A 72,089-nucleotide genomic window follows, 5' to 3' on the forward strand; every position below is an offset into this window, starting at 1 on the left:
GCCGAAATGATATGGAGGATAGATGCAATGTCCTTCCCTTGGACAGACCTGTCTCACGCCTACACTTACCCTCCCCCTGCCCTTCTCCTTAAAGTCCTACAGAAAATCAGGGAAGACTGAATACCCCAAATCGTGATAGTGTACCCAGTATGGCCATCCAGAATATGGTTTCCCCTGATCAGTCAACTACGTATAGGACCTAAGATTCTTCTGGGACTACCCAAAGTATGCTTCCAAGGAATTCCAGACATACTGGAAACACTTCCCCAGTGCATGTGGATGGATAACATTACTAGGCTGCTTACAGATCCGGCCTTAGCATCTCCCAAAAAAGCACTAATTTATGCTTCCTTAAGACCCCAAACAAGGACTAGATACTGCGTAATAATTAAATAATTGACCTCTGGCAGTCCAACGGGACTCCATCTCACCAAGCTTCACTACTTCACTTAGCTTTGTATTTCTTAGCTTCTAAATATAAATCAGACCTAGTATCTGCTACCATAAAGTCATACAGTTCTGCTTTAGCCATCATGATACCAAAAACCTAACATATAACAAACTATACATACATTTGTTGAGAGATATTTACTAGGGATGAGCGGGTTCAGTTCCCTGAGAACCGAACCCACCCGAACTTCGGGGATCCAGGGCGATCCAAGCCCAAGCTCGGATCTCCCTGTCTGCCCCGGAACCCTCTCTCGAAGCAAAACCTTGAGATCTGCTGTCGGATCTCGAGGTTTTGCCTCGAGCGGCCATTTAATAAAAATGCCTTTGTCTTTAATGGGGAAAGTGCTGATTGGCTGACAGAACCGTCTGTCACGGCTCTCAGCCAATCAGCATTATGGAGCTCATTTGCATGTAGCACGGACTCATGAGATCCGTGCTACATGCATCTGTGTGATTGACAGTGACACAGAGCACAGATGGGTCAGTGAGACCCGTCTGTGCTGCTGTGTATTTCAATTACACAGATGCACGCACGGACCAGGAGATCCGTGCTACTTGCATCTGTGTCATTGACACAGAGCACTGACGGGTCCGTGAGACCCGTCTGTGCTGCTCTGGTAAAAAAAAAAAAAAAACCTGTTTAAAAAAAGAAAAAAATGGCGTGCACCCCCCCAAAAAAGAGCAAACAGCCCCGGGCATTAGTGACCCAGTGCTGGGTGTGCTTAAATACAGGGGACAAACGACATAGGGGTCCCCTGTACTTAAGCACAACCAGCACCGGGCTAGTCAGAACCAGCGCTGGTTGCCAAAATACGGGGGACAAATGACATAGGGGTCCCCCGTATTCTGCACAACCAGCTCTGGGCTCTGATCCGGTCCTGGTTCTGGAAATACAGGGGAAAAAAATTAGTAGGGTTCCCCTGTATGTTCCAGAACCAGCACTGGACTTTTTCTAGCGGGGGCCTGATGCCACAGCCAGGGGAGCCCTTTCACCGGGCCCCCCAGCCGCAGCATCAGCCCTGACCACTAGTCAGCCCAGGCCGGGGATCCCTGGAGAGCTGGGGACCCCCCCAATAAAGGGGTCACCCTCTCCAGGGCACCCCAGGCCCAGGATGATAGCCTGGGGCTATCCCCGCCACCCCTGGTGGCGGTGGGTGGCGGGTTGATAGTGTGGTGTGGTGTAAATAAAGAATATCAAACATTGTCTTTACAAGCAGAACTGCAAGTCCCAGCAAGCCTGCCCCGCATGCTGGTACTTGGAGAACCACAAGGACCAGCATGCAGGGCATTAAGGGCCCACTAGTACCTGTAGTTCACCTGTAAAAAATTGTTTAAAAAAAACACAGGACACACACACCGTGACAGTATAAGTTTATTAAACATACATACACACACACATGTACACATACTCACCTATGTAACCCTGTAGCATCGGTCCACTTGTCCGGTAAAGTATCCATAGGGGACCTGTGAAAATAGAACATACTCACCATCTCCTATGCGAAGTTCTGTCCTCTTCGTTCCAAAGTAGGCATCCCCGGCCTTGGCAAAAAAAAAAAAGAAAACCCGATCCACGAACTTAGTACCGTTCTATAGAACGGTACTTCCCGAATAAGAGCTTAGCGGCGGGGTATCACCATGGAAACCCCGCTGCTAAGCGTTCATTGGCTGAGAGAGGTCATCTCCCGACTCTCAGCCAATGAACGGCTCCCTCCATTGTAGTCAATGGTGGAAACCGCAGGGTAAACTTTAATAACCTTGCGGCTCCCACCATTGACTACAATGGAGGGAGCCGTTCATTGGCTGAGAGACGGGAGATGACCTCACTCAGCCAATGAACGCTTAGCAGCGGGGTTTCCAATGTGATACCCCGCCGCTAAGCTCTCATTCGGGAAGTACCGTTCTATAGAACGGTACTAAGTTCGTGAATCGGGTTTTCGTTTTTTTTTTTTGCCAAGGCCGGGGATGCCTACTTTGGAACGAAGAGGACAGATCCTCGCATAGGAGGAGATGGTATGTTTTTTTCACAGGTCCCCTACGGATACTTTACCGGACAAGTGGACCGATGCTACAGGGTTACATAGGTGAGTATGTGTACATGTGTGTGTGTATGTATGTTTAATAAACTTATACTGTCACGGTGTGTGTCCTGTGTTTTTTTTAAATATTTTTTTACAGGTGAACTACAGGTACTAGTGGGCCCTTAATGCCCTGCATGCTGGTACTTGTGGTTCTCCAAGTACCAGCATGCGGGGCAGGCTTGCTGGGACTTGCAGTTCTACTTCTAAAGACAATGTTTGATATTATTTATTTACACCACATCACACTATCAACCCGCCACCAGGGGTGGCGGGGATAGCCCCGGACTATCAGCATGGACCTGGGGTGTCCTGGAGAGGGTGACCCCTTTATTGGGAGGGGTCCCCAGCTCTCCAGGGATCCCCGGCCTGGGCTGACTAGCGGTCAGGGCTGATGTTGCAGCTGGGGGGCCCGGTGAAAGGGCTCCCCTGGCTGTGGCATCAGCCCCCCGCTAGAAAAAGTCCAGTGCTGGTTCTGGAACATACAGGGGAACCCTACTCATTTTTTCCCCTGTATTTCCAGAACCAGGACCGGATCAGAGCCCAGAGCTGGTTGTGCAGAATACGGGGGACCCCTACGTCGTTTGTCCCCCGTATTTTGGCAACCAGCGCTGGTTCTGACTAGCCCGGTGCTGGTTGTGCTTAAGTACAGGGGACCCCTATGTCGTTTGTCCCCTGTATTTAAGCACACCCAGCACTGGGTCACTAATGCCCGGGGCTGGTTGCTCTTTTTTTTTGGGGGGGGGGGGCACACCAATTTTTTCTTTTTTTAGACAGGTTTTTTTTTTTTTTTACCACAGCAGCACAGACGGGTCTCACGGACCTGTTGTTGCTCTGTGCCAATCACACAGATGCATGTAGCATGGATCTCCCGGGTCCGTGCTACATGCAAATGGGCACCATAATGCTGATTGGCTTCCTGTCTGCCACTGCAGTGCCACTCCTAGATGGGCCACGTGTTTATGCCGCCCACTTGTGTCGCTTAGCATAGTCATCCAGCTACCTCGGTGCAACCTTTTGGCCTAAAAACAATATTGTGAGGTGTGAGGTGTTCAGAATAGAGTGGAAATGAGTGGAAATTAATGTTATTGGGGTTATTAATAGCGTAGGAACAAAAAAAGGCCAATTTTATGTGATTTTAGCGGTTTTTTTTATTTTTTAAGAAAAAATCCAGATCCAAAACACAAAACCCAGAACCCAAAACACGGAAGGGTGGTTTTGGCAAAACCAATCCAGATCCAAAACACGAAGAAAGATCCAGATCCAAAACCAAAACACAAAACACGAAAAGTGGCTGGTGCACACCTGTAATATTTACCTCTCAAGACCCATCCCAGTATTCTCACACCTGGGACATTGAACTCTTCCTCTCTCTCCTAGCCTCTTAGGAAACAGACAAAAATATCAGTCTCCTATCCTGCAATTTGGCATTCTTGCTAGCTCTAGCCATAGCAGCTAGAGGGGCTGAGCTGACCCTCATACACATCTTGGACCTCTGGTGAGCACAGACTCCTACCTGGTACCACATCATCCTCAAAGGTCATACTAAAACTTCCTCATTTAATAGCCTGATAGTGGATTTTGATGTTATACACAATTCTTCAGCGACTAATCTGAATATAGGTATGTATTAATCGTTTTACCTGACATGCCAATGAGAGACAATATTACCCAGCTCTTCCTCACTTCACCCAGGAAGATCCTCTACTATTAGAGGATGAATTGTGGCATCCATAAAAGAAGCTGAGGTAGGTACCAACCACTTTAAAAGCCATTCCCTAAGGGGAGCAGCAGCGACAAGAGCTGCAGATAAAGGCATACTGTACCTTTGCAGTTGATCATGCTAACAGCAAGATGGTCCTCTGCTCGTACCTTCGCAAAGCACTATTGGAGACCAACCAGTCTACAAAAGATTGAGTTTCTCAGAGCAACCACCAGGTATGTGGTAGTCTGCCCACCTACTGTTGCTGTGTGGCAAGTCTCCTGAATAACAAAACACTAGTTTGCAGAACTTGCAAACTGGATTTGTTTTAGGGAACAGGATTGCCAGCTAGGAAAAGCTCCCACCCTACTCACCCCTCTTCCGTCTCTTTTGCTAGGTCTGTTTTTTCCTCTGGAGATCTTCTACTCGGGTACTAATAACCTTTTCCTCCTATCATCTCTCAAGGCACAGCAAGGGACCCAAAGAAGCCTCAGGCAGCCACCAATAAGGAACAGAAGTCACCTACTACCCAGCACTAGATTCCCTGCCTAAAGTTTGAAGTAGAGGTTATCTTTCTAGTTCCTCTCTTACCAGTTCTGATCTCAACATATATACTCTTCTTTCCTTCTGAAAAATAGTTCAGTTACAGTTCAATAAATCGCTCTTTGTTGCAAAGCATTCATTTTACTCCTCCTTTACTATCTACTATCTACTGTCAGACTCACCAGGTATAAAGATTACCTTCCCTTCCACTATTCTGTATGATTTCAACAGCGAGCTCCTGAAAAATCTGAACCAGCGGCTCAGGCGCACACCCATGTGATCGCGGACGTGCACGTGACCCACAGGCGTGCACCTGCCCTCACACCACTCTCTAAAGGCAGAGGGAGTGAAAATACCTTCACTCTCCTCTGTCTCAGCGTTTTCGGGATGCTTACTCCCTAACCCACCTGCTGTTGCGAGGAGGCAATCATGTTCCCTATCCCTAGAGCAAATCCAGTTTGCAGTTCATAGATTCCTGCAAACTAAAGTTTTCTATCAATTTGAAAACAACCAATCTAATCTTGATTCCAAACAGAAATTTTGTTTTTTTCATTGTGTCAATCTTCATCTTTGCTTTTGATGTCAGATAACTATTTTCTCTGTAATACTTTAACAATTCAAAGCCTGCTTGATACATACATCCCCAGATAGGGTGTTCGTTTTCTGAAGGTATTTTCTTTCTGATGACTACACTTAACAATGATCTGTCCCCAGAGAAATGCTTTTGAGAATTCCCAGAGTAGCATGGGCACATCCCAATGTTCTTTCTTGTCAAGTTGTCATGTAGACAATTTAAAAAACTTATTTCCACATACTGTTTAAATCTATTGAACTGACACAGATAAGATGGGAAACAGCACGCAAATTGAGTGCAAGATTCCCAGGCGGATTATAACGAGAGGAGGACACATGACCTGAGAATATAAATGGATGTATCTCTGTCATTCGTATGGAAAGAGATTCAAAACCATCATTAATCAGTTTATTCTGGAAAAGCTGTTTGTCCACCAAAGTGAGATCTACAACAGACTCAAACAGGAGAAAAAAAATGGAATGTAACTGCCGCTCACATTTCTCAGATTCCAATAGGTGTTGCTAAAACAGATTATGCAAAAGAAAATGTGAAAATAAAAAGCTGTTAGTACACAGAAAAAAAAGATATACATATCAGATTCCTAGACTGACATGAACATACTGTATAGAGAGAATAAAACAAATACAAATGCCATGCAAATGAAGACACAGATTGTATGAGATGTCTAAATGCACCAAGCCAGCTCGTTTGAAAATGAAGAAAGGGGGGAAAGGGACTGTGCAAAAGGGAGGGATAGAGTGAGTATGAGAGGAGGAGGAGGAAGCAGAAGAGAGAGAGAGAGAGCCTGATAGAGAGAGAGGGAGATGAAACAAGTACAGCAGCTTAGACAGGAGGTAAGGAGAAAATATCCTTTATATATGCATTGTAGACATGAAACACCACCTGGACACCCCACACCTTTATGTACAAAAATACTTCCATACATACTGTTTTATATATATACTGTGTCTGCAGTCAAGTGCTTAACCAGAAATCTAATTAACTAGGGAGAAATCTAAGGACACACATCTGTGCATCAAGCTGAGACTCTAACACTGTATTGATAGTCACATATACTATTGACATTTTCAGTAGACATTTAACTGAGTGTGAGAAATAAAAGAGCAAACTCTGATATGGATAGATAGATAGATAGTTTGTAAAGAATCCTGTTTACATTCAGGAATTTATATTTTGCAGAGTTTTAATGGTGATGATTATGTAGGTTGCTTATTTGCCACAAAAGAAAACCTTGTGCAATTGAATAGAGATGTAAAGGTATGTGCAGTACAGTTGTGTTAGATCTACTGTGTGTTTACTCTACATTGATTGGGGTCTTTTGTATTGGAAATTTAGAAAATGTGGTATTTGGTATGACACAAATGGTAAATTGTACACATGTGTAGGAATAATTACTTGTGTTATACTGAAGACATAGAGGGATTTCATGTGGCTGAATATGTTCATGTACAACGTATACTGTAGGTATATCTTATTATAAATGACAGATTTTTGCAGAAATGGGTGTTTAGATGTGTGTTATAATAACTATTTATATGTTTGTACATGCATAGTAACTAGGAATTATCAACTGCAGTACTTTACTGCAGTAATAAATATTTAACTTGTTTTGGTGAATGTTTGTGTACAAAATGTTTGTGTTTAATTACATCTATATTTGTTTTCATACAAATGAATGGTTGACTAATTTTCTATTTGTCTTGTTTTTTTGTTTACATGACTGAAACACATTTTCCTAATTTGTGATAAAAGTTTAAGTATTATCTTAGAATCAGTTTCTTCATATCAGATTTTGCTATGTGCCTGGTCTCCTGTATAATTAGTTCTTTTGTTCATGAATTTAATACAAGACAAGGTGTGTGTCAATCCACCAACAAGGGCCACCTACCCTGCTAGAGACTTGAATTGATGTCTGTGGTGTGGGAACGGGAAAGCAGCAGCAGGCCTTGGCCTGCCATCCTCGGGTAAGATGTGAGCCAATCAGATAGCACTCACATCCAGTCCAAGGAGGATCTATTCGGCCATGTATGTCATACTGCTCTCCAGTTCCCTGCATTGTAATAAGTGTTGGTAAATGTACATTAAACAGATCTTGGCCTTACTGATCTTTGTGTATCACAGAACGACCTGAAGACATTGCAGGTAGAAGCGACTTTAAATGTACTTTGTAAAGATAAGGAAATATTTTTGTTAAAAAAAAAATCAAAAGTTGCCATTCTAATATTCTGTTCCATGTTCTTCTATTCTCCGCAGGGCTGGTGAATGTGGCAGAGCAATGTCTCAGGCATGGAATGGCTCAATCTCATCAGAACTGCCACCAGGGGGAATCATAGTGCCTGTGGTCTTCTCCCTTATATTTGCTCTGGGCACAGTGGGCAATGGTCTAGTCTTGGTTGTGCTTCTCAGGAATGGGCAAACCAAATACAACACTACCAATCTATTTATTCTAAACCTGGGGGTGGCTGATCTGTGCTTCATACTACTATGTGTACCCTTCCAAGCAACCATATACACCCTGGATGGTTGGCTATTTGGAGCTTTCCTCTGCAAAGCTGTTCACTTCTCCATCTACCTGTCCATGTATGCCAGCAGTTTCACTCTGGCTGCAGTCTCAGTTGACAGGTAAATCGATAAATTACATTTAGCTTTTCGCCAGTTGTCCATATATTCTCACAGCCAACATGTCCCTGTAACTGGATCATTCTGTAAGTCTCATTTGGACTGTCTCTACCTTGTCAGCATTTGTTTAATACTCTGTTTCCAGCATCTGTCTAACTGCAGTATGGTTTCAGCATCTGTCTGTATCCTCATTATTTCCATATTTCTTCCATATTTTATCAACTGCAGTGCAGATACCTCTCCAGCCTTGTGCATGTCAGGAGCACCTTGTTGGCTATGTATGTCTGTTACAGATGGTTCAATAAATCTGTTGAGCATCCCTGTCCTCCAGGACACATACATGTAGAGCGCACTTACCCCCTCCCCTCCTGCTCCACCAAACATTATTTTGCTACAGCTTGTCTTTACGTCTTTGCCCTTAAAGAGTTCATTCTCTTCTCTCTGTTCTTTATTCTCCTGTGCTTGTTGCCAGAGGTGATGTACTACCATGAATACATTAAGCAATCACGTACTATTGTGCTTATTTCAGATCCAGCAGAAAACCTTTTTGGAATAGATTCTGTCCTAAGCTCTTTCCCCCAATCTCTACCCACAGATTACTAAATCACTCCTCTCTCCCTGCTGTCTGCCTGTCATTGTCTATCTGTATTAATACCTACAATATATATCAATGCCCTTGATGTGAGACTGTCATACTTAATGTCTGTAGATGTGAAGAATAGTAGCACACCTGAAAAACATGAAATATTACATTTATCAAGTACCAAAATATACAAGCAAATGACATACAATTACATAAAGGAGGAAGGATGGTCCTGTCCAAATGAGCTTACAATCTAAAATGAATTACCAGTATATCAATTTCTCTGATTGTCTAACTGACACTCCTGCTATATTCTAAAACCTGTTGCTTTCAGATTGAGTACAGGTAACAGTGTGTTTATTTCTCCCTTCTAAACTTCTAAATATTCATATAATTTCCTTACTGGGCAGTAGCAGCTTTTACCAAATCATTTTTTCTTATTTAATTAATTTTTGTAAATGAATCTGTTCACTTGCCAGAACAGTCCCAGCGCTGTTATTCTCATCACACTGGAAAGTAAATCTCCAATAGGTAGACTTTTTATATTCATGTTGTATTTAGAATTCCAATCACCCATGACAGAATTACTCATTTATCACATATTTTCTTGAAATAAATTGTGGTAATAGTAAACATCATTTACAGTTACGGTCCTGTAAATGCCAGTTAATCTCTATCCATGCTGTTGTTGGAACCTATCCATCTTATGTGTACAAATGCGTCAACTGCACATGTATGAAATTCTATTTAGCTAGTCAATTCTCTAACTGTCACTAGAGAATATATAAGATGATCATTTATTCATAATCTAATAGAGCACCTCAGTCATCCACTGTGTGACATGACTGAGGATTATGTCACACAGTCACCTGGTGATGAATGTTAATCACACAGTGATTATCCAGGGAGTGATTAAAAAGTGGCAGGTGCCAATGCGACAATGCAGGTTGGTCATTGGTGTCATCCTAATTTTACACATCCAATGATAACACTACTTTGTGACAGTGGTATGTGAGCATGGAGAGCTGAGTGGCAAATCGCAACCAATGTGGTGACAGAATGTTGATGATCACTCTGGGGCAATAAGTGCCTATAGAATTGCTTTAAGAAACTATTGGGTGGTTTATTGGGTTATAGTAGGCATTATAGGGCTTTATAAATACATTATTCAGTTTTATAACTGAGTATACCTATGTACTGTATATTCTGGTTATTGGGCATATTTCCATATTTACTAGAGATGTGCGGGTCCGGATTTCTGAAATCCGAACATAACCGAATTTAGGGGTTCCGAGTAGAACTGGGTCACAGTTTGGATTCACTTTTGTGTCCCAGTTCGGGTCTGTTGCTGGTTTGGAACTCAGATTTAAAAACCGAGCTCAGGTTTTAGATTCAGACATTTTATCTATTTTTAGTGATTTTTAATGATTTTCAATCAATTTTTATTAATTTTTATCTGAATCCAAAACCAAAACACTTGAGGGTGGTTTTGCAAAACCAAAACACAAAGATGAATCTGGATCCAAAATCAAAACACATCCCTAATATTTACATATTTGCAGTACATTGTATTTTAGTACACTTAGCACTTTTTATGCATACAGAACATACTAAACATGGTAAAGCACATTACTGCATCTGGGCAATACTCTGTAAATGTATAAAACAAGTATGACAATCTTACAGTTCCTGTCAGACTAGAAGAATAGAGGCTCTCCCAGCAATACGGAGCAGTGATTGTACAACAATAACATAACATACGAGGATGTGATATGTTCTCAATAGTAGGGTGTTCAGCTTGATAAAAGAGATACATTCAAAAACATCCTAATATTTCATTTCTCTTTAGAATAAAATAAATATACAATTGTATGCTGAGGTTACCAAGAATTACCCATGAGGTAAGATTTGGTTGGTCATTCTAGCCCGATCTCCTAAACAATAAAAATCTTACTGCACCAAACAATTTAGGATTGAATTTGATCTTTTGGGTTTGAAAATCAGATTGACCCTTGACTTCTACAGCCACATGTGTTATCCACCAACCCATAAATGTCACAGCAGCAATGTTCATGGAACTGCAATCATATTGGATCATTGCAGTCCAATCAGACTCATGTAATGTCACTATGCATACACAGACCTGCCAACATAACCCGTTCCATTAGGTACAAAATGCTCTGCTCCTGGACTTCCCACCTAAATTATGATTGCAGCCACCTGTGTTGAAACGCCTGCATCATCAATTATCTAGTTCAACACATGTGACTGAAATCATACATTAGGTGGGAAGTCCAGGAGCAGAGCATTTTGTACCTGATGGGAGGGGTCATGTTGGAGGGTAGGCATACATATGGCTACACTCAGTGGCGTAACTAGAGAGTGGTGGGCCCAGGCACAAGAATATGCTTTGGGGCCCCCTATGCAGTGCCCCCAGTATTGGTCCCCCTATGCAGTGCCCCTTATACAGTGCCCCAGAAGTGGTCCCCCTATGCAGTTCCCCCAGTAGTAGTCCCCCCTGTATGTATTGCCCCCAGTAGTAGTCCCCCCTATATGCATTGCCCCCAGTAGTAGTCCCCCTTATGCAGTGCCCCCAGTAGTAATCCCCCTATGCATTGCCTCCAGTAGGAGTCCCCCCTATACAGTGCCCCCAGTAGCAGCCACTTCCCCCATAGAGTGCCCCCTCTATACTGTGCCAGTGGCAGTTCCCGTGCCCCCTTACACACATACACACAAAAAAAAACACAACTTACCTGAATCCCTGCTCCTCCTGGCCCGCTCTTCTGCACTATGGGAGAGACATCATGACGAGGGAGTTGAAAGGCGGAGCTCATGAGTGAGCTCCAGCTGGTTCCCTCTGTGGACGCAGCAGCCAATGAGAGTCTGTGTGTTTGTTACTGTGTAGTACTGGCTGCTCTCACTGCGGTCTGCACTACACTTGTGAAGCCTGAGGGAAACTAGCGGTGGGTGCAGCGGCGGCTGTGGACCCCTGCACCACAGTGGGCCCCGGTGCAAGCCACCGACTGCACCACTGATAGTTCCGCCATTGGCTACACTGCTCATATACCCGTATATAATCAGATTGTAACACTTGATGCCAGCATAAATGTATCCACATTAATGAAGAGACATATTGGCAAAATGCTTGCTACAATTATTTATATGACTCTAAAAATACTGTAAACTAACACCGTTTTGATCACTGTCTATTAATGAAAAACAGTGTAATCTGCATAAGCACCTGGAAGACATTCACTGTTTTCAGTAAATAACCTCAAATCCCTTAATTAGTTTGATATTTGCATACACATATTTACATCAATTGTACATTTGTTTTAAGAAAATTTTTATAACCGCAATTTTTATTTTCTAAAAAGTAATAAATATAACTATTTAATAGGTGGAAAGTAATTAGGGCAGCACGGATGGTTAGCATTACTGGTTCACAGCACTAAGGTCATGGGTTTCATTCCCACCACAGCCCTAACTGTGTGGAGTTTGTATCTTCTCTCAAACTCCGAAAATATACTGGTAGGTTAATTGGCTCCCAATAAATATCAAATGTAGTGTGTATGTGTGTGTGCATGTACATTTGTAGGGAACATAGATTGTAAGCTCTATTGGAGCCAGGGTCGGCAACAGATATCATGGGGTCCGGTACACTGATGTCTCTGGGGACCCCCCCATGAAACCCCCCTACCCCGACACCACCGCCCGACCTTAAAATCCTGAACCCCCACACCGCAAGGTGTATTTATTAGATAGACTCACATAAATTGCAGGTTGATGGATATTGCTCTGCTTTGTTTACTGCTCCAGTGTCGGACTGGGGCATGAAGTGCCCACCAGGGGAATGCAGTAGTAGGAGCCCATACTTAGGGGCCCTTTTAAAAAAAAAATACTGCTATTGCATGCATGATAACTTACCAGATTAATAGCAGCAATGCATTGTAGAAAATACACCATAGATCTATGCAGTGTAATGTACTGTAATATAAGTATAATGTATAATTCAAGTGAACAGTCTGAATCCTGATCCCTAGAGGCGGTGGTGGGTCCTCAGGCAGTGGGGCCCACTGGGGGTTTCTTCAGTACCCCTGTGGGCCAGTCCAAACCTGTACTGCTCTACCCTATTGCTTTGATTTGAAACCTCTTCACAAAGACATAAGATTGGGCCAAAACCTCCACTTTAGTTTATGTGAGTATATCAAATAAATACACCTTGGACTTTGGTGAGTGCCCACAATGCTGGGATTTATGTATATGCATATATAGGGCTGGGGATGGGATGCCGGCACTCGGGATCCTGGCTGTCAGAATCCTGATGCCGACATCCCGAAAGGTCTAGCATACTGACACTTCTTGTGTAACCCTAGTGCCTAACCCTAAACCTAACCTCCTGATACTTACCTTCCGGGTGCTGGCGGTTGGTCTTCTGGAGCAAAGATCCCAACTGCTGTGTATATATATATATATATATATATATATATATACAAACATATTTAATTAGAACAGGAATTAAATAAAAATAAAGTCAAAATCCACTTATTACAAAACTATTTTGACAGTACTACAGCTGCCTCTGGACTGGGAAGGGATGTCAGAGCAGAGAGTGGTTCTGCTAGTGCAGCAGCTGTCAGCTTGCCTCCTCCTGCTCTTCCTAGGAGGCCGCTGCGGCAAGGAGGGAAGGGCCAGCGCAGGCGCAATGTCATACGTAATGACGCGGCATCTGCTTCATTTATTACTAAGGTGCATGCACACTGAGCAGCCACAGTGGAGTGCTGCACACGCCAGCCAGGGAAGGGCCGGGTCACCAGGGAGATTACCCTGATGGCTTCATCTTTACTTTTTCTATCTAATTGTGCCACGCCGGACGGACAGCGCAGTCTATATGTGCTGCCGTGGCTACTCGGGGTCCCCTGAACCTCGGGGCCTGGGGCGGGGGCACCCTTTGTAACCCCTTGTCGCCGGGCCTGATTGGAGCAGGGACTGAGGTAAATGGAGATATAAAGTGCTGCAGAATACGTATGCGCTATAAACATAACTTGTAATACAGTAATAAACAAATATTTTGTGAACATCAATATTCTAACCTTGTCATCCACTCTACTATGCAGTGAAGTGATTACTAGCATGGTACCTATGGGATGTAAACTTGAACATTCCTTTGGGATTGGTAGGGGTAGGAGTGCAATATATCTAGAACTGGAAGCTTTAATATCTACAAATGCTTACAGGTTTTTTGCTGTGCTGTTGCATATTTGGTTTTGCAGTGTTAATAAATTGATTAAAACCTCTAGGACTGGATGCCTCAGGAGATTGAAAGTACAGTACATCTAGATCTGTCTCATGGAATTGGTACTTTTGAGAATGATTACTATAGGGGATTGAAATAGACGGTGTGCAGTTCCTTTGGTATTAGGTATTACATTGTGCAGCTGATATTACAGTGTTCAGCCATGGTTCATACTGTATGTACGATATTGTCATATGATGTCATTGAACATGCATGGTTTATATTGTATTAAGTTATTGCTGCGTATTCGTGATGTGAGACTGTGCACATCACCAAACATTATAGTGTATGTACATAATACTAATAATAATAATGTACATAGTACATGTGCACCTCTATGAAGTGCGAGGATAAATCTGCAATGTTGGGGGCAATGAGGTGCAGAGAAATGGTCGGAAAGTTGTCACATCGCCACTAATGGAATACCCTAGGTTTTTAGTTTTCTTTTCGTACTTTTTCTTTATTTTGCCTGTGGCTCTGCTAATGTAATATAACTACTGGCACAAAGCTTCATGGCAGGTCATCCTGTATACCATCTATGTCTCTGATTCATACTTACTACCTACTTTTAAATGGTGTCAGCCAGGATGACTGGGGTGAAGAGGTGCGGGAGTGTGATACAACTAATTGCATCATAGGGCAGCATGGATGGTGAAATGGTTAGCATTACTCCCTCACAGCACTGAGGATGTGGGTTCAATTCTCAACACAACCCTACAGTAACTGTGTGGAATTTGTATATTCTATCCATGCTTGCGTTGGTTTCCTCCGGTACTCTGGTTTCCTCCAACACTCCAAAACTTTATACTGGTAGGTCAATTGGCTCCCATCAAAACAAGAATTAATCCTAGTGTGTGCGTATACAGAACCGGTATGAATTACCGCCGGACCTAAACCCGGCAGATGAAATACAGACGCCGGAAGGCCGGAACATGAAGATCCAGACTGAGGTACGACCCCTAACTCTCCCCTCTCCCCCCTTAACCCTCCTTTATGGGTGCCTAACCCTAACCTCCCCCCCTAGTGCCTAACCCTAACCTCCCCCAGGGGTTCCTAAACCCAACCCCCCCTCCCCACAACCTAAATCTAACCCTCCCAGGGGGGTGACTAAACCTAACCTCCCCCCAGTGATCCCTGACGCTAACCCTCCATTCCCCTAGCCTAACCCTAACCATCCCCCCCCCCTGCTTATTAGCTTACCTACGTTCAGTTTGCCGGGTGTCCATATTTCGGCGTGGGGCTAATGATAGATGTCGGTATTTAGACGCCTATCATTAGTCCCATGCCAGGATTTCACTGTTGGGAATCCAGTGGTCTGAATTTCGACCACCAGCTTCCTGACTACATCCCTGTGTGTACATGTGGTAGGGATTATAGATTGTACGCTCCACTGGGACAGGGACTAATGTCAATGGACAAATATTCTATGGAAAGATCTGCAGAATATGTGTACGCTAACAGGGCCGCAGAGAGGGAAGTGTAGGCGGGTACTAATTGCCCGGGCTTGTTGGAAGGGCCGCCTCCCCCTCCCTCTTACCTGTCAGCAGCAGTCTCTCTACCCAGCTCAGCACACGGTGCTGGGCTGCAGTGCGTCCAGGGAAGCTGTTGCCACTGAGCAGCAGCAGCAATCTCCTCTGCCTGTGCAGGGGGGAGCGATCACACTGCATACTCTCCCCCCAAAAAAGATTTGCCCCTGGCTGAGGGTTTCATGGCGCCCACCTGTTCAGCGTGCAGCGCTGCAGTTTTTTGTATTTTTTGTATGACACCGCTATATATATTTTCCTTGGTGAACGGCTGGGTTTCACTTACCTTCATCTATACACAAGTGTAGTGACTGAAAAATCTTATTATCAGTATTACACCACTACAGTATATATATATATATTTTTTCTTTTACATGTACTTATATATTCTACGGAAAACATCACCTTAGAAGACTGAAAATGAAAATTAATAATACCATATTTATGTAAGGACTTTATTTTGGGTAATCCTTAGCGCAGATGTGATGATCTACTTTCTTTTTGTATGTTTACTCATGAGTGGATGACTCTTTTTAGTTGATAATTTGCTCTGGAATATATGCGCCACAACATTGTTTGTTTGTTTTTATAACAACAGATAATAAGGCACTTCAAGGCACTGTCAGATTAATAAATGTAATCAAAAAAAGCACATATTAAAATACATAAAAATATAATGAAAATAAAAAACAATATAATGAATAAAGTGCAATAAATGAAATACAGTACTGAACCACTTCCCTGCTCCCGATGCGGGAAATACATAGTGAATTTGTGAAAGTGAATAGAGAAAACCTCTCTGTACTCCGCTGTAAAACTGTGTTTTCCTCAGGAGACAGTCTACTGAGGAAGCTGCCGACAGTTTTACAGGCGGAGAAGCTCGCAGAGACGTCTACTCTATTTTAAAGTCTTTTGGAACACTTTAGGGGGTAAATTTACCGGAATCAGTATGATTTACTGCCAGCCGCATGGCCGGCGGTTCAAATCCCGTCAGCGGGAACCCTAACCCTCCCCCCCAAGTGCCTAACCCTAACCCCCCTCTAAGGGTCTAAACCTAACCCTCCCTTCCCCGCAGCCTAACCCTAAGTCTCCTGGGGTGGTGCCTAACCAAAACCTCCCCATGGGGGTGCCTAACGCTAGCCCCCCCTTCCCCTAGCCTAATCCTAACCTCCCGGGGGGGCCTAACCCTAAGTCCCCCCGGGAGCCCCTAACCTAACCCCCCACCCCCTCAGCTGTCCACGCCCGGCTTACCTTCGATCGGTAAGCCGGGTGTCGGGCTTCCGGCGTAGGTCTAATGACAAGTGTCGGGATATCGACGCTTGTCATTTGTACCTTGCCGGGATTAGACATTCGGGAAGCCGATGGTCTGGATTTTGTCCGTCGGCTTCCCGACTGCTTCCCAAAATTACCAATGGTCGATTTTCAGTAGATTTTAAGCTCCCATCAACCCGAAGGTCGGGTTGATCCTATGATTAAGCAATAGCTAAACATACTTTAGTCTACACCGCACACACAGGATAGCGTGTCCGGGGATTTTAACTTATTACGGTCCACTCAATGGCCTCTGCGTATAATTACTAATAGTATGATATGGATGCTCATGTTACTGAATAACATATATGGGAGGTTCCCATTGAGAATCAGCACACTGTGTAAATGAGTCTATGTATCCATCATCATTACAACAATGTTTCCAATAGGAGCCCAGTGAAAAACAACATGCAGGATTTATGCATGTTTGTACATAATGATGGTTCTAAATTATAATTAGCATGATAATAATGAACAAAATATAAGGTTAACTATATTTTGTGGATGACAAATAATTGCACGCAAACCCTCATCTGGATATAGTATAACATATATAACATATACCCTATTACTTTGTCATACATTCCAGGGTGATCCAGATTGAAGGGGTGAATGAGCCACATCATGATAACAGAAATCCATATGTCATATTTGAGTGGTAATAGTGATAAGACACATTTAGGAATATATGGATGAGATATATCTTGACAAATGAGAAACATGTATGCGTAGCTTGGGGCGCATTGAGAGTAGGATACATTAAGAAGGCACCGATGAGAGGCACTATGGAAAATTAATAAATATCCTATATGAGACGGAGAGTGCTTCTTGAGATAGAATACATTGATGGACATATGTACAAGACACACCATGAGAAATGGAATGGATATGTCATACATAGGGGCAGATGTGAGGCAGCTGATCTATGAATTGTAAATCATAATTGGTGGAGTCTTGTAGTAGCATTCTGCAAACAGTTCCATTACAATTGGGAAAGGATTTAAGGAGTATTTATGAGAATATGCCAATAGACTGATTGTCTGTAATTAATGCAGTAGTGGCACCTTAGGGAAAATTAAGTTACACACAAAGATACAGGTGCCATAATTCTAAATGAATACAAGACAATAAATCATCACCCCGGAGAAATAGGAGTGGTGATACCATCAGGGCCATAGCTAGGGTAGTGCGGCAGGTGCCATCGCACAGGGCACCACAGGTCAGGGGGTGCTGTTTGGGCCTGTAAAATTTCTGTTTATTATCATTCTTGCTTGTAGCTTCCTCTTATTTCATCCCCAGCATCTCCTGGCCTCTCCTATCTCTTCCCTGGCCCTTCCCCATAAAGCCATGGCCCTTTTTTGGGTGCATTATGTTCCTTTGAAAAATGAGGGGGGCGTCAATGCTCTTTCTGGCACAGGGCACCAAAAAGTCAAGTTACGGCTCTGGATACCATTATTATATTATTAAAACATCAGCATCTTATCATAAATAACACTATACTGGAAGGCTGTATCTAATATTAAATATCAACAAATAGGAATACAGAATTGAGAGTGGATGCAATATTTTAATTATTTGTTAGTCGTGTTTCACATTTATATCACTCAAATAAATTTTTGGCACTTTATATTTTGCTGGCCTTAGGATTTAAAAGGATGAATTAAAGGTTATTTTTTTTTATTAATTTTATTTTTTTACATAATTTATTGGGTCACCGTAATACAGAGTCTTTAATTAGATGATTCCACATACCAACAGTCTGTGAGGGCCCTTTGTTGGACACCTTTCTTCTTTTTTTTTCTGTACTGATTTGTTCTTGGGTGCACCTCCCTATTTGATACTTTATTGCATTAGGATAACTAATTCATTATGGAAGGATTGATTAAACATTACAAGTGTCTGTGCTGACGATCTTTGGCTTCTTTGATTTTAATCTATTGGAAAATTATCTAAATCTATTTAAACAATGTTGAGTTTCTGGGGCTCAGTACCAGATTAAAGTCCACATGGGCCTGGATCTGAAATCTATGAAGGGCCTTTTGTGTGCTGCTGCAGGAGGTGTAACCAGCACAGCGGGGGGGTTACTACTGATGAGGGGGTGTTATCTGCACAGGAGGTGTTGTCTGTGCTATTGGGTGTGGCTACAACATGGAGGGCATAGTTACCTGTCTACCTTCGACCATGGAGACCCACGGAATTTCGATGGTCGTTCCAGGGTGGTGACTAGGGAAGTGCCTTAAAAGAGCAGGTGTGTCACTGTCAGGGACTGCATCAAAACATGCAGTTCCAATGACACCGGCAACCATGGACCGACAGACATTCCGCGCCAGCAGGTTCAGTGTGAGATGATTCGCACCACAGCCGGTAACCATCTCAATAGGACGCCCATCGGCTGCGGCATTAGCATAAAGACACAGTAGCTGATACTCTAAAAGCGCTGGGGAGGGGGGACGCTGTGAGCAAAGCCAGTGGGGGCGCGATCAGTGTGATCGCTCCCCCACCCACAAGCATAGGAAACTACCGTGGCTGCTGAGCAGTCTCCCAGTGCAGCCCAGCACACAGCTGTGAGATAAGAAAGGGGGAGTGGGTGGCGCCGAACCCCCCTAGCAAGCCCGGGCCACTGTATTTAGTACCCTGCCCCCCTCTACCCCCCTGTGTATGTGACAGATTATGTGTTTATAAAATCTTTTACATTCCACAACTGTGCGCATCTGTTTTTTCCTATATATATATATATATATATATATATATATAAAGAAAAATAGGTGGGTATGGCGCCAAAATATAATATCTTTATAAGTGACGTATCTTATGATACTACATACAATTGTGTCAACCCAACCCAGTGTTAATAGGCGTCAGCTCAAAGTCTAATAAATAATACTGGTAAAAGTATTAGAAAATTTATAGGGAGTGAATCAGCCTTGCCTCTTGAACCAATGAATGAGCAAAATACTTTCCACTTTACTCAGATAAGCTATTAACTTATTTATTCTCTTAAAAAGACAAGTTTCTTTTTTTAATGTGAATATTATATGCTGAGTTTTTTAGACCTTTTCCTCTGATTTTATCCACCGGTCTTAAAAGGGTCTATTGTGTTTATATGTATACGTTTTTATCTATTTCTATGTATTTTGTGTACTTATTAAATTGTTGTATTATTTATTTATAAGCACTGGCACTTTAATTTTTATCATATTGTGAGCTTTATTTAATTTTATTACCGATTAATGCACCTTGGTAAACCAGTCGCTCAGTGGTCATTTTATTTTTATATATATATATATATATATATATATATATATGGACTGCATAACGATGGGTTTCGTTCTGATCGAAATGAAATAGTACACACATGTGACCAATATGAGTGAGTACAAATGAACATACTTTATTTACAAGTAACAAACAAACAATAAACAAACAACATACAAAGTATACTGTATACTTAACTTTTGTCTATGAATTCAGATGACACCGGCAATTCATCATCAGCAACATAAGATGTACTTCATCTTCTTCTCTCTGGGGAGCCCATCGTTTCTTCAACGCCCAGATAAACAATATACATTGGCAGCACTCTACTGCAGTCTCAAGTCTACCATGAGCTAATGGGTCCTTTGTGTACCTCTGGTTTATATACCCTAGTATGGGGTGTTGGCTTTCCGGATATTAAGCCCATATTAATTACATACAGTGCTAGGTATCAAGCACTCATTGGTCCAGCATAGCATTGACCAAACTTATCTCTCTTGCACATGCTCCGTAAGCACTAAGATATACTACCAGACAAAGAAATACATTAATGACGTATCCTAATGTCTGGAGATGAACTCTATTTCAAGGCTCCTTTGTATAGAGTCTGGACATCACTGTTAATTACCCATAATGCTTAGCATCTCTACATAGCTTATGATGGTCATTCCAATGGAATCTGGTTCACTACTGATAAGAACATAGAAGCTATGAATGGCTTATTATACTTATAGTTGCAATAGAAATGACAGGTAGAGCTAGGCCTCAATATTTATGTTTTCTTTGACCCCAAAAGGTCATTTGACCATTCTATGGAAAAACAGCAACTGTAATAAGATAATCTCATTTCAAACCTCAAGAGGCCTAGCAAGGGGTATATGTGTTTGTAATTTATATGCCTATGTAGAAATTAACTATTTAATCCACTGATTACATTCCACCCTAATTTCTACATCAAATATAAGGAACATGATCCCCATTGCATAATCTAAACCTCCATTGTACTTTCACTACTTGTCCTTACACACAATATAATAACATAATATAACAAGGTTAGTATCATGATTACATATAACAATATAATATAATATCACACTAAGCAACATTTCCATTCAGGACTTGACCACTTTGGCTGTATTGCAGAATCCTAGCGATAAGCATCACTGAACTCTTGTTTCATTTCTAACTCTCTACATATATATATTCCTTTATATCATGTGAATATTCTAATAACACAGTGAATAATACATGTGATTATATCAAATATATCAGTTACTTATAAGATAATATATATCAGTAAAGTAAAGCAAAGTTCAGTTCAGTTCAATAGAATCTTGAAAAAGTCTTGAGAATATTGGTGAGTGTGTGGATCCAACCAATATGATGCACAAGTTCAGTCTTGCAGAATACACATAGATGTATGTAATGGTTGTGCTGTTAGATCTTATATCTCAGTTGTCCTCCTGGACTCTCTCTCCTGTATAAGAAATCACTCTCTCAGACCATCGTCGATCATCAACCTGTTGGCTTAAACAAAGAAACAGTGTGAAATAAACCATAACAACAACACAAAATAGCATTTACTTATCCTGCTGCAATTATCTATTACAACTGTCTCTATATCTCTTCCTACTAAACATTTCTTAATAACCTTATCATAAGTGTTTGTGTCTGTGCATGAGATATCTTACTTAAAAGGTTCAACTTTTTACCACCCTCCGGTTATCAGAATATATATATGTACTGCTCTAAAAACCCAACATTGTATATACATATATATATATATATATATGAACATTCCTGTTTCCTAAACAACACATCCATTCATTCAATCATACTGATGTCAGTTTTGTGAATGGTATGAAGCATAGAAAACCCAATATACTCCATGTTGTTTCTGTAAAATGGGTGTCTTTGTCTGCTTGAATCTTCTCAGACATCCCATAATATCAACAAATCAGTCTGTCACATCTTCAGGAAAGTCTCTTATCTTGTATCACTCTGCTTGAGACAACTTCACTCCTGAATAACAGTGTTCTGTAGCTGTTCAGTACAACACTCGTCCTCCATCTTCTTGGTGGCAAACGATGAATTCAAATTGCCAGACTTGTACAGTAATTTCACAGTATATGAGGCCTTTATCAGTAGCCAGCAAGGTAGGCCACAGTTCCATCTGTTGGCAAATGTAACAGGTTTTTGCAATGTCTCTGACCATGTTTTGGATATAAGGAATCCCTTTGATTTGAGCTTGCTCGGATGCAGCGTCAGCTCCGTCATGGCTTAACAGTTCTAGCACCATCAGTGCTGTCTTTGCGGTGAATTGCACACCATGTTCTGTGCTCAGTTCACTTGTGCACACACCATTGAAGCTGTAGGTGTGTGTATCAGCATGTCCCACATCGATCTTCAAGCTTTGGACAGCAGCAGTCCATGTAGACTTTGTATCAAATGTCCATTTCTCAGTGTGAAGACTTACAGGGCATCCAGTCTTGTCAGTGACTTGGAAAACAGTCATAGATCCAACAAGTTCGCTAGCCCCTTCTTCTGTCTTTCGGCTGTCAGCTTGTAAAGAAAGCTGCTTTGGTTCAGCACAAATCCACAACAGTCCTGTGTGGGTGCAGATAGCACCATAGTCCATGAACCAATAATGCTCTCTGTCTTGGAAATCTTCCCACCACCGTGGAGCTGTGATCATACAGAAATCCAGTATGGCCAGTTCAAACATTGGTTTAAATTTCACTCGGCCAGCAAGTAGTGCTTTAAACTCCTTAATTAGCATGAGCGTTTCTGCCGTTGTCGTTAGCAACTGTGTATCTTTCAGCTGCTTCAAAACCTTTGGCTGGTAATGCTTTGTAAGGAAATACACTGGGATGCGAATTTCATTACCAAACACAAAATCTGCAACTTTGTCGCTACACAAACCCACTGTCAGTGTGTCTGTACTGCATGTATGCCCCTTGTGGCTAGTCAGTGTGTACCCACCAACCCCTCCTTCACAATGAGCAAGTAAACCATGAACATCATTTGCAATGGATGTTTCATCAGAAAACACATCTTGTTCACTTTTTGCAATTTTAAACTCAACAATGACACGTTGATCATGCCATGTAAATTTAATGTTGTCACAGGGGAAGTCTTCAGTCTCAGGGGCATGGACATTTACTGAAATCCCTTCTATCTTCCACCCCTTGCATTTTGTCTCATTGGGAAAGGTAAAAGGCATCATCACCACCCCTTCACTTAGCGACACCCCTCTGAATGGCATGCAAACACATCTTTTTTTTTCTATCAGTTCACATTGCATAGCAAACGGGACACTCCTGGACAAGTCAGACATACCATCATTCACCTTAAGAGTATCACTAACCAATGGCATGTTATCAGAAACCTCATTTGCATTCAATTTTGAATCTGATTTCTGGACATATTCTTTGCATTCATGGATTTCAACATTTTGTTTACATTTTATGAAATTAGACATTTTTATCACACTGCTCTGATCAAACAAATTTACTGTAGTGTGAATACATTGTTTAATTTCTATTTCAAGTTCTTTCTGCGTAGCTTCACACACTTCTCTTTGTATTTCAAGCTCAGAAATTTCTACACTTTCTGTGTGTAATAAATCAGCACTTATATCTGCGCTAGCTGACATCTCATCTTTTGTTTGTGAGGATTCCCTCCTCCCCCCTATGGAATTTCTTAAAGGCAGACTAGCAGAATCCTCAGAAACACAAAATGGCATTTCATCTGATTCAAAATTGGTAGCTTTCAAAAAGCTCAAATCACTACAACTTTGTAAAGGCGTCCCAAAACAAGTTGGATTAAACTGAGATTTTTTAACACATTTCTGAAATTTCACCAACTTTTTCTGTACTCTATCTTTTACAATTTTCACATGTTTCAACAATTTGTAAAACATTTTTCTCAATTTTCTATTTTTTAAAAGAAAAAGACAAAACAACATACAATGTGATTTAAGCTAAATCACAATCTTTTCTAATAAGAATGAGACAGAGAAAACATACACAATGCAATATACAGGTCAGCAGAGAAAAAGCAAAACATCATTTTGCACTTTTTTTTTTTACAGAATCAGTCAATTGGTCACAAACTAATTAACTCTTTCGATCCCACTTCTCGACACCAAGTGCATAACAGTGGGTTTCGTTCTGATCGAAATGAAATAGTACACACATGTGACCAATATGAGTGAGTACAAATGAACACACTTTATTTACAAGTAACAAACAAACAATAAACAAACAACATACAAAGTATACTGTATACTTAACTTTTGTCTATGTATTCAGATGACACCGGTAATTCATCATCAGCAACATAAGATGTACTTCATCTTCTTCTCTCTGGGGAGCCCATCGTTTCTTCAACGCCCAGATAATCAATATACATTGGCAGCACTCTACTGCAGTCTCAAGTCTACCATGAGCTAATGGGTCCTTTGTGTACCTCTGGTTTATATACCCTAGTATGGGGTGTTGGCTTTCCGGATATTAAGCCCATATTAATTACATACAGTGCTAGGTATCAAGCACTCATTGGTCCAGCATAGCATTGACCAAACTTATCTCTCTTGCACATGCTCCGTAAGCACTAAGATATACTACCAGACAAAGAAATACATTAATGACGTATCCTAATGTCTGGATGAACTCTATTTCAAGGTTCCTTTGTATAGAGTCTGGACATCACTGTTAATTACCCATAATGCTTAGCATCTCTACATAGCTTATGATGGTCATTCCAATGGAATGTGGTTCACTACTGTTAAGAACATAGAAGCTATGAAGGGCTTATTATACTTATAGTTGCAATAGAAATGACAGGTAGAGCTAGGCCTCAATATTTATGTCTTCTTTGACCTCAAAGGGTCATTTGACCATTCTATGGAAAAACAGCAACTGTAATAAGACAATCTCATTTCAAACCTCAAGAGGTCTAGCAAGGGGTATATGTGTTTGTAACTTATATGCCTATGTAGAAATTAACTATTTAATCCACTGATTACATAGACACACACACTACATATATTCACACATATACATACATTCAATTATATATATATATACATAGTACATACACGCATATTTATTTATTAAAATCTTTTCAGTGCCTGCATAGTGCATACACACATGTGATCAGCCAGCAACACTGTGCTGATCAACAGCAGCCAGCAGTAGTGAGCCTGCGTGACACCTCTCTCTTGCGGATCAGACACTCACCTGGCCTTCATGGAGCTCAGGATCTTCAGCACATACTGACTCAGGCTGCCTGCTTCTTCTCAGTGCGGATCGGTAAATGGGCGGTGACTATACGTTGTGTCATTACACGGCATGGAGGAGGCACAGGCAGACACTCACTGTGCATAAGTGGTGCAGGGAGGGCTAGAGAATCCTTCCACTGCGCCTCCGTAGTGCCAGTGTAAAAAAAACAAAAACAGATGCGGCCTTAAAGGAGGAGGGTGGTCTCAGCCCGTGGTCGAGGGGGGTGGGGCTTTGGGGGGCCACTGTCAGGCTGCTGAAGTAGGAAAAATATTTTTTCCTGTCTACAGCAGCACAGCACATGCTGATGAAGGGCCTATTTTGATGGGTGGCCTGGAGCTGAAGCTCCACCCGCCCCATTGTTAATCCGGCCCTGCTGTGGCTAATTCCCACATTTTCTTACAGACTTTTTTTATTAGGTTTTTTAAGTGTTAGTAAATGTGTGATTTAGCCCCAGAAATATAACATCGATTTACTGTAGATCAATTTAGATTGATTTGAAATAAATTAAAATCAACCTTTAGTAAATTTACCCCTTTGTAATCCAAATTAATAACAGCCCCTCCATATAAAGCAGTTCCAGTGGCAAAGTAATGTAGATCACGTCTCTGCAGTCTTGCAGGTTATTAGGAACCCGTGTCAGGTCACTTGGTCAGGTGGGCAAACACTCCACCGATGTCAATAGGTTGTCAGAATAATCCAAGAACAAATGATCCTTGAAGGAATCCAAATGAAAAGAGTGCAATTTTAGTTGTAGTACAGTAGCTGCTGTGACTTTTGTAAGACCAGGAGGAGGAGATATGTACAGTATATCTCTGTGTGTATATGTCTGATGATATTAATATGTGAGTGCATGTCATGGCATTAGTATACTGTGCGCGTGTGTGTTACTAGTAATATGATCAGTATACTATCAGTATATGCGTGTGTGTGTATGATAGTAATATTACTATGTATGTGTGATAGTATTAATATAATTTGTTTGTGGAGTGTGATGTTAATGTAATGTGTTTGTGCTATTAGTGTGATATAGGGGCCTATTCATCAACACTAAAATAACGTTTTTAAGGACATTTTCCTTAATTAACGTTATTTTAGTATTCATGAACACACTTAGCACAGGAGATATCACTGATATCTCCTTGCTAAGTCCCCCTGCGTTAATTTCCACACTCCCCATACATTAGTATGGGGATATGGAAAAGATGGTATTCATCAAATTCCGAAAATTATGTATTTTTGGTATTTGATTGTGTTACTATCCGCCACTGTGAGGTGGCGTACAGTAGGTAACACTTACCTGCTTCCAGCTGGACAGGTCCCCCGGTGTCTCCCTCCGGCACTCTGGTTTCTCCTCTGGCTCCGTCTGCTATGCTGACATTGTGTTCTCCCAGCAGAACACAATAAAGTTTAGAAAAAAAAAAGTTTTGTTTTTTTTCTAAACAGTACTGTGCTCTGCTGGAAGAACGTGACAGCATAGCAGACGGAGCCGGAGGCTGCTGCATGGGCAGGTAAGTGCTGAACAAGGGAGGGGAGTGGGGAGGAGGGGGGGCAGGTGAGCGGAGGGGGGGACACAAACTTACCGTAGGTGCAGGCAGTGCTACGAATGCGCTGGTTTTGCAGATGTAAGCGCATGCGCAGCACTGTTTCCAGCTGCGGTAAGTTAGAGCAGGCAGGGATAACTATTTATTTCCTGAAAAGCTGTCATCGCAAAAATGACAGCTTTTTCGGAATAGATAGTTATGGGGAAGAGGAATGATGAATTCCTCCGGTAACTAGGTAGAACTCCATGCGAGTTCTAAACCTAATTACCTCCTGAGAAACTTTAGGTATGATGAATAAGCCCCATAGTGAGGGCTAATAAGGCTAAATAGTGGGAATATTAATGTAATGTTTAGTGATAATGACAGGACTAGTTAGGGGAAGAATGGCAATTATTAAATTGATTTACTACCAAAATAATATTGGGGCTATTGGGAGGATGAAGGTCTAAAGTGCCCTTTTCATGAGAAAGATTCCACCTCCTCATTTAGGGCTGCCTTCAGAGATTTCCCAGGCTGGTTTTTCATCCCAATCTGCCACTGGAGAAATAAGAGCAGAGTGTAATATGATTAGTCAGACCCTTAGGAATCAATGAGAGGTTCCCGAATCCAACACAAGACAAGTGCTTCATACTAGATTCTTGAATACAGTTTCTAAATCTCTTGCAGACCTTAAGAAATTATAATTTCATACAGTACAGTATGTCTCAGGCAAATCCAATAAGATTTGAACTTCTCTGAATCCAGGATTTTCCACATAAAGGAATTCCCAAGTAATGGATGGAAAAATCTGTATGAGGGAAATAGTCCAGTCAGGCTTTTCCAGTTTTACATCAAATTGTTTCTACAATTATTTCATTCAGAAGGTGAAGGTATCATTATCATATATTAGCCTTATACTGCACAATGCTTCTAATTTTATCAAAAACTTATAGGAGGTTTCAGTGCATTAAGTTTAAAAACACTGCACCTTTTTATCTGATGGATACAGCTGTATTTGTGATAGAGATCCACTAAATGCTGTGCAACCTTAATGCTGGGTACACACTTGAGCAACCCAGTAGCCAATTTGGTAAGCTATCCAATCCTTACTAATCGGCAGCTTGACATTTAAATTTAATATAAATCAAGTATACAGTAGAGAACTAAAGTGCGCAAGTTAGTACAGCGAGTGTCTAAGGAGGTAATTCCCTTCCTTCCACCAGAAAGCACCACAATTTAAAACAAAAGACACAGCACTCCTAGCGCTAAAAGATTAAAAAATAAAACTTACTACCACAGGCTTACATTAGTCATTCTTATTTGGTGTTCACCATAAGCAAAGTTATGAAGCGTTTATCACTTATATGCAGTTCCTCCTTATTGACATATCATCACATGTCCATGAAAAATTAGAGGGAGAAAAACCAACATAGTGTAATCCAGTTTCATACAATAAAAAAACTAATTCTAAAAGCTAAAAGCCTGTGGTTATAAGTTTTATTTTTATCTTTTTAGCTCTGGGAGTGCTTTGTCTCTTCCTTTAAATAGTTAGGCATTTAAATTTGCCTACTCAGTTGTGATGTCAGTGTCAGTGGTTCCTGCAGCAAGTGTAGGGGTAGACGGTGGGTCGCCCATACACACAGCCAGATGTACCGATATATCTGGATGATATATTGGCATCAGCTATGCAGCAGACCCGAACTGATATGTATAGTTCGGTTTTCCAGGAAACTGAACACACCCAAACGTAGGGGTTCCGTACAAACCAAATTGTATTGTCCTGAGGCCAGTGATTTGCTGCATGGATCAGTTTGCAATTGCATTAAATGAAAAGTAAACACATTTGGATGCTTGTGTTTTAATAGTTTGTTCCACAGATCAAACAATCAATCAGTCAATACTTTACCTGCCTTCCACTACATACTCCACCTCCATTTTCATGTACTGCACTCAGGCCTCTGATCTAGTTCTTGATTAATGAAAAATATTCTTTCTATGTGGTTATATATTTTATTAAACTGCCATTATTGTGAGCTGTCATGTGGTCAAAATTGATGGAAATGGCTGGAAATTAGAGTTATTGAGATTAAAAATACTGTAGGACCAGAAATAGGCCCAAATTACACAATTTTAGCTGTTACTGAAACTCAGAGGAGCTGTGTCATGAAGAGGAAAATGCACAGTCAGAAAACCCAGGAGGTCTGTGGGCTTGAACCAGGGCTCTCTGGAGTGACAAAAGGCTGGCTGGAGAGACAGAAGGGGGTTGACTAGGTAGACACTCGAGGCTGGAGAGACAGACAGGGGCTAGTTAAAGTGGCATTGTAGGGACTGGAAAGACAGAAATGTGCTGGCTGGAGAGACACTGAAGGGGCTAGAGAAACAGAACTGGATAGCTGGAGAGATACTGGAGACACTGAAGGTTTTGTAGAGATAGCAGGTGGCTGGGTGGAGAAACACTGGGGGATTGGAGAAACAGACAGGAGCTGGCTGGAGAGGCACTGGGACCTGGAGAGAAAGATGGAGGCTAGCTGGAGAGGCACTGAGTGGGCTGGAGAGACAGAAGGAGGCTAGCTGGAGAGGCACTGAGTGGGAAAGAGAGACAGATGGGGCTGGCTGTAGAGACACTGGAGGGTCTGGAGAGGCAGAAAAAGGCTGGCTAGAGAGACACTGGGGGGGGGCTGATGAGGCAGAGGGAAGCTGTCTAGAGATATACTAAGGGTCTGGAGAGGAAGAAGGAGGCTGGCTGGAGAGACACTGGGGGTTGGAGAGACAGAACAGGACTGGCTGTAGACACTGGGGACTAGAAAGACAGAAGGCTGCTAGCTGAAGAGGCACTGGAGGGGCCGGAGGGGCAGAAGGAGGCTGGCTGGAGAAACACTGGGGGGCTGGGGAGATACTGAGGGGGCTGGAAAGGCAGAAGGAGGCTGTCTGTAGAGACACCAGGGGCTAGAGAGATGGAAGGAGGCTGGAGAGACACAAGGGGGCTGGATGGAGAGACACTGAGGGGACTGGAGAGACAGAAGGTAGCTGGCTGGAGAAACACTGGAGGGCTGACTGGAGAGTCGATGAGGGGCTGGAGAGTCAGAAGGGGGCTGACTGGAGCTGGGTGGCTGGAGAGACACTGGAGGTCTGGTGCAACTCAGAGCCACCAGGTGGGTGAGGGGCTACTGTCTATTTTGCCTCCGGGCATCTGGCCTGAAATTACACCCCTGACATCAATCACTGTGTTTTGCACCAGACACTTTAATAACTGAATAATTATTGCTACGTACGCATAACTGCAGCAAGTAATCCACAAAGCTGTAGTCATTAAAGTGATTTTACGGGGGGGGGTTTATTATTTATTTTTACAATTTTATAAAATTAAGAGTGCTAATATTCTTGTTATTTGTACTCCTTTTAGTCAGATAGTACGTCCTGCATTTGAAATTAGTACAATGAGTACTCACATTAAAATTCATAATGATCTATGTCAGTAGTTCCAAAACTGTGTGCCGTGGCTCGGGACACTTTCAGGGGTGCCTCAGGTTGGTGGTTCAGCCCCAAATCATATTAATTATGGTCAATGTAAGAGTCAAAAACATAAAATATGTGGACAAACAGAAGTACAGCCCTATCCACCACCTCATAACTGAACCTAAGGATGACAGGTAAGCATAATTTACTTAATCATTTTTTTTGGAATTTCTCAATAACAAACTTTTGGCTTAGGAGTGCCATGAAAACAATGATGATACTCTAAGGAGCCATGATTCAAAAAAGTTTGGGAACCACTGATCTATGTATTAATATTTTGAAAACTTAAGACGCTGTTTTCTCCTATTGAATAGAGCACAGGACAGTGTAAAAGGAACAGTCACAAATAGAAATCTGACAACAGTATAATTTGATAAATTCAATGAATACCTGTCAGGTTGAATGCAAGTCAAGTGTAATTGCTATCATATTGTGTGCACTGAACTAAAACTGTACACATTTCTGTCGTCAGAACCTCCCCCTCCGTATGGTTGGTTTAATAGCTGTCATCACTATCAGCCCACACTTGCATCTGCCTTATCCTTTGGGTAAATACAGGAATAAGTAAACCTTGGCACAACTATACTACTTGTGAATAGGCCTGGCGACAGAGGGCTACAAAGACGACACTTGTACCTTGCCCCGAGGTTCCGAGGGGTCCTGTTCATGTGTCCTCCAGCCCCTTTTCTCTGACCCGCTGCTGTAAGCAGGGCACAGGCAGAAAGACCCCAGAGGGAGGCCAGTAGCCCTGCGCAGTGCACATGATGTCATGACGTTGCACCGCTGGATCAGAGAGGAGCCGGGTCTGGGCCCGAGCCAACCGCCAGGAAAAAGGAATAGCACAGCAGACAGCAGGTAAGTGTTGACTGGGCTAGAGAGACATGGGTTAGGCGGTAGGGGGCTGTAGATGAAGGGGTGTATGGAGCTGAGGGCCAGGGAATCAGGCTGAGACACACGGGATGGGGAATGAGACTGGGGAAACAAAAAGGCTGGGGAATGAGGCAGGGGAAACACACGGGCTGGGGAATGAGGCTGGGGTGACACACATGCGCTGGGGGATGATTAAGCTGAGAGACAGAGTGGCTGGGAGATGATTAAGCTGAGAGACAGGGGGCCTGGGGGATGATTATGCTGAGAGACAGGGACTGGGGGATGATTAAGATGAGATACGGGCTGGAGGATGATTAACATGAGAGACAGGGACTGGGGGATGATTACGATGAGACGGGCTGGAAGATGATTAAGCTGATAGACAGAGGGGCTGGTAGATGATTAAGCTGAGAGGCAGGGACTGGGGGATGATTACGCTGAGAGACAGAGGGGCTGGGGGATGATTAAACTGAGAAACAGAAGGGCTGAAGAATGATTAAGCTGAGAGACAGAGGGGCTGAAGAATGATTAAGCTGAGAGACAGAGGGGCAGAAGAATGATTAAACTGAGAGACAGAGGGGCTGGGGGATGATTAAACTGAGAGACAGAGGGGCTGAGGATGATTAGGATGAGATACAGAGGGGCTGGGTGATGATTAAACTGAGAGACAGAGGGGCTGGTGGATGATTAAGCTGAGAGACAGGGACTGGAGATAATCAAACTGAGAGACAGAGGGGCTGGGGGATGATTAAGATGAGAGACGGGCTGGGGATAATTAAGATGAGAGACAGAGGGGCTGGGGGATGATTAAACTGCGACACAAAAGGGCTGAAGGATGATTAAGATGAGAGACAGAAGGGCTGGGTGATTATTAAACTGAGAGATGGAAGGGCAGGGGGTGATTAAGATGATAGACAGAGGGGAGATGAGTGGATGGCTGGAGATTGAGAGACACGGGAATGAGGCTGGAGACAGGGATGGTGATGTAGCGACACAGGCTAGGATGAGGCTGGTGCAACACAGGTGAGGATAAGGCTGAGAGACACAGTTGGGGATTAGGTTGGAGAGACAGTGGATGAACCAATGGCCAACCTGCATGTACCTACTGGGAGGGGCTAGGGGGCCACCCAAAAATGAGTTTGCCAGCCTCAGGATTTATGTTGCCAGCCCTGCTTGTGAAGGTACTGCTACCATATTGTCACTCTCTTTCAGCTCCAAGTGGACATGCACCTGAGGTACATACAATTCAACTCCAGAGTATGCACAGTGCAAAATTACAAAAGATTATTCAGCAAGCAACACAGTTGCTTATACCCACACAATCGGCCGATTCTTGCATTCTGCACATGCGTATGCATCGCACTACGCGAACCAGCCACTGCGATCAGGACAGTGATCACAGAGGCTATGCAGACCCATGGCAGAGTGATTGACAGGAAGTGCCATATGTGGGTGTTGACAGGGAGTGTAGTCGGCCTAACGCAGGCGTGCCAGTGCGTTTCAACGTCATTGCAGGGGCATGCATGTATTAGCCACTGTGATACCATACGCAGCCTGAAGCCTCATAGCGTGCACTCAAGTAAGCAATTCCTGAGTCTGACCTGCCTTAACTGTGTTTGAGGCTTCGATGGTATTTGATTGTACCGATGTTTTCGCAGTCTTGCTAACCATTACAGATGTGTGTGTACAGTAGGTGAAGTGGGCGTCCTTATGTAGTGGTGCAGCAGCATTGCGATTGCTATAGATTAGCATACTGCGTGCGTACGCTATATTGCGATCCGTAGACAAATAGGCCCTGAGTTACATTCAACTCTGCATCAGCCCCTTTAGCTCAAATATGCTGAAATAAGCTTATGCAACTTTTCATATATACTTGGGAATGTTGTTGCTAATCCTATTTATATGTATGTTATGTTCAATGGGCCTTTAACACTCTGCTTCTCATTTTAAAGTGACCTTTGTTCTGTACCTAACCAGATTAGTCCAAGGCAGTCACAAGAAAAGAAAGTACAAGTGCACAACTCCAACATTACTAATTATATATAATACATTATGCAATAGAATTTTGCAATACATAGAGGTTTTAGCATAATCATGGCCATGGTTATGGGCCTACCCACCGCGCCCAGGTAACCTCTGCGGGTAGGTCCCTAACCTACTGGGGATGAAATCCAGAGCACAGGACACCCCCAAACAGGCCCAGCTGAGCCACTCCAGGGCATCACTCTAATGAGAGAAGGTGAAGTGTAAGATAGATAAGGGGCATGGGTCCCCTGGATTGCTTTGGTTGGGCTGCTTCAGGGCATCGCATTATAAACACATTTTCCTTTTTGCACTTTTAGCACCTTTATTGTTTGTTTAATATATATGTATTTTTCACCTTATATATGCAGCAGTAGCTGTGTGTAAGGTAGTGGGTGTCCTTATGTAGTGCTGCGTCGGCATAGTGATCGCTTTGAATTAGCGTACTATCCCAGTTGAACTGCATGCATAATCGCAGCTGCGATCACAATAGCGATCCTTGCTGAATCAGGAACTCACATCGAATTTCATTTGCAAACCAAATCCAAATATGCATACATTTTTCAGAGGAAATGCACATATTTTTATGTGCAGCCCCATGAACAGGTGAAAAGATAGGGAACATGTTTATTTTAAGGTACAAATGGGACACAATGCAGAACATCTGGTACACCCCTCCCAATTAATAATTATGCACATGGAGGAGTTTAAATAGTATAATTTGGCCAATTTAATATATGTCAGTTTTCAGGTGAATTTGAGTTAAAAGCTCAATAATTTGTTAAATTATGTGGGACAGGTATGTGAAGGTGTAAATGATGTGGCACAGGTATGAGGAAGTGTAAATGATGTGGGACAGGTATGTGGAGGTGTAAATGATGTGGCATAGGTATGAGGAAGTGTAAATTATGTGGGACAGGTATGTGGAGGTGTAAATGATGTGGGGCAGGTCTGTGGAGATGTAAATGATGTGGGACAGGTATGTGGAGGTGTAAATGATGTGGCACAGGTATGAGGAAGTGTAAATAATGTGGGACAGGTATGTGGAGGTGTAAATGATGTGGCACAGGTATGAGGAAGTGTAAATGATGTGGCACAGGTATGAGGAAGTGTAAATGATGTGGGACAGGTATGTGGAGGTGTAAATGATGTGGGGCAGGTCTGTGGAGATGTAAATGATGTGGGACAGGTATGTGGAGGTGTAAATGATGTGGCACAGGTATGAGGAAGTGTAAATAATGTGGGACAGGTATGTGGAGGTGTAAATGATGTGGCACAGGTATGAGGAAGTGTAAATGATGTGGCACAGGTATGAGGAAGTGTAAATGATGTGGGACAGGTATGTGGAGGTGTAAATGATGTGGGGCAGGTCTGTGGAGATGTAAATGATGTGGGACAGGTATGAGGAAGTGAAAACGATGTGGGACAGGTATGTGGAGGTGTAAATTATGTGGGACAGGTCTGTGGAGGTGTAAATGATGTGGGACAGGCATGTGGAAGTGTAAATGATGTATGATAGCTATGTGGAGGTGTAAATGAAGTGGAACAGATATGTGGAGGTGTAAATTAAGTGGGACAGGTATGTGGAGGTGTAGATAATGTGGGGTAGGGGCAGGTCTGTGGAGGTGTAAATGATGTATGTGGAGATGTAAATGTGAGGAAGTGTAAATGATATGGGACAGGGATGTCGAGGTGTAAATGATGTATGTAGAGATGTAAATATGAGGAAGTGTAAATGATATGGGACAGGTATGTGGAGGTGTAAATGATGTGGGACAGGTATGTGGAGGTGTAAATGATGTGGGACTGGTCTGTTGAGGTGTAAATGATGTAAGACAGGTATGTGGAAGTGTAAATGATGTATGATAGGTATGTGGAGGTGTAAATGAAGTGGGACAGGTATGTGGAGGTGTAAATGAAGTGGGACAGGTATTTGGAGGTTTAGATAATGTCGGGTAGGCGCAGGTCTGTGGAGGAGTAAATGATGTATGTGGAGATGTAAATAACATGGGGCATGTCTGTGGAGGTGTAATGATGTATGACATGTATGTGGAGGTGCAAATTATGTATGACAGGTATGTAGAGGTGTAAATGATGTATGATCGGTATGTGGAGGTGTAAATGATGTATGACAGGTATGTGGAGGTGTAAATGATGTATGACAGGTAGATAAAGGTGTAATTGATGTATGACCGGTATGTGGAGGTGTAAATGATGTATGACAGGTATGTGGAGGTGTAAATGATGTATGACAGGTATGTGGAGGTATGTGGAGGTGTAAATGATGTGTGACAGGTATGTGGAGGTGTAAATGATGTGGGACAAGTATGTGGAGGTGTAAATGATGTGGCACAGGTATGAGGAAGTGTAAATGATGTGGGACAGGTATGTGAAGGTGTAAATGATGTGGGACAGGTATGAGGAAGTGAAAATGATGTGGGACAGGTATGTGGAGGTATAAATCATGTGAGACAGGTATGTGGAGGTGTAAATGATGTGGGACAGGTATGAGGAAACGTAAATGATGTGGGACAGATATGTGGAGGTGTAAATGATGTGGGACAGGTATGTGGAGGTGTAAATTATGTGGGACAGCTATGTGGATTTGTAAATGATGTGTGACAGGTATGTGGAGGTGTAAATTATGTGGGACAGCTATGTGGATTTGTAAATGATGTGGGACAGGCATGAGGAAGCGTAAATGATGTGGGACAGGTATGTGGAGGTGTAAATGATGCCAGACAGGTATGTGGAGGTGTAAATTATGTGGGACAGCTATGTGGATTTGTAAATGATGTGGGACAGCTATGTGGATTTGTAAATGATGTGGGGCATGTATGTGAAGATGTGATGATAATGGTAATGTGGAGGTGTAAATGATGCAGGATAGGTAAGTGGATGTGTAAATAATGTGGGACAGGTATGTGGATGTGTAAATGATGTGGGACAGGTATGTGGAGTTATAAATTATGTGGGGCAGGTATGTGGAGGTGTTAATGATGTGGGATAGGTCTGTGGAGGTGTAAATTATGTGGGACTGGTATGTGGAAGTGTAAATGATGTATGATAGCTATGTGGAGGTGTAAATTAAGTGGGACAGGTATGTGGAGGTGTAGATAATGTGGGGTAGGGGCAGGTCTGTGGAGTTGTAAATGATGTATGTGGAGATGTAAATATGAGGAAGTGTAAATGATATGGGACAGGTATGTGGAGGTGTAAATGATGTATGTGGAGATGTAAATATGAGGAAGTGTAAATGATATGGGACAGGTATCTGGAGGTGTAAATGATGTGGGACAGGTATGTGGAGGTGTTAATGATGTGGGACAGGTATGAGGAAGCGTAAATGATGTGGGACAGGTATGTGGAGGTGTAAATGATGTGGGACTGGTCTGTTGAGGTGTAAATGATGTAGGACAGGTATGTGGAAGTGTAAATGATGTATGATAGGTATGTGGAGGTGTAAATGAAGTGGGACAGGTATGTGGAGGTGTAAATGAAGTGGGACAGGTATTTGGAGGTTTAGATAATGTGGGGTAGGCACAGGTCTGTGGAGGTGTAAATGATGTATGTGGAGATGTAAATAACATGGGGCATGTCTGTGGAGGTGTAATGATGTATGACATGTATGTGGAGGTGCAAATTATGTATGACAGGTATGTAGAGGTGTAAATGATGTATGATCGGTATGTGGAGGTGTAAATGATGTATGACAGGTATGTGGAGGTGTAAATGATGTATGACAGGTAGATAAAGGTGTAATTGATGTATGACCGGAGTGTAGAGGTGTAAATGATGTATGACAGGTATGTGGAGGTATGTGCAGGTGTAAATGATGTGTGACAGGTACAGTATGTGGAGGTGCAAATTATGTATGACAGGTATGTGGAGGTGTAAATGTTGTATGACAGGTATGCGGAGGTGTAAATGATGCATGACAGGTATGTAGAACTGTAAATGATGTATGATCGGTATGTGGAGGTGTAAATGATGTATGACAGGTATGTGGATGTGTAAATGATGTATGACAGGTAGGTGAAGGTGTAACTGATGTATGACAGGTATGTGGAGGTGTAAATGATGTATGACAGGCATGTGGAGGTGTTGTATTGATGGGATTTTTGAACTTGCAGATCAGAGGTAAAAGTGTTTATTTCAACTTTGTACAAACTTTTATAAAGACACTGAAAAACTACTATACATACATTTATCTGTACCCCAACATGCTGGACTTTAATTTGATGGAAAACACTTGTTTGCTAGCATTTTTCCACCATTAAAAAAAAGTGCAAAAATCAGCTTTCCCACCTTATAAAAATCTCTAGAACTTTCCCTATGGCCACTAACAGCCTTCTATATGGCCCTGCTATCTCAGTTGTCACTTTTTTGCGGTCCAGGGTGGTTCCCCCACTTTTTCATGCACTTCTCCCAGGTCGCATTTTAGCAAAAAGTTGGCATTTCTAATTGGATCCCACATTTCTCAGATGCACGCGTTAGTGCGATGTATGTTAGTTTCATGGAACAAACTTGATTTTGCAAACCTGCACCTAATTGGATTGACACCATAGAAATAAACATATCCTTTTTGAATTTATCACAATGGTTTCCTGCAATTTCAATAAAAAAAATTGCAAACCTCAAAAGACGTCTCGTTTGTAGCAAATTACCATGAATTCAAGAGTTTGCCGCAGAAAATTAGGTGTTGTTGAGTTGGATGCATCTCAAGATACTGTAGGTACAACTCAAAAACAGTAGTATTTGCTCCAGACATACATCAAGTACACAAGTATATATAGCTACAGTATGCCCCAGGATTGCATAGATATCATACTTGCCATCTCTCCCTCATTCTTAGGGAGACTCCCTGAAAAAGTAGCAATCTCCCTGTCTCCCTGAAGAGTCTAGTAATCTCCCTGATTGTGCCTTACCCTCATTATGCAGCTGTTATAGTAAGAAAAAAAACATATATATATTAGTGGTGTGCATCGGTCACTTTTTGTGTTTTGGTTTTGGATCTGGATCTTTCTTCGTGTTTTGGATCTGGATTGGTTTTGCCAAAAGCACTCTACCGGGTTTTGGTTTTGGACCTTCAATTTTTTGTTAAAAAGCATAAAAACAGCTAAAATCACAGAATTTTTTAATTTTATTCCTACGCTATTATTAACCTCAATAGCATTCATTTCCACTCATTTCCAGTCTATTCTGAACACTTCACACCTCACAATATTGTTTTTAGGCCAAAAGGTTGCACTGAGGTAGCTGGATGACTATGCTAAGCGACACAAGTGGGCGGCACAAACACGTAGCCCATCTAGGAGTGGCATTGCAGTGGCAGACAGGATAGCAGAGTTAAAGACTAGGCCCCAAAGAGTACATCATGCAAAGAAAAAAAAAGAGGTGCAAGATGGTATTGTCCTTGGGCCCTCCCACCCACCCTTATGTTGTATAAACAGGACATGCACACTTTAACAAACTAATGATTTCAGTGCCAGGGTCTGCCACACGACTGCGGATGAAATGATTGGTTTGTTTGGGCCCCCACAAAACAAGCTGGCAATTAATCTGTCCGTGCACAACCTGGCTCTACAGAGGCAAGATGTTGTCCTCATCCTCATCCACCAATTCCTCACCCTCTTCAGTGTTGTGTACATCCTCACAGAGCATTAATTTGTCCCTGCTGGAATCCACCACCACAGGTCCCTTTGTACTTTCTGGAGGCTGGTCTCCCTGGAAGAATTGATAATTCATTTTGATGAACATCATCATCTCCACATTTTGTGGAAGCAACCTCCTTCGCCTTTTGCTGACAAGGTTCCTGGCTGCACTAAAATCTCTTTTGGAGTACACACTGGAGGGGGGGCAACTTAGGTAAAATAGAGCCAGTTTGTACAGGGGCCTCCAAATTGCCTCTTTGTCCTGCCAGTGCAGGTACGGACTGTCTGACATGTCTACTTGGATGCTGTCATCAATGTAATCCTCCAACATTCTTTCAATGGTGACAGCATCATATGCAGTGACAGTAGACATGTCAGAAATTGTCGGCAGGTCCTTAAGTCCAGACCAGATGTCCATATTTGAACCTGCCTGCCCTGCATCACCACCAGCAGGTTGGTTAAGATTTCTAAGTTGTTTCCTGGCAGCCCCAGTTGCGGGAGAAAATGAAGAAGGAGCTTGCCGATCTTTGCACCTCTGCAGGCTTGTGTCGGCCGGAAATAGAGACTTTAAACCTAGGATCGAGCACGGTGGCCAAAATGTAGTGGTCTGATTGCAACAGATTGACCACCCTCGAATCCTGGCAAAGCGAATGAAGGGCTTCATCTACAAGTTCCACATACCGAGTGGATTTGCTCCGTCTTAACTCCTCCTTCACTTTCTCCAGTTGCTTCTGCAAAAGCCTGATGAGGGGAATGACCTGACTCAAGTTGGCAGTGTCTGAACTGACTTCACATGTGGCAAGTTCAAAGGGCTGGAGAACCTTGCAAAACACTGAAATCATTCTCCACTGCACTTGAGTCAGGTGCATACCCCCTCCTTTGCCTATGTCATATGTGGATGTATAGGCTTGAATGGCCTTTTGTTGCTCCTCCATCCTCTGAAGCATATTGAGTTGAGTTTGACCGCGTTACAGGTGATGGCAGGGCAGGTTCAAGAGTGTTTGTTGGCACTCCTGTCTTTGGCACGCAGTCGCTGAATGATGAAAGTGGCCCAAAATTTTTCAGGCCACCCAAAGCATCTCCCGCATGCCACTGTCGTTTTTCAAAAAATTCTGCACCACCAAATTTATTGTGTGAGCAAACCATGGGACGTGCAAGAATTTGCCCAGATGTAATGCCCACACAATATTGGTGGCGTTGTCAGATATCACAAATCCCCAGGAGAGTCTAAGTGGGGCAAGCCATTGGGCGATGATTTCCCTCAGTTTCTCTAAGAGGTTGTCGGTGGTGTGCCTCTTACCAGTGATACACAGCGTAACCTGCCTTGGAACATGCTGGCGATTCTGAGATGCTGCTACTGGTGACGCTGCTGTTGTTGCTGCGTAAGGCGATACATCTACCCAGTGGACTGTCACAGTCATATAGTCCTTAGTCTGCCTTGTTCCACTTGTCCACATGTCCGTGGTTAAGTGGACATTGGGTACAACCGCATTTTTCAGGACACTGAGGACACTTTTACTGACGTCTCTGTACATTCTCGGTATCGCCTGCCTAGTGAAGTGGAATCTAGACAGGATTTGGTATTGGGGACACACTACCTCCATCAATTGTCTAAATCCCACTGCACTAATGGAGGATACTGGATGCACGTCTAACACCAACATAGCTGTCAAGGCCTCAGTTATCCGCTTTGCAACAGGATGACTGCTCTGGTACTGTACTTCATCCTCCTCGCTAAGGACTGTTGGACGATCAATTGCTTAGTCAAAGAAGTAGTGGTGTTTCTACTTCCTCTCGGGGATGATGAACGACTCCCAGCAGCAACAGCAGCAGTGGCAGCAGTAGGCATAGCAATGCAGGATCCTTCAGAGGAATCCCGGAGAAGAGAGGAGTCAGTCAGGCCAGTGACATGGCCTGCAGGACTACTTCCGATCCTGATTGAGGAGGAAATTGACGAGGTTCTGGTGTGATTTCCAGGCGCTTGGATACAACAGGACAAAGGGATTTAGGTGTCCCTGGACTGCTTACGGTCTTAGCCACAGTTTCTGAACTTGACAGTAACTTTATATGAACATGCTGCAGGTGACGTATAAGGGAGGATGTTTCTAGGTGGTTAACGTCCTTACCCCTACTTATTACACCTTTACATAAGCTACATATGGCAAGACAGTTGTTGTCCGGATTTGAATAGAAATATTTCCAGACCAAAGAGGTGGAATGTTTGGTCTTCTACCAAAGGCATGACCGTGATGGGCTTTTTAATCCCACGGTCATTTTACTGAACTTTGGCTTTTTGGATTTTACATGCCCTCTACTATGACATTGGGCATCGGCCTTGGCAGACAACGTTGATGGCATTTCATTGCCTATGTCATGACTAGTGGCAGCAGCTTCAGCAGGAGGAAGTGGTTCTTGATCTTTCCCTATTGTATCCTCTAAATTTGTGTCCTCCATTATTTTTATGGAGTGCATTATTTTTATGGAGTGAATAACCCCTGTAAAAATTATTTGGATGAAGGGCAGCATACCCCTACACCACACAGGGCAGACCCTGTAAAGATTATTTGGATGAAGGGCAGCTTACACCACACAGTACAGCCCCTGTAAAAATTATTTGGATGAAGGGCAGCTTACACCACACAGGACAGCCCTCGAAAAAAATATTTGGATGAAGGGCAGCTTACACCACACAGGACAGCCCCTGTAAAAATTATTTGGATGAAGGGCAACATACCCCTACACCACACAGAACAGCCCCTGTAAAACTGTTTTTTTTTTTGAAGGACAACGTACCCCTATACCGTACAGGACAGCCCCTGTAATAATAATTTTTTTATGAAGGGCAGCGTACCCCTACACCACACAGGGCAGCCCCTGTAAAAATTATTTGGACTGAATATACAGCACAGGACAGCACCACTGGACTGTTACAGCACAGCAGGTCACCCCCAGACTGATACTGGACTGATACAGCAGAGCAGGTTGATATGATACAGCAGAGCCACTTTCCCATAGACACTACACTACATGTCCTCTCACTACACTGTCCAGGACTAGAGTGAAGATGGCGGGTCGGGAGGCGCAAAATGTGCAAAGTCCGGGACTCGTGAGAATCCGACACCAGGATGATGACGTTTTGCCTTGTTCCAGGAACCGAATCTGGCAGGAAAACCCGAGCCGGACTCTGTTCCCTGCTCAGATCGGGGGGGGCTTAGGGTGGTTCGGTTTTTGAAAATCCGAACCCGCTCATCCCTAATATATATATATATATATATATATGTATATTAAAATAAAATGTATCATTAGTATAATTCCCTGCATTGGTTATAAGTAGAGATGAGCGGGTTCGGATTTCAGAAATCCGAACCCACTCGAATTTAGCAGCTCCGAGTCGGATCCAAGCAGGCTCGGGGTTTCCCGCCTGACTCGGATCTCAAAACCGAGGCAAAACCATAGAGTCCGAAATCTCGCGGTTTGCGAGCTTACGTCTCTATGATCAATGTAGTATATAGGGACCACGCGGCGGACGCCATTTCACTCTGGCTGTGGAGACTGAACAGGAAGGGTGGGTATTGTAGGGCTGGGAGAGTTGCTGGTGTTGTTTGGTGTTATGCTGTCTACTGTCTACTGTGTCCTGGGCTGGTGCACTGGTGACCATTACCATGCAAGAGTGAGTAGAGGGAGGAACCTAAACCACCTAGGAACCTCCTCCTTGTTACATCACTTGGAGTGCATTCATCAAATATCAAAGTGTACGCTGCCAAGTTCCAAAACTCAAAATGTAACAAGCCCAGTGTCACCTATCTGCTCCCTCTCTGTGAGATCCAAGCACCTTCGATCTCCAACACCAACACCTGCATCATCAACATCCTCATTCATCATTGGGAGTAGTCCTGCTGCATCCAATGTTGGTATTCAAAGCATGATTGACTCCTATCCATGATTCCTCAGAAGGATCCTTGATGACAACGCCTATTGTTGCTGCTGCTGTGAGTGGTTCTTCATCCCAGAAGGGGACCAGGAGGAAGACTCCAAAAAACAATTAACTGTCAAACAATCATTTGCAAGGGCAAACAAGTATGACAGCAATCACACAGTTGCACAGAGTATTACTGACGCCATAACAGCTATGCTGGTATTAGATGTGCGTTCAGTATCCGCCATTACCGCAGTGGAGTCTCAACAGTTAATTGAGGTCATGTGTCCTCGCTACCAGATCCCTTCTAGATTCCACTTCGCTAGAACAGCAATTCCAAATCTGTACAAGGACATTAAAAAAAACCTTATTAATATCCTCAGAAATGCCGTTGTACCCACTGTCCACTTGACCACTGATATGTGGACAAGTGGGACAGGGCAAACTAAGGATTACATAACTGTGACAGCCCACTGGGTAGGTGTATTGCCTATAACAGCAACAGCAGGAGCAACATCTACCAAAAGACAGCTGATACAGAGGCAGGCTATGCTTTGTTTAACTGGTTTTACTAAGAGGCATACCACTGAGAACTTCTTAGAAAAACTCAGGGAAATCATTGCTAAATGGTTTACCCCACTTGGACTCTCCTTGGGATTTGTGATTTCGGACAATGCCACCAATATTGTGAGAGCATTACATCTGGGCGAATTCCAACACATCCCATGTTTTACTCACACAATTAATTTGGTGGTGCAACATTTTTTTAAAAATGACAGGGGCGTGCAGGAGATGCTCTCCATGGCCCGCAAAATATCCAAAATTTTAGACATTCGGCAAACGCTTGTTGAAGATTGCATGACCAGCAGGTACAGTTAAATTTGCCCTGCCATCAGCTGAAGCAAGAGGTAGTAACTTGGTGGAATTCTACCCTCTATATGCTTCAGTGGATGGAGGAACAGCAAAAGGCCATCCAGGGCTATACAATGGCCTATGACATAGGCCATGGAGGGGGAATGCACCTTACTCAAGCGCAGTGGAGAATAATTTCCGTGTTGTGCAAGGTTCTCAACCCTTTGAACTTGCCACATGTGAAGTTAGTTCAGACACTGCCAGCTTGAGTCAGGTCATTCCCCTCATCAGACTTTTGCAAAAACAGCTGGAGAAACTGAAGGAGGAGGTGAAATGGAGCGATTGCGCAAAGTATGTCAGACTGGTGGATCAAGCCCTTGATTCACTTCACCAGGATCCAACAGTCGTCAATCTATTGAAATCTGAAAAATATATTTTGGCCAGCATTCTGGATCCTAGGTTTAAGTCTACCTTGTGAGTTTTTTTCCAACATACAAAAATCTAAAACTGTGCAAAGAGATGTTGGTAAAAAAAATTGTCAGCTGCAGCCGCACGTGAAACGCCATTATCTCCTCCTTCAGTTTCTGCAGCTGCCAGGAAAAGACTCAATTTTCCTTACAGAATGCCTGCTGGTCATGCAGATCGATCACCAAAAAATTACATCTGGTCAGGCCTGAGAGAACTGCCTACTAGTGACATGTCTTCTACCATGACTATGTGTGATATGGTCTCCATTCACAGAATGGTGGAGGACTATTAGGCATGTTAGGCAGTCCCTTTCAGTACTGGCAGGAAAAAGAGGCAAATTTGGAGTCCCATACACAAACTGGCTTTGCATTACTTAAGTTGCCCACCATCCAGTGTGTACTCCGAAAGAGTTTTCAGTGCAGCTGGCAACCTTGTCAGTGATCGGCGTAGGAGGTTACTTCCTCAAAATGTGGAAAAGATGATGTTCATTAAAATGAATTACAAATTCCACGAGGAAGACCTCTACCAACAATTACATGAAAAAATTACAGAGGCGCCTATGGTGGATTCCAGTGGTGACAAATTAATATTGTGTGAAGAAGAGGATGTACACACTGATGGGGATGATGAGGATGAGGATGACGACAACTAGTAATGTAAAGCCAGTTTGTGTATGGGATCATTTTCATTTCCATGTCCATATCACGTTGGCAGCTTGTTTTATGGGGGTCCAAACAAACCAATAATTTCAGCCACAATTGACAGTCCTTGTCACTGAAATGATTGGTTTGTTAAACTGTCCTGTTTCGTATACAACATAAGGGTGGGTGGGAGGGCCCAAGGACTACTCCATCTTGCACCTTTTTCAATTCCATTATGTGCTGGTTGGGGCATTGCTGCCTGACATTTTAAATTAATGTTATGGCTGGTTTAGGAACCAATGATTTGTTTTTAAATTAATTTATTATCAATTTTACAGCCAGGGGCTGTATCAATTAATTTCTTTTTATTAATTATTCAGCCAGGGGCTGCACCCAATGAATTGTTTTTTAATTAATTTATTATCAATTTTACAGCCAGGCGCTGCACCCAATGAATTGTTTTTTAATTAATTTATTATCAATTTTACAGCCAGGGGCTGCACCAATGAATTTCTTTTTATTAATTATTCAGCCAGGGGCTGCACTCAATGAATTGTTTTTTAATTAATTTATTATCAATATTACAACCATGGGCTGCATCAATGAATTGTTTTTTAATTAATTTATTATCAATTTTACAGCCAGGGGCTGCACCAACTATCAACTATCAATTCTTCAATCCTCAAGGGTATCCCAACCGTCATCTTTGCACAGTCCTCAACTCTGTTCATAATTATATCAATCAGTTTTGAGCCAGCAAGCTGGATGCAACCTTTTGGCCCTATAACTAGATGAAAAAATCAATATTGTGAGCTGTGAGGTGGTCAAAATTGACTGGAAATGACTGGAAATAAATGTTATTGAGGTTATTAATACTGTAGGAACAAAAAAAGGCCCATTTTATGTGATTTTATCTGTTTCTTTTTTATTTTTTAAGAAAAAATCCAGATCCAAAACCAAAACACGATAACAAAACACAGAGGTGAGGTTTTGGCAAAACCAATCCAGATCCAAAACCAGGGGAGATCCAGATCCAAAACCAAAACACAGGGGTCGGCGCACATCTCTAGTTATAAGGCGCAATGATCCCTATGGCATTTTATGAAAAGTATTAGTGTGTTTTCATCAACAAGTAGATCTTACTAATAACTGCTTTTGGGCTCATTTACATTTGGATGTTGATCAGTTTTATCACACAACTCTCAGATGTAGCAGTACACGTCGACTTTACCGCCGCTCTCATAGGTGCTGCTTTCACAATCTTCCTGAAATGCTCTTTCAAAAGTAGGCAAGTATGATAGAGATGTGTCTTTACAGTGTTAGTAGCAAATGCAAATTGCATTACCCTGTTTGCACACAATATAGAGTAATGAAACATCATATACACAAGACAGAATAGTGGGCCTGATTCATCATGGATCGCAACTGCAACAGCGTACGCAGATCAGTTGATGGTGCGTACTGCGCATGCATGTGCATGAGTTAGCATTGCGAATGCACTGCGATCACTCATGCATAGTGTGTGACGGGAGGTCAGCGTTTGGGGGTGGTGACCAGGGAGTGGTTGGAGAAACGCAGGCGTGCCTGTCCGTTTGAACACCGTTGCATGGGCGTACATAAAGTAACCACTGTAACGGCAGCCGCAGCTTGTGTACTCACTGCGTGCAACAAGGTTATCAATTTCTGAGTAAGGTCAGACTGGCTGTAAATCTGCATGAGGGGCCAATGTTACCAATGTATACGTAGGACTGCAAGGTATTACGGATGTGAGATAGCGGTAGTGGGCTGGCTGTGCAACAACTTTGCAATTGCAGTCATTAGCATATTTTCACAGCAGACCTCCTTGCGTAATCGCAGCTGCGATCGCAATAGCGATCCATAGCGAATCAGGCCCTGTGTCTTGACAGTTATCAATAATGTGAAATGAGAATTTTCCGTATAAAAAAAATTAAATATAAACATCTCCACATCTGTAGTTTTTCTTCTAAAAATCCAATTGGAATCTTCCTTCCTGCAACTGACTTAGAAATTAGAATGAATGTGAATAGAGGGCTGAAACTGATATACTATGGTGGAGGCAATAATGAGAACCAATATGCAATCAGCCAATCAGAAGTGGATAGTTAGTGCTGCAGTGCTGCTGAAATCTCAGCATGAGCTCTCCAGTACCCAGAAGCTACAGATCTCTAATTACCTCACACTTTCCCTTACTGTAATCATCTTACACTTGCATCTCCAGGCATAAGGACACACAAATCTCTACAAAGACACACATTTTTAGTTTGTAGGGCAATAAATATGTGAAATTTGTGTTGCCTATGCCAACTCTAAATGAGGCAATATATAATGTACATATTCATACTTATATCAACCAGGGGCGTATGTATAATGGGTGCCGGGTGTGCAGGGCACATGGGCCCTTGGGTCCAGGGGGGCCCACACCGCACACCCTGCACCCATAGTCTTATACTTACCTCTCCGTAGTGCTGTTTGCAGTGCCGAGCTGGCGCTGCAGAGCAGCAAAATCACTAGGAAAATGGTGGTGGCCATATTCCCAGTGACCTGTGCATGCGCAGTACTACTGTCCCTGGGAACACGGCGCGGGTGACATTTTTCCGACCTGCACATGCGCAGTACATTCTGGCACTAAGCCATAATCTACAGAGCACTGCTGGACAGCCGGAGAGAGGAGGGGACCCGCACTGATTCTGCACGTGGGCCTCCTCTTAAAACGCCCCTGGTATCAACTAAATCTGCAGTGGATATTTCTAATATAATACATTGAATACTAAAAAGTGGAATTACATTAATAATAAAATATAGTACAATTACATCTTTGTCTCTACCTCCAACTCTATCCCCTCTTCTCTTTCTTTTTCTGCTGGTGATCCCCAAGTCTGTCCCTGGTCCCCTTATTTTCTCTCTACTCCTCCTCCCTTGGTGATCTCATCTGCTTCTATGGTTTACATTTTACCTATATGCTGATAATACAAAAATCTACTTCTGACTGCTCCCCCTCCACCCTCTCATCTCCAGCTGTCTCTCTGCCATATCCTCCTGGATGTCCCAGCACTTTCTTAAGCTTAATAAGTCTAAAGGTGCGTACACACAGTACGATATCTATGAACGATAACAATATCGTTCAACGATAACTCGTTCATATTGTTAATTTTTATGCAGCGAATGACCAACGATGTGCTTTCCTACATGGCCGATATAGATACAGTGGGGCAAAAAAGTTTGATTGTCCAAATATTTTTTTTCAGAAAGAGTATACAAATAAATTGTTTAAAAATTACAGACCTCTCTCATCTTTTAAAGTGCAACAACTTGCACAATCGGTGGCTGTCCAAATACTTTTTTGCCCCACTGTATCTTTGGTCTAACGTACATGCAGGCCAACTTGGACGATATCTTCAAGAACTAACTCTGGGCCTGAATCCGAGATATACGCATTCTCTCACGGATCGCAGTTGTTAAAATATGCTAATACTTTCCATAGCATTGCTGAGCATAGGGACGCACACTGCTGCCTTCTCATATCCATCTGCAACAGCATAAACATTGGTACCATCGACGCAGTTCGGGCATGTAGGAAGCCAAGTCTGACCAGTCGCAAACACTCTAGCTTTTCTGACACACAGAGAGTTCTCATGCTGCACAGGAGATTGCAATGACTAATTTCTGCAACAGCGTTTAAACGGTCTGACACGCCTGTGTTTTTCTAACCACCCCGCCATTACCACCCCTAGAACCTAACTGCCTGTCACTCACTTTGCAAGTGGTTCTATGTACGAGAGTAATCGTAATGCAATCGCTGCACATGCGCAGTGTGACTTTCGTGTATGCGCATTTGCAAACATTCGCCCTATCTGCATATCGATTTTGTGTAAATCTCTGACTCAGGTCCTGTATCCTCCCTCCTGTCATGCAGTTTTCTGTCTGGGTGTCATCCTAGACCAAGGATGGGAACCTCAGGACCAGGGGCCGTATAAGGCCCTCAGAGTCATTTGGTCTGGCCCTCTGAGCTTTTCTCCGCTAGCCTCATCTGGCTAGCAGGGTGCCCAGAATGGCATCCTGCAGCCAGAATGTATGCAGCAGTGCCGCCAGGAGCGTCTTTAGGACCCTTTTGATGGTACACTGCTGCCCTTACAGCTCCCCGGAGCATCCTCAGGATGCTCCGGCATTGCTCTAATCAACGGTGATTGTGGCCCTGCCCCATGTGATGTCACATGGAGGGAGCGTGGCCTGCACCAGGCCCAGGAACGATGTTATATATATCAAAATGGCCCTCGGCAGAAAAAAGGTTCCCCTCCCCTGTCCTAGACTATTCCTTCTCCTTCACACCCACAACTTCTTCTGTGTTACTAGCCTATTATGGAACTCATTGCTCTATCCTATCAGACTATCTGATTTTTTTTTTTTAAATCTAGATTGGATTTTTTTATTAAATTGTTTTTTTTTTTATTTAAATTTAATTTTCATAAAAAAAATATTAAGTAAACAAATAAACCAAGTAATAACAATAATACAAGTTCTTTTAAAATACTGTAACTTTAATATATTCAATTTAAATGACTTGGCAGTGTTACCATGAATCATGGCATGGCACAGCAAACTACACACAAATCATACAAACTGCAAAATGAAAGAAACAGCAATGACGTTAAAAGTTACAATAGTTACCAATTGTCTTGCCTGGTTTTAAATCTGAATAAGCCTACACTTTTGGTTTATTGAACGCCTTAAAAAGAAACACAAGTTTTGCAGCTTTGTCAGTACCCAAGCGGTTCCTCAGTTTTGACTGCACCAAACCAAATGTTGAAAATATTCTTTCTACTGAAGCTGATGATGCTGCAGCTGATAGCAATTGCTCTACTGCTACCATGATATAATCACTACCAGTTACAGTTTCTGAACCAATGTGCATTTTCCACCAATTTTAACAATACATTAAACACCTTGATTTTTTTTTTTTAATAATCATGATTTAAATCAATGATTTTTAAAAAATTTCATGTGATTTAAATCAGCACACCCTGATGCAAACATTCCCTGAAAATACACCTGTTCTGTAAAACTTACCACCATTCCCCGCACTCTTTAAGTCACATCCACTGTGCTCTCTCCTCATCTCTTCCCAGTTCACCTTTCATTTTTATCTCCCAACCCCATAGACTGTAAGGCTGGGTACACACTATTCGACCTGCCAATATGACGCCCAACGGTCTGTTGGAACGATATATATATTGGGCGGTCGGTGCATACTGCACGATCCGCTGAACTACCAACCGATATATTGGTCATCTGCACCATTCACCTTCCTGGCATTGGCAGCTGGTTCGCTCCATCAGCCGTGCATGGACGTCTGACGGAACAACACCGATGTCGGTGCTGGAGTGTGCATAGTGCATAAACACTAGACGAGATCTGGACGATATGCCGGACCAATTCGGCATATCGTCTGAGAAATCATCTAGTGTGTACCCAGCTTAAGCCTTTATGATCAGGGAACTCCACCCTCTTGGATGTCATCCTGCAATGTCTTTTCTCCAATGCCCTCCACCAGGGGTGTCGGAATGATTTTATGTTGAGGGGACATGCTATACAGATTGTGGGTTTCTTTTTTTTTTTAACAGACAAAAAAAATTTACTTATTTTTGTTGCTTGTCTTTCATGCTTTGCCAAAAATGTTAGGAAAATATTGTGCTTGAGCCACCAATTACTGGCTAGGTACTAGATACCATAATTACATCATTCTTTTTTATACTGTGTTTATTTTTAGTGAATTTAGATTAAATATATATGTTTTCTGACCTTGTTCTTCGCTCCCTGTGTCTGCAGATATCTTGCCATCCGCTACCCACTTAAATCAAGAGACCTCCGTACATCTAGAAATGCCTTTGCAGCTATTGCAGTTATATGGGCTCTTTCTATTCTGTTTGCTGGTCCTTACTTGAGTTACTATCACATCATTCTCTACAATCAAGTGCCCATCTGTATTCCCAATTGGGAGGATCGCAGGAGGAAAATCATGGATGTCTCGACCTTTGTTTTTGGTTACCTGCTGCCTGTGCTTATTCTGGGGCTTTCCTATGCTAGGACCATCTGCTTTCTGTGGACCTCAGTAGATCCTGTGAAAACTGTGTCTGAATCACGAAAAGCTAAACATAAAGTGACCAAAATGATAGTCATAGTAGCTGTGCTCTTTTGCATCTGTTGGCTGCCTCACCATCTGGTGATTCTGTGCTTCTGGTTTGGCCACTTTCCCTTCAACAGAGCCACTTATGCCTTCCGCTTGGTGTCCCATTGTATGTCCTATGCTAACTCTTGCCTCAATCCCATTGTTTACGCTCTCATCTCCAAGCACTTTCGGAAGAGATTCAAGCAAGTTTTCACATGTATGCTTACCCAGAAGCGAGCACGCAACAAGGTACATGCAGTGCAGGCTGCAAACACAGTAGCTGGCTTTTATGCTGGACACACAGAGGTCACCCAGGTCCAAGAGGAGTCTGCTCGGGGAGGAAGAACAGCAAGAGAGGAAGGTGTTGAGAATGCCAGCCCAGAGGAATCTTTAAATCGAAGGATGGTTGGTGGAAGTTGGGGGACACGTTTGCCCAAGCCCTTTGGTTTCACCACATAAAATGGCATGCCAAATGGAAAAAAAGAGGACATAGTGGTAGAATTAAAACTGCATTACTGAAGGTACATGAATGACTTGGCAGTTTATCACATCCATTTGTAAGATCTCCAGGTGATGCTAAACAATTTACACATTCATATACCTCGGGCTACATCAGTTATATTGTATTTTCTTTGGATGAAGAATTTTCTATGCCTGCACAAGGAAAGTGCCTAACTGTGATAATACCTTCATAATGGATGGGAAGTATTTTTATGAGAAGGAAACAATACAGTTAATCTTTCTTTAGCTTTATATTTTACTTTCCCTATTAGTGTAATAACTGTTTATGAGGGCATGGTATGTAGTCCTGCATTGAATAATGGCTAAAGGCAATTCAAGTACAACCCTTATATAGATTATAACAGAAGAGAGCTACACATTTGCTTTAGAAGCAGATCCATTTATAAGCATAGTCCAGCAAATGCTTTGAAACCTTTGCACTCCACTGAAGTTAAATAAGGAATTTACTAAGTATGTTCTATGTGTCACACACCACAAATAGTTTAAAAGTTGTCATTTCATGCAGGGCTTGATTTAGGGTTCCGGATGCTCTTGTAGCGCCCCCTGTAATAATGCTAAACACAGAGCACAGTTTATTTGCATGCCCAGGAAATCACCATTCATATTGCAACATGTGTAGGTAATGAAGGTTATACAACTGACATGTTTGATCTTGACAACTAATGATCTAATGGTAATTGTGGTGTGTAAAGTAGACTTTGGCTTCTGGGAAAACTCTACAGATATTCTCATGCAGCGCTAAAGGCTGCCAAGATGGTGCTGTAGCACAATAAAGTACATAAAGGGAAGGTTTTAGCAGTAAGTTACATGGTCACATGTTTGAGGGAAGTTCTTGTTGTAGTCACATTACTTCCCTCAACACCACCTCCGGATGGCTGTATAACTAAGAAGATTCTTTAATAAATCTGTGCGCCCACTGCCGGCATGGAATTAATTATGTCTTCAGTATATCCCCTGGCTGCTAAGGGAGTGGTGCCCCCAAGTCCTGGAGCCCTAGGCTGCAACTTAATCAGTCTAATGCACGTTCTCAAACTTGGTCCTCAGGACCCCAAACAGTGCATGTTTTCCAGGTCTCCTCACAGAGGGCTCTATTTATCAACATTATTTTTACTAAAATAATGTGAAAAAGGGTGTTTTCACACCCTTTTCACATTATTTTAGTATCACCTATAGTTATTACAGGGCAATTGGAGTAGAATTCGTAAAATTCTACTCCAACCCCTAAGTATCACTTATTTTTAGTAAAGCAGATCGCATTTCCCATAACTGTAATGGGAAATGTGATCCGACCATAGTAAAAATAAATGTGAAAAAAATACCGGGGAAAGCCCTGTGATAATAACGCCACCTGAAGGTGGCGTTATCCAGGGTCTCCCCCAGTTACCAGCATCCTGCCCTGCTCTAACGGGGAGAGCAGAGCCGGGAGTTGGTCCCTGTAATCAGCTGTGTGGTCTAAACAGACCGCAAGCTGATTACTGTAAAAAAAAGAAAAAAAAAATAGTAAAAAAAAAAATGTACTTACCTGACTCCAGGGACCGGTGATCGGGCCTCCGGTGATGACTCCCCTCTGGTCAGCTGGTCTCCCACAGTGCACTGCGGCCCGGTCATCAGGTGATCGGGCCCCAGTGCAGTATGAGAGATCACCTTGACCGGAGGAATGGAGAACATCACCGGAGGCCCGGAGCATGCAGGTAAGTGCTATTAAGGGAGGGGGGGTTGCGGGTGGGGGAGGGGGGGTCTCGGGGGGTCCGCGATCACGGGGGCGGGGCTTAGCGCCGGGGGGGTAGCAACGGCGACCGGTCGGCGAATGCGCGGGCACTTAATCACGGTATTTTTTGTGAAAATACCGTGATAAGGCTCCGGAGGGGAATCGCAGGAACAGAGCTTTATCGCAAGCTCTGTCCCTGCAAGGGATTTGTAGTAAATCCCTGTGATATTGCCTGAATTCGCAATGCGAATTCAGTCGGTAATATCACACTACAATCTGCATTCAATATGTGGATTGTAGTAAATAGAGCCCAGAAGTGAATTACTGTGTGGCGCCCTGAGGACCAAGTTTGAGAACCTCTGGTCTAATGGTTCATCAGGCACTGATTTCACGATTGAGACAGGCAGTGAATAAACAGGTTCTTTTGTTTACACAACTACAGTCGATCCACCTAGCTGCAGTCACACAATTGTTGACTTTTTTTTACAATTCTATCAATGGAAAAGATGCTGATAATTTAAGAATTACACTATTTGGTATTTCTCTATGAGAGTACAAACCTGATTCCCCCAAATAATAGTATATTGTAAATAAGAAATATTTTTTAGCACATTATTTATTTGACACTATTAGAATCAATGCTATCTTTGTTTATTGCGCTATATACAACCTATTCAGATCTATTTTCTCAACTAAGATGATGCCTATGATAGCTAGAAAGGTGCGTTTGAACGTTATACTGACTCTCATTTATTGATTTTTATCATTGACTACGTTCCATGTAATTTTTACATCCTACTTTTCTTATGTGAAGATCATATTGCTGGTATATTGCAGAATAAACTTAAGTTAAATGACTAAAGAGCATATTTATTAAAACATTCTCTTTCTCCTTTTAAAACACATTCAGTAAGTATAGCTGCCTTTTGCAGTTATACATAAAGTGTTAGCTCCGGAATGTAACACATTTTTAACCCACTTAATGGGTCCTGCGTAAACCTACATGTCCCCCAATGCAGTTTCAGCCCTCCAGCATCAACAGGGGCAGAACTATGGGGGACAATGGAGGAGCCTACCACCGGGTGCCAGCACTGAAGAGGCACCTCCTCCATTGCCCACAATATATTCACCCCACTTAGGGCTGTAAATTTGTACCAGGAGTGTACCGCATACTTACCGACTTTTAGCTCCCTCCTTCCAGGAGGAAGCTGTGAGTCTTTCACAGCAGGGGGCGTGCCGTGGCAAAAGCGGGCGGGGCACTGACATGGTCATGCGATTGTGACATCGTGGCCCCGGTCCCTTTTCACAATGCCACGATTAATGGCAATGTGAAGCAGGAGGCGGGACCACGATGAAGCGATTCAGCGCGAATCACGTCACAGGTTCCCCCTGCTAACGGAATTTATTTTCAGACCATAAAATGCCGCGCCCGTCTATCTAGTGCCTGTCCCTGCTCATAGATGTCTGTGCTCCTCAGCAGCTTCTCATACCAGTGTAGCTCTGACACCCCCCTCACCCATAACTCCCCATCCCACTCCTTCCTGGTGGCAGCTCTAGCTGCAGACCTGTGCTGCGGGCCAGCGCCTCTGAATCAGGCCCACAGCCTCAGAGCCCCCACATCAGGTTTTTCAGGAGGGCTCCCTACCCCACATCAGATGCCTTTTTGCCTCTATCAGGAGGACTGAGCCTCATGCTAATTGCACTATAGAGGTCACTATCTTATATCTGACTAATACATAGCTGTACATACCCGAAAAAGGGTCTTTTGGGGGGATATCCTGCATATTTTCTTTAGAAAATAGGCCTAATAGAAACAAATTCACATATTCTATATTAGTGTTTTGTGCGTATAGATAGATAGATTGCAATAGATGCAATACTCCGGGTTCCTCTTTTTACATATTGCACATGCGTGAGTCAGTGAGGCCATACAGGAGCACAGGTGCGTCAAAACGATTTTATGTTGGGGGGTTGGCAATAAAATCATACCGATGTTTCAAATTGTTTGGTCTCAGGGCCTGATACAGCAGTGCACGCTAGTGCAATGCTGAACGCAGATTCCCGATGTTTGGGAATCTGCGCAGGCGCCTGACCTGTACTGCGCATGTGCAGCACGGGTCCAGCATGTTCACACGGCGAAAGGGGGTGGCGATGGCCTCCATCTCCCTGAATGGAGACATGTCACCACCGTTTGAAGGGGGGGGGGAGGGGGGGGCCAGGGTTTCCTTCGGCTGACGGAGATTTCCTGGCCTCTTTCTCTCAACTGCGGCAGCCGGCTTGCGTGACCCCATGGGTCACTTAGCCGGCCGATGTTCTCGCAGATTATCCAATGCAGCATTGTACAATGCCTCCTGCTGCATTACCATAATTGCAAGGATGGAATTGCAAATTTGCTTGCATGCAGCTTTGCAATTCCGTCCTAAGCTGAATCAGGCCCTTAGACTGCACATTATACCACCTCTGTGAAATGCAGGGGCTGTGTAACCTGTTGCTATAAAGCACAGCCCCTGACCGTCCACAGCCGCCGCCTTTCTAATGTTTGGGGGCGACGAGCTGCCCCCTTGCCCCCGCCCCCCCCATTCCGACGCCTATGCATGTGCACTATACAATTCAGAGGTGTTTATTTATGTGCATGCGCTAGTTTATAAGACTGTGCATGCACAGTAAACTATATTAGGGTTTTCAGACTGTGCAGCCAGCATAGCTGTGCATGCACAGAAAGTGTAGTGCTCATGTCCAAACCACAGAAAGCACGCATTTGCAGTACAACTGAAGGCACAATCAGACTTTAGAAGTCGTAAAGGTAAGCATAACACCATCCTGAGAGTCATACACTGATTGACTTTGCTGTTCACAAAGGGCCTGATTCATAGTGGACACTAATGACGAGTCACAGCGGTGGTAATATGCAAATGGTAGTTTCAGCCTTCCCCTTGTGTACTAGCGTGCACCGGACTGTGCAAGTGCCAAGATGCCCACTTTCAATGCTCATGGATGGTGCAAGCAGGAGTACCAAACACTCTAGCATCGGTGTACCATCATGCTCACCATTGACACTTGCACCAGCCTATGGCAAGTGCAGTAGCTCCTTCTGAAATTCCTCTGAACATGGCCTCTGTGGCGGCAGCTGTAAATCTGTGAATGCAGCTGCTTTCACTGACACGCCCGTGACACTGCCAACACGCCAATGAGACGGCCTTTTTTTGCATTCAATTCAGGTCACCACCCAGGAACACCCATGGTTTTTCCTTGCCAGCTCTAATGCCATAACAGAGGGCTTTCTGTTGAAACTCAGGGGAACGTATATGCTGTGGGGGTTTATAGGACTTTTCGTGCATGCCCAGTTGCAACGGTAGTAAATCAGGCATCACGCAAACACAGCTCCTTTGCCTCTGTCTCAGAATCAGCTCCATAGGGGCATATTCAATCAGACTTTGCCTCTCCCTTTGCAGTGAAAACTCCAAGGTTTTCACTGCAAAAAATCACACGGACCTCGCGGACAGTTTGGATTACCGCGGGTATGCGCTTTCAGTATCCAAAATGCACGCTGGGTTTGCAGCATTGAAAATCCCACGGTGGGAGAAAAAAAGTTACTTACCGGTCCGGTGGTCTCCATGGCTCCCAGTCATCTCTCCTCCATCTTTGCACTGGGGAGGGGGCTGCTGGGAGGCCAGGGGCTGCTGGGAGGGGAGGTGGCTGCTGGGAGATGTAGTTCTCCCTGCTGCTGCCTCCAGGGGCTTAAACACACACAGGGGTCACACAGACACTCACACATATGCACAATCACTCACACATACTTACACACACTCATACATTCTTACACTCACACACACTTTACACATACTTACACACACTCATACATACACTCACACACACTTTACACACACTCACACATACTTATACACACTCATATATACTTACACTCACACACACAAACTTTACACACCCTCACACATACTTACCATACACACTGCTGGATGAAGAAGACACCAGTGAGTAATTACTGACTAATTAAGCTAATTGGAAACTTCCAATTGCGTAATTAGTCATTGGGTGTGCTGCCGGTGTCCCAGAGCAATTCCCGAGAATTTTTCCTAAAAATATGGATATGAGCTGCGGAAAAAAAATCCTCTCGCCACATAAAAAAAATTAAAAACCCTGGACCTAATAGCAAAAACCCAGCAACCCAGCACCTAAAGGGAACCGCAGGTGCAGGTTTTTTTCTATATTCCTATTGAATACCCCCATTGTGTCACAAGATGGATAGATTTAGTTCTATAAATGTACAGTAATATGATGTCATAACTGAAGCACAGTACCTAATCTCAATTGGTGAGGCATGGTCTGGGCCAAGGCATATATATTTACATAAACCAAAGCTCTTCATTATTTCAAATCTAGAACAAGATGTAAATTAGCAGCAGGAATTTTCAAATCACATAGGGGGAATAATGAGAAAAAAATGAGTGGACATTTCTATAATACAACGTTTCTTTCAGTGCATCCAAATTAGGGGTGTGCACCGGCCACTTTTCGTGTTTTGTGTTTTGGTTTTGGATCTGGATCTTTCTTCGTGTTTTGGATCTGGATTGGTTTTGCCAAAACCACCCTTCCGTGTTTTGGGTTCTGGGTTTTGTGTTTTGGATCTGTATTTTTTTGAAAAAAAGCATAAAAACAGCTAAAATCACAGAATTTGTAGGTTTTTCTGCTCCTATGCTATTATTAACCTCAATAACCTTCATTTCCACTCATTTCCAGTCTATTCTGAACACCTCACACCTCACAATAGTGTTTTTATGTCCAAAAGGTTGCACCGAGGTAGCTGGATGACTATGCTAAGCGACACGAGTGGGCGGCACAAACACGTGACCCATCTAGGCGTGATACTGCAGTGGCAGACAGGATGGCAATTTGAAAAACTAGGCCCCAAACTGTACATAATGCAAAGAAAAAAAAGAGGTGCAAGATGGAATTGTCCTTGGGCCCTCCCACCCACCCTTATGTTGTATAAACAGGACATGCACACTTTAACAAACCAATCATTTCAGCACCAGGGTCTGCCACACAACTGTGGCTGAAATGATTGGTTCGTTTGGGCCCCCACAAAACAAGCTGGCAATTAATCTGTCCCTGCACAAACTGGCTCTACGGAGGCAAGATGTCATCCTCATCCTCCTCATCCACCGATTCCTCACCCTCTTCAGTGTGTACATCCTCATCCTCACAAAGTATTAACTCGTCCCCACTGGAATCCACCACCACAGGTCCCTCTGTACGTTCTGGAGGCTGGTCTCCCTGGAAGAGCTGATAATTCATTTTGATGAACATCATCTTCTCCACATTCTGTGGAAGCAGCCTCCTACGCCTTTCGCTGACAAGGTTCCCAGCTGCACTAAACACTCTTTCGGAGTACACACTGGAGGGGGGGCAACTCAGGTAAAATAGAGCCAGTTTGTACAGGGGCCTCCAAATTGCCTCTTTTTCCTGCCAGTACAGGTATGGACTGTCTGACATGCCTACTTGGATGCTGTCACCGATGTAATCCTCCACCATTCTGTCAATGGTGACAGTATCATATGCAGTGACAGTAGACATGTCAGAAATTGTTGCCAGGTCCTTCAGTCCGGACCAGATGTCCAAACTTGGCCCTGCCTGCCCTGCATCACCGCCAGCGGATTGCTTAAGATACCTAAGTTTTTTCCTGGCAGCCCCAGTTGCGGGAGAAAATGAAGAAGGAGCTGTTGACGTGTCACGTTCCGCTTCAGCTGACAGTGTGTTCACCAGCAGGTCTTTGCACCTCTGCAGGCTTGTGTCGGCCGGAAAGAGAGACACCACATAGGCTATAAACCTAGGATCGAGCACGGTGGCCAAAATGTAGTGGTCTGATTTCAACAGATTGACCACCCTGGAATCCATGCAAAGCGAATGAAGGGCTTCATCCACAAGTCCCACATGCCGAGCGGAATCGCTCCGTCTTAGCTCCTCCTTCACTTTCTCCAGCTGCTTCTGCAAAAGCCTGATGAGGGGAATGACCTGACTCAAGCTGGCAGTGTCTGAACTGACTTCACGTGTGGCAAGTTCGAAGGGCTGGAGAACCTTGCACAACACGGAAATCATTCTCCACTGCGCTTGAGTCAGGTGCATACCCCCTCCTTTGCCTATGTCATAGGTGGATGTATAGGCTTGAATGGCCTTTTGCTGCTCCTCCATCCTCTGAAGCATATAGAGGGTTGAGTTCCACCGCGTCACAACCTCTTGCTTCAAGTGATGGCGGGGCAGGTTCAAGAGTGTTTGCTGGCGCTCCAGTCTTCGGCACACAGTCGCTGAATGGCGAAAGTGGCCTGAAATTTTTCGGGCCACCCAAAGCGTCTCCTGCACGCCCCTGTCGCTTTTCAGAAAATTCTGCACCACCAAGTTTATTGTATGAGCAAAACATGGGACGTGCTGGAATTTGCCCAGATGTAATGCCCGCACAATATTGGTGGCGTTGTCAGATATCACAAATCCCCAGGAGAGTCTAAGTGGGGTAAGCCACTGGGCGATGATTTCCCTCAGTTTCTCTAAGAGGTTGTCGGCGGTGTGCCTCTTACTGAAACCGGTGATTCACAGCGTAGCCTGCCTTGGAATGAGCTGGCGTTTCTGAGATGCTGCAACTGGTGACGCTGCTGCTGTTGCTGCATAAGGTGATACATCTACCCAGTGGGCTGTCACAGTCATATAGTCCTTAGTCTGCCCTGTTCCACTTGTCCACATGTCCGTGGTTAAGTGGACATTGGGTACAACGGCATTTTTCAGGACACTGAGGACACTTTTTCTGACGTTTCTGTACAGTCTCGGTATCGCCTGCCTAGTGAAGTGGAATCTAGACGGGATTTGGAACCGGGGACACACTACCTCCATCAATTGTCTAAATCCCACTGCACTAATGGCGGATAACGGACGCATGTCTAACACCAACATAGCTGTCAAGGCCTCAGTTATACATTTTGCTTCAGGATGACTGCTGTCGTACTTCATCCTCCTCGCTAAGGACTGTTGGAGGGTCAATTGTTTAGTAAAAGTAGTGGTGTTCCTACTTCCTCTCTGGGATGATGAACGACTCCCAGCAGCAGCAACAGCAGCAGCGGCAGCAGGAGGCGTAGCAATGCAGGATCCTCCGGAGGAATCCCGGATAGGAGAGTCAGTCATGTCAGTGACATGGCCTGCAGGACTACTTCCGATCCTGACTAAGGAGGAAATTGACGAGGAGGGAGTTGACGGTGTGGTTTGCAGGCGCTTGGATAAAACAGGACAACAGGATTTAGGTGTCCCTGGACTGCTTACGGTCTTAGCCAAAGTTTCTGAACTTGACAGTAACTTATTATGAATGCGCTGCAGGTGCCGTATAAGGGAGGATGTTCCTAGGTGGTTAACGTCCCTGCCCCTACTTATTCCACCTTTACATAAGGTACATATGGCAAGACAGTTGTCGGCCGGATTTGGATAGAAATATTGCCAGACCAAAGAGGTGGAATGTTTGGTCTTCTGCCCAGACATGACCGTGATGGGCTTTTTCATCCCACGGAAAACAACTGTCTCCCCCGGAGCCTGATTTAAACAAACCACATCACCATCAGAATCCTCCTCGCCAACTTCCTCCTCAGTGCCAGCTACACCAGTATCCTCATCCTGTTGTACTTCAACAGTGACATCTTCAATTTGCATATCAGCAAGTGGACTGTGGGTGCTCCTCTCAGCACTTGCAGGGGGCGTGCAAATGGTGGAAAGAGCCACTTCTTCCCGTCCAGTGCTGGGAAGATCAGGCATCACAACCGCCACCACACTTGGACTCTCCTTGGGGATTTGTGATATCTTCTTAGAACGCACAGTTCTTCGCTGTGCTTTTGCCAGCTTAACTCGTTTGATTTTTTTAGTGGGAGGAGGGCTTCCATCGTCATGTGAAGCTGAACCACTAGTCATGAACATAGGGAAAGACCTTAGCCGTTCCTTGCCACTCCGTGTCATAAATGGCATATTGGCAAGTTTACATTTCTCTTCAGATGATTTAAATGTTTTTTTTAAGGTCATTTTCCTGAACTTTGTCATTTGGGATTGTATGTGGCTTCTACTATGACATTGGGCATCGGCCTTGGCAGACGACGTTGATGGCATGTTATCGTCTATGTCATGACTAGTGGCAGCAGCTTCAGCACTAAGAGGAAGTGGTTCTTGATCTTTCTCTATTTTATTTTTATCGGAGAAAGTTTGGTCCTCCATTTATGTTATATCGATTTGAAATATACGTGCGGCTAAGGCGCACACAAACACAGAAAATATTTTTTTATTTTTGCTGGAGAGTAAGTGCACTTTGTGGGTTACTCCACCCTTTAAGAAATGAGCCAGCCGGCTCTTTACTTATGGGACACAGGCGCACGCTTGGCGCTGCTCCTTTGTTGATGCACGTGCGGCTACTGCGCACACAATTCACAAACACAGAAAATATTTTTTTATTTGGTTTGGAGTGTACTTTGGGGGTTACAGCACCCTTTAATTGTCAAGCCAGCCGGCCCTTTACTTATGACACAGGCGCACGCTTGGCACTACTTTGTTGATGCACATGCGGCTACTGCGCACACAATTCACAAACACAGAAAAAATATTTTGTTATTTGGTTTGGAGTGTACTTTGGGGGTTACAGCACCCTTTAATGGTCAAACCAGCCGGCCCTTTACTTATGACACAGGCGCACGCTTGGCAATACTTTGTTGATGCACGTGCGGCTACTGCGCACACAATTCACAAACACAGAAAAATTTTTTTGTTATTTGGTTTGGAGTGTACTTTGGGGGTTACAGCACCCTTTTACGGTCCAGCCGGCCCTTTACTTATGACACAGGCGCACGCTTGGCACTACTTTGTTGATGCACGTGCGGCTACTGCGCACACAATTCACAAACACAGAAAAAATATTTTGTTATTTTGTTTGGAGTGTACTTTGGGTGTTACAGCACCCTTTAACGGTCAAGCCAGCTGGCCCTTTACTTATGACACAGGCGCACGCTTGGCACTACTTTGTTGATGCACGTGCGGCTAATGCGCACACAATTCACAAACACAGAAAAAATATTTTGTTATTTGGTTTGGTGTGTACTTTGGGGGTTACAGCACCCTTTAACGGTCAAGCCAGCCGGCCCTTTACTTATGACACAGGCGCACGCTTGGCACTACTTTGTTGATGCACGTGCGGCTACTGCGCACACAATTCACAAACACAGAAAAAATATTTTGTTATTTGGTTTGGAGTGTACTTTGGGGGTTACAGCACCCTTTAATGGTCAAGCCAGCTGGCCCTTTACTTATGACACAGGCGCACGCTTGGCACTACTTTGTTGATGCACGTGCGGCTAATGCGCACACAGTTCACAAACACAGAAAATATATTTTTTTTTGGTTTGGACTGGAGTGTACTTTGGGGGTTACAGCACCCTTTAACGGTCAAGCCAGCCGGCCCTTTACTTATGACACAGGCGCACGCTTGGCACTACTTTGTTGATGCACGTGCGGCTAATGCGCACACAATTCACAAACACAGAAAAAATATTTTGTTATTTGGTTTGGAGTGTACTTTGGGGGTTACAGCACCCTTTAACGGTCAAGCCAGCTGGCCCTTTACTTATGACACAGGCGCACGCTTGGCACTACTTTGTTGATGCACGTGCGGCTAATGCGCACACAGTTCACAAACACAGAAAATATATATTTTTTTGGTTTGGACTGGAGTGTACTTTGGGGGTTACAGCACCCTTTAACGGTCAAGCCAGCCGGCCCTTTACTTATGACACAGGCGCACGCTTGGCACTACTTTGCTGATGCACGTGTGGCTACTGCGCACACAATTCATAAACACAGAAAAAATATTATTTTTTTAGCACTTGGGGGGAGCACCCCTGATGGACAGAGCACCCCCTGGACAACACTACAGCACACCTTTAGGACTGGGACACTGCACAGGAATTTGGAGTGGACACAGCCCCTATGGAGAACTGACTGCACAACACAGTCCAGCCAGCCCCTATGGACTTTGAAGTAGTGGACACAGCCCCTATGGACAACAGCAGCACAGTGCAGCACAGCACAGCACAACACTACTCTGCACTACACTACACTACACTACACAGCCCAGCCAGCCCTAACTCCCACCCTCCCTCTTCACTGTCCACAGCCGAGTGAGAAAATGGCGCCGACGTGGGTACCTTATATAGGATCCAAAACCCGCGAGACCCGGAAGGCGGGATGATGACATTTTGCCTCGATTTCAGATCCGAGTCAGGCGGGAAAAGTCGAGCCTGACTCGGATCTGCCTCGGATCGGGGGGGCTCGGGGGGGTTCGGATTTCAGAAATCCGAACCCGCTCACCCCTAATCCATATACAATCCTCTCCCAGTCAGTGCATCCAAATACAATCCTCTCCCTATGCTAAAATATAAGCTAGACATTGATTCTTTTCATTTAAATATGCTAGTGATATACTATTAGCAGAGTTGGCACAGTAGTGTCCAATGAAGCAGAGTTTGACTGGGTTAGTGGATATGGCTGGGTGTGCGAATAGAAGTTGGGGCCTGATTCAGAGCCGCTCGTAAGCGGCCGCTTGTTCGCTCTGAGCGATGTTCGCACAGCTGCGCATGCGTATGGGTCGTAATGCGCATGCGCAAACCAGTCATTGCGGTCGGAAATCGTGCGCTCGCAAAACAGCGAGGGGCTGCTAATTTGATTGACAGAATGTACCGTTTGTGGGTGGTAACAGGGGAAGGTGCTTGAAAACGGGGGAGTGGAGATCCGAATGCAGGCGTGCCTAACGGTCAAAAGGGCGTTTAATGGGAGTGCATAATTAGTAAAGGAGCGTCATCGACCACTTGGTTGTCTTTTAGCCTGAACTGCTCGCAGTGATAGCGGTAAGAGAAACCTACCACAAGCACTGCGAGCAGTTCAGATGCCTTTTGATGTACCTGATTAATCTAATAAATATGGGAGATGACGTGTGATGCGAACGGCAAAGGGGCGTCTTTACAAAATAGCGAACGCATTTTTCGTTCGCTCGCTCAGACATAGAGGCGTCAACAAACCGCAAAGAGCGACCGCTCAATTTAAATAGCCGGACCCTTTTTTGGAACGACCGTCCGCAAATAGCGTCCGGCTCTGAATCAGGCCCTTAGTCCACACAGTAGATTGCTTAACCAATTCTTAGCAGAGATGAGCGGGTCTGGTTCTCAGAGAACCGGACCCACCCGAACTTCCAGATCCGAGGTGAGAACTCGAGCTCAGCTCGAGTTATCCCATCTGACTCGGATCTCAAAATGAGGCAAAATGTCATCCTCCTGCTGTCGGATTCTTGCAGGTTTTGTATTTTATAAAGATCGTGGTGATTGGCGCCATTTTCACTCTGGGTGTGGATGGTGAACTGAACAGTCGTGTTGCTGTCACTGTCTGTGTCAGTGTGTTGTCTAACTTGTCCTGTCGGGGCTGGGGCTAAAGGCTGCTGCTGTGTTGTCCATAACGGGGCTGGGGCTGCAGTATATAAAGGGAGGCTTCAGTGGGTGCTGCAGCTGCTGTGTCACTTGTCCTGTCAATAACTGGCTGCTGCTGTGTTGTTGTCCTTTCCATCAAGGGGCTAGGGCTGCAATCCATAAAGGGGTGCTGTGTTGTCCAGCAGCACAACTCAACATGCTGACATTGAAATGCTTCTGTGGAATTGCACCAGGAGAATAAGGAGGATATTTCTGTAGTTGGCGCTAACAAGGATGATGAGGATGTTGATAATGAGGATTCATCAAATGCCAAAGTGTTTGCAAAATTCAGAAACTTTGGCTAAAAACGTCACAATCAGTCCAGCGTCACCTAGCTGCTCCCCTCTCTGTTAGATACAAGCGCTTGCAATACCCACCACCAACACCTGCATCATCAACATCCTCAATTGTGATCGGAAGTAGTCCTGCTGCATCCAATTTCATAAGCATGACTGACTCCTCTCCTATCCGTGATTCCTCAGAAGGATCCTTGAATGCTACGCCTGTTACTTCTGCTGCTATGAGTGGATCTTCATCCCAGAAGAGGACCAGGAAGAAGACTACTTTTAGTAGTTTAACAAAACAATTTACTGTCAAACAATCCTTTGCAAGGGGATACAAGTATGACAGCAGTCACCCAGGTGCACAGCGAATTACTGACCCCATAACAGCTATGCTGGTATTAGACATGCGTCCAGTATCTGCCATTAATGCAGTGGGTTTTAGACAGTTAATTGAGGTCCTGTCACTGTGTCCCCACTACCATGTCCCTTCTAGATTTCACTTCACTAGAACAGCAATTCCCAGTCTGTACAAGGACATTAAAAAAAAAAACCTTATTAGTGTCCTCCGAAATGCCGTTGTACACACTGTCCACTGAACCACAGATATGTGGACAAGCAGAACAAGACAAACTAAAGATTACATGACTGTGACAGCCAACTGGGTAGGTGTATTGCCTCCAACAGTGCAAACAGAAATAGCAGCAGCATCTAACAAATGCCAGCTCATTCAGAGGCAGGCTACTCTGTGTATCACCGGTTTCACCAAGAGGCATACCGCTGAGAACCTCTAGGAAAAACTCAGGGAAATCATTGCAAAATGGCTTACCCCACTTGGACTCTCCTCAGGAGTTGTGATTTCTGACAATGCCACCAATATTGTGAGAGCATTATATCTGGGCGAATTAGAACAGATCCCATGTTTTTGCTCACACAATTAATTTGGTGGTGCAACATTTATTTAAAAATGACAGGGGCGTGCAGTAGATGCTCTCGGTAGCCCGAAAGATTTCAGGAAATTTTTGACATTCAGCAACTGTGTGTCGAAGATTGCAGCACCAGCAAGTACTGTTGAATTTGCCCTGCCATCAGCTGAAGCAAGAGATAGTAACTAGGTGGAATTCTACCCAGCAGATCGAGGAGCAGCAAAAGGCCATCCAAGGCTACACTATGGCCTATGACAGTGGGGATGCACCTTAGTCAAGCACAGTGGAGAATAATTTCCATGTTGTGCAAGGTTCTCAAACCCTTTGCACTTGCCACATGTGAAGTTAGTTCAGATACTGTCATCTTGAGTCAGGTCATTCCCCTAATCAGACTTTTGCAAAAGCAGCTGAAGAAACTGAAGAAGGAGCTGAAATGGAGTGATTCCACTAAGTATGTCAGACTTGGAGATCAAGCCCTTCATTTGCTTTGCCTGGATGAAAGGGTAATCAATCTCTTGAAATCAGATCACTATATTTTGGCGACCATACTTGATCCTAGGTTTAAGTTATATGTTGTGTCTTTTCTTTCCAATGGAGACAAATCTGAAGAGATGCAAAGAGCTGTTGGTGAAAAAATTGTCAGCACAAGTGGCACATTACATGGCAGCATGTCCTCCTTCAGCTTCTGCGTCTGTCAGATAAAAACTAAATTTTCCTAAGAGACCCACTGCTGATGATGCAGAGAATGGTGGGTGATTATTTTAGGGATAGCATCCAAATAGGCATGTCACACAGTCCGTTTCACTACAGGCAGGAAAAAGAGGCAATTTGGAGTCCCTCACACAAACTGGCTTTGCTTTACTTAAGTTGCCCACCCTCCAGTGTGTACTCTAAAAGAGTTTTCAGTGCAGCTGGGAACATTGTCACTGATCGTCGTAGGATGTTACTTCCCCAAAATGTGGAAAAGATGATGTTCATCAAAATTAATTACAAATTCCATGAGGAATACCTTTACCAGCAATTAAGTAAAAAAAATACAGAGGCACCTGTAATGGTGGATTCCAACCAGGACAAATTAATATTGTGTGAAGAAGAGGATGAACACACTGATGGGGATGATGATGATCATAACAATGATGACATCTGATCTGACCTATGTTGTAAAGCCAGTTTGTGTATGGGATCATTGCCACCAATGTCCACTGCGCATTGGCAGCTTGTTTTGTGGGGGCCCAAACAAACCAATCATTTCAGCCACAAGTGGCAGTGCCTGTCACTGAAGTGATTGGTTTGTTAAACTGTGACTGCCCTGTTTCATATATACAACATAAGGGTGGGTTGGAGGGCCCAAGGACAATTCCTTCTTGCACCTCTTTTCTTTGCATTATGTGCTGTTTGGGGCATTGCTGCCTGACATTTTACATTTTATAGTTTATGAATGTCCAGAATTTGTAATGGCCACAGACAGCATTTGCTGTATGCCCCTTTCATTTTTTTTAAATAAAATTCTGAACCACCAAGTTGATGGGGTGGACAAATATGAGCAGCAGCACAGAGCATCTTCCTGCCAGAATGTGTGCAATAAAGTGCAAATACGTTTAATGCAAATATGAGTTGTGCATATTGGTCACATACATTTATATTTACATGGTACATACAGTACATAAAGCAGGCTGAGGTATCCTAAAGCACGCCATCTGTTGTTGACAAATGACTTCCAGTAGGCCCAGCAAACATCACAGATGCTGGGAGTTCTAGTTCAGCCAGAGAACTACAGGCTGCTTTCCTCTGATGTAAACAGTAAGTCTTGGTCCCATTATCCCTAACAACCTCCCTTAGTACAAACTAGTAAACGTCTGTTTACAGTATGTTCTAGCAGCACCTCCACAAGCAGGGCCACCTCATTTCTATTAGATGTATAAATATTAAAAAACCTCCTCCAGATCAAAGATGTCTTTTAGGAACTGAAGAACTTGATCCTAGATTGATCTTCCCTCATAATTTATTTTAAGAATCAAAATATTAAAATAAATAAATTCAAAACTAGTCAATCCTTCCCTCCTTTCCCTGTCTTCAGGCCATAAACATATTCCAACTCCGTTGGGCCGCTGACCTAGTTAAGAGATGAGCAGGTCCGGGCCCACCCAAACTTGCAGATCGAGGCAAGATTAAAGTCCAGCTCGGGTTTTCCCGCCTGACTCGGATCGCAAAGTGAGGCAAAATGACATCGGATTCTCGTGGGGTTTTGGATCCTATAAAAGGTTCCCGTGCTCGCCGACATTTGCATTCCGGCTGTGGAGAGTGAAGAGGAGGCTAGGGAGGGGCTGTGCTCTAATTGTCCAGATCGGATGTACTGTTGCTGTGCATAGGGGATGGCTGATATTGTCATAGGGGCTGGATGCTGTCATCTATAGGGGCTGCTGTTGTCCATAGGGGCTGGCTGAGCTTTCCTGTGCTGTTGTCCATAAGGGCTGTGTTGTTGTCTATAGGAGCTGTGCTGCAGACAGAAGAGGGGGGCTTCAGTGGCTCCTGTTTAACTACAGTCCATAAAGGGGTGCTGCTGTGTTGTCCAGGGGGTGCTCTGTCCATCAGGGGTGCTCTTAACCCCCAGTGTGAAAATAATAAAAAATGTTTTTATTTCTGTGTGTGCGCATTACCCACACTTATCAACAACGTAGCTGCACCAAGCGTGCTGCCTATGTCGATTATCAAAGGGCTGCAGTCTTGTTCAGGGGTGCTCTCCTGCCCAAGTGCAAAAAAAAAATATATTAATATTATAAGTGGTTTTTTTTCTGTGTGTGTGCACGTTAGCCACACTTATCAGCAATGTAGCTGTGCAGGGGTGCTGCCTGTGTCGTTTATCAAGGGGCTGCTGCCTTGTTAAGGGGTGCTCTCCCCCAGTGTAAAAAAACAAAAAATTTTATAAAAGTGTTTTTTTTTCTTTGTGTGTGTGCTCTTTAGCTGCACTTATCAACAATGTAGCTGCGCCAAGTGTGCTGCCTGTGTCGTTAATCAGGGGCTGCTTCCTTGTTCAGGGGTGCTCTCCCCCCAGTGTAAAAAAAATTAACAAGTGTTTTTTTTTCTGTGCACCAAGTGTGCTGTCTGTGGGCCTGATTCAGACCCACTCGCGAGCGGCTGTCCGCTCGCAAGTGGGTCGATGTTATGCACTGAGCATGCGCACGATGGAGGGAGCTCCGTCGTGCGCATGCGCCAGACGCGACGAGCGAAGGAAAGTCCTTCGCTCGTTGTGTCCGATTAAAGGGGGCGTGCTGTCAATGTTGATTGACAGCACGCCCCCTTTGGTGGGCGTGCCGGGGGCGTGCCTCCCTGACGGGGGCATTCCCACTGGAACGCCTCCCGTCAGAAGCCGGCCCACTGACATCACTAGACAAAAACATCACTTGAAAACCTCAACCGCAGGCTCCGGCTCGCAATTTCGATGGTCGCGATGTTCTCGACCATCGCGGCCATCAAAAAGCACGCTCGTATAGCCTGTGGGTGGTGACCCACAGCTATACGAGCGTCCAGGAGGACGCTCCATGAAAATGGAGCCCGGCCCTCATTCAGAGCGTGCGCTCTGCTCAGAGCGTACGGCTCTGAATGAGGGCCTGTGTCAATTATCAAGGGGCTGCTGCCTCGTTCAGGGGTGCTCTTACCCCAGTGTAAAAAAAAAAAAAATTAAAGTGTCTTTGTTTCTGTGTGTGTGCGCATTGGCTGACCTTATCAACAATGTAGCTGCGCCAAGTGTTTTGCCTGTGTCGTTAATTAAGAGGCTGCTGCCTCGTTCACGGGTGCTCTCCCCCAGTGTAAAAAAAATGAACAAGTGTTTTTTTCTGTCTGTGCATTTAGCCACACTTATCAGCAACGTAGCTGCACCAAGCATGCTGCCTGTGTCATTTATCAAGGGGCTGCTACCTCGTTCAGGGGTGCTCTCCCCCCAGTGTAAAAAAAATCCCCAAAACTTAATAAAAGTGTTTTACTTTCTGTGTGTGCGTGCGCGTTAGTCGCACTTATCAACAATGTAGTTGCACCAAGCATACTGCCTGTGTCATTAATCAAGGGGCTGCTGCCTTGTTAAGGGGTGCTCTCCCCCCAGTGTAATTTTTTTTTAATTAAAAGTGTTTTTTTCTGCGTGTGTGTGTGTGCATTAGCCACACTTATCAGCCACGTAGCTGAGCAGGGGTGTTGCCTGTGCTGTTTATCAAGGGGCTGCTGCCTCGTTTAGGGGTGCTTTCCATCCCAGTGTAAAATAGACAAAAAATATAATAAAAGTGTTTTTTTTTGTGCGAGTGTGCGTTAGCCACACTCAGAGGCAGATTGGCCATTACCTTCAGCGGGAAGATTCCCCGTGGGCCAATTGGTCTGTGGGGCCACTTGTCACCTGTGGCCCCGCCCCCCTAACCCATCACTGCCTTCTTGCATGACAAGCAGCCCACCGGCTGCCTGTCACACCTAATAAAGCGGCCTGCCTATATCGTGAGAAGAGGCAGTTGAGGAAGGAAGCTAAGCTGCGCACATGTGACTTCATGCACCTTGGAGGTGGCAGAGTGGGTCGATGTTGGGCAGTAAAGGTAAGTATAGCACTGCCAAACCCCCACTGCTGCCGCTAATCCCCCACTGCTGCCACTAGTAAGCCGCTGTGCAGGAACCGGCAGCAGGTGCTGGCAGACAGGAGACGGGCTGTGCAGTGAGGCTGTGATGTGAAGGGCTGTGCTGTGCTGTGAGGGGCTGTGCTACAGGGGGACTGTGGTGTGAGGGGCTGTAGTTTGGGGAGCTGTACTGTGAGAGACTTTGCTGAGGGGGCCTGTGATGTAAGGTGATGTGCTATAAGGGGCAGTGCTATGTGGGGGACTGTGCTGTGAGGAGCTGTGATGAGGGGGTCAGTGCTATGAGGGACTGTGATGGGGGGGCTGTGCTGTGACAAGCTGTAATGAGGGGTTATGCTCTGAGGGGGCAATGTCACATGAGGGAGACTGTGCTGTGAGTAGGGTGTGCTATTAGAGGGTCTGTGCTATGCAAGGGATTGTGCTGTGATGGGCTTTGATGTGGGAGGCTGTGTTGTGGGGGGCTGTGGTGAGGAGGGCTGTGTTGTGGGGGCTGTGGTGAGGAGGGCTGTGATGTGAGGGGCTGTAGTGAGGAAGGTTATGTTGTGAGGGGCTGTGCAGTGAAGGGGGCTGTCATATGAGGGAGATTGTGCTGAGGTGAGCTGTGGTATGGAGGACTGTGCTATGAGGAGGACTGTGACGAGGAGGTCTGTGCTGTGAGGGGCTATGAAGTGGGTTATGAGCAGTGCTGTGAGGGGAGAAGGTTTTGCTGTGCTGCTGGAGGATGCTGTGATGTGGGGAGAGAGTTGACACTGGGAGCACAGAGGAGGTGGTGCTGGGGCAAAAAGGAGATGGCCCTGAGTGCAAAAGAGTAACTGGAGCTGGACAGTGGGATGTATTGGAGAGACCCAGGTGAATGGTATTGGAGAGTGACTGGGGGATGGTGCTGGTTAGATACAGGGGGATGGTACTGGCAAGAATCTTTGTTGCATGTTGATGACATTGGCTTTATTCCTACGCTAACAGGTGGCTTCCGGGCCATGTGATCTCCTACATGAATAGTGAATACTAACTCAAGACACTGAGGGGTCTATGTACTAAACAGTGATAAGAGACAGAGTGAAAAGTGATAAGTATGTGATAAGGTGCCAGCCAATCAGCTCCCAACTGTCATTTTTCAAACACAGCCTGTGAGATGACAGTTGGGAGCTGATTGGCTGGCACCTCATCACTTACTTATCACTTTTCACTCTGTCTCTTATCACTGCTTAGTACACAGACCCCTGACTGTCCAGGGAGGATCAATTTCTTCAGAGTTGCAAAGAAATCATATAGGTAAGAAAATACTTATTCACACGTTGTGTTTATTCTCTGGAGAGAGGGACTGGGGGCATATCCATCAGCTTCCGGAACGGTGGGCATATCAACAGCAGGATGAAAACAAAAAGACTAGCTTGCGGGCATAGCATTCACACAAGGCCACACCCCTTGCCACAAGGCCACACTCCTTGCCGCAAGGCCACACCCACTTTTTCCAGGCGCATACACATAGGCCCACTTTCATGGTTTTTTCCAGAGCCACTTTAAATTCCCAATCTGCCCCTGGCCACACTTATCAGCAACGTAGCTGTGCAGGGGTGCTGCCTGTGTTGTTCATCATGGGGCTGCTGCCTCATTCAGGG

The 72,089-nt window shown here is 44.0% G+C and overlaps 1 protein-coding gene across 1 annotated transcript; it reads left to right on the forward strand.

Annotated features, from left to right (window-relative positions):
- Window positions 1–6,160: 6,160 nt before the first annotated feature.
- On the forward strand, window positions 6,161–53,005 carry LOC148511956 (galanin receptor 2b-like). The gene is made up of 3 exons (XM_088482491.1): window positions 6,161–6,201; window positions 7,622–7,990; window positions 50,544–53,005. Exons 2-3 carry the CDS (start codon window positions 7,644–7,646, stop codon window positions 51,340–51,342), a joined length of 1,146 nt encoding a protein of 381 aa, XP_088338617.1. The 5' UTR covers window positions 6,161–6,201; window positions 7,622–7,643; the 3' UTR covers window positions 51,343–53,005.
- Window positions 53,006–72,089: the final 19,084 nt, after the last annotated feature.

This window comes from Taudactylus pleione, unplaced genomic scaffold (genome assembly GCF_031769625.1).
Source record: "Taudactylus pleione unplaced genomic scaffold, aTauple2 ptg000289l, whole genome shotgun sequence".
Classification (NCBI taxonomy): domain Eukaryota; kingdom Metazoa; phylum Chordata; class Amphibia; order Anura; family Myobatrachidae; genus Taudactylus; species Taudactylus pleione.

Coding starts and splice junctions, on each gene's coding strand:
- LOC148511956 (XM_088482491.1), top strand. CDS start 7,644: ATGTCTCAGGCATGGAATGGCTCAATCTCATCAGAACTGCCACCAGGG. Junction 7,991..50,543: donor GCTGCAGTCTCAGTTGACAG/GTAAATCGATAA, acceptor CTGTGTCTGCAG/ATATCTTGCCATCCGCTACC.